A 72089-nucleotide genomic window follows, 5' to 3' on the forward strand; every position below is an offset into this window, starting at 1 on the left:
TAATTGGTGCAATGTCCATTATTCAGGTGGTAGTTACACTTAAAAGCTAACACTTCATTATGACATGATATATTAATTTAACAAAATGGCATTGTACCTCTTAAATTTATCCAAATAAAAACTTAAAAAATAAAAAAAGTTTCAAGTTATACCAAGTACTTTCTCTGTTCACTAGAAATAGAGATTAATAATGGAAGGGAAGTATAAAAATATACAAATTGAGGAAAGTAAACACACTCTTTGAACAGTCAACAGGCCAAAGAACTGAAAAGGGAAGTTACAAAATATCTTGAGACATTTATGTTTTTTTTTTTTTTTTTCCCGAAGATGACAGATTAGATGCTTTGGCATGCCTCAGCCAATTATAAATAGGACGATAGTGAATAAGATCAATTCCAGAGGGAGGATCCAAGATGGCCGTTTAGGAACAGCTCAGGATTGCAGCTCCCAGTGAAAGCACAGAGGGTGAGTGGACGCCGCATTTTTATTGCCCACAGACTAGGCAATTCCCAGAAGGAGGAGCTCCACAGGTCGCCAGCACAGCTGTTTCAGCCAGTGCGGCTGTGCCGGTCGGCGCCGCTGCTTTGCCCTGCATGGCTGCTTTGTCGGCGCCCTGGAGCAGCGGTTCTCTGTACAAAATACACCGGTCTGGGTGCCTTTTTGGCTGGTGATTGGAGCCACGAGAAGTCGCCCATTCATCTGTTTAAAAAGGGGACTGAGCAGGGAACCAGGACAGTAGATTCCAGGGGAAAAAAAAAAAAAAGCTCCACAAATCTCAGTGCCACTGTTTAAGCCAACGCAGTGAGTGGCCGCAGGGGAAAACAAACAGACCCCGGCGCCTCTTCAACAGGCGACTGGAACACCAACTTAAAAAAGGCCCTGAAGCAGGGAGCTAGGCGATCAGGTTCGGCTGGTCCCACCCCCACAAAAGAACAGCTATCAGAAACTCTCTGGATTGAGAGTTTCACAGCAAGCGCAGCTGAACCCAGGATGGTCCAGCTCTGAGGGGGAGGGGCACCCGCCATTACCGAGGCAGCCCGCCACTACGGAGGTAGTCAGCCAATGCTGAGGCAGTCCGCCGTTGCCAAGGCAACCCACCACTACAGAGAGACTCCGCCTTAAAAGAGGCGGGCCACTCTTGCCAAGGTGGTTCTAACTACACCCATATAAACAGGACTGCAGGGAAGTTCACTCGGCAGCTGGGTGAAGCCCACAACAGCTCAGCAAAGCCTCTACAGGCAGTCAGTGACTAGGCTGCCTACTTCCTGGGCAGGGCAGGTATGAAGGAAAAAAAAAAAGGCAGCAATATAACGGAAACTCATAAATAAAGCCCTAAATCCCTAGGACAGAGCACCTGGGAACAAAAAGCAGTTTATGAGTTCTGCTGCAGCAGGCCTAAATGTACCTGCCCAGCAGCTCTGAATAAACAACGGAGCTCACAGCTCAGCATTTGAGCTCCTATAAAGAAGAGACCGTCTCCTCAAGCAGATCCCTGACCCCTATATATCCAAAGAGACACCTCATAAAGGAGAGATCAGACTGACACCTGGCGGGTATCCTGCTGAGACAAAGACAGCAGAAGAAGAAAGCTGGTAACAACCCTTACTGTTCTGCAGCTGCTGCAGGTGATACCCAGGCAAGCAGGGCCTGGAGTGGACCTCAGCAGACCTACAGCAGAGGGGCCAGACTGTCAGAAGGAAAACTAAGAAACAGAAATAACCTCATCATCAACAAACAGAACGTCCACTCAGAGACCCAACCTGAAAGCCAGCAACTACAAAGACGACAAGTGGATAAATCCATAAAGATGGGAAGAAGCCAGCGCAAAAAGGATGAAAACACCCGAAACCAGAACATCTCTCCTCCTAAAAGGGATCACGACTCCTCACCAGCAAGGGAACAAGGTTGGATGGAGAACGAGTGTGATGAAATGACAAAATCAGAATTCAGAAGGTGGGTAGTAAGAAACTTTTGTGAACTAAAAGAACATGTTCTAACCCAATGCAAAGAAACTAAGAACTTTGAAAAAAGATTTGATGAAATGCTAACGAGAAAGGACAAAATAGAAAGGAATATAAGTGAATTGATGGAGCTGAAAAACACAACACGAGAACTTCGCGAACCATGCACAAGTATCAACAGCTGAATTGACCAAGCAGAAGAAAGGATATCAGAGGTTGAAGATCAACTCAATGAAATAAAACGGGAAGGCAAGACTGGAGAAAAAAGGGTAAAAATGAATGAACAAAATCTCCAAAAAAGGTGGGACTATGTGAAAAGACCTAATCTACGTTTGATACGTGTACCTGAATGTGACGAAGAGAATGAATCCAAGCTGGAAAATACTCTTCAGGGTATTATCCAGGAAAACCTCCCCAACCTAGCAAGGCAGGCAAATATTCAAGTCCAGGAAATACAGAGAACACCACAAAGATATTCGTCAAGAAGAGCAACCCCAAGGCACATAATCGTCAGATTCACCAGGGTTGAAATGAAGGAGAAAACACTAAGGGCAGCCAGAGAGAAAGGTCGGGTTACCCACAAAGGGAAGCCCATCAGACTCACAGCAGATCTGTCAGCAGAAACCCTGCAAGCCAGAAGAGAGTGGGGGCCAATATTCGACATCCTTAAGGAAAAGAACTTTCAACCCAGAATCTCCTATCCAGCCAAACTAAGCTTCATAAGTGAAGGAAAAATAAAATCCTTTGGGAACATGCAAGTACTCAGAGATTTTGTCACCACCAGGCCAGCTTTACAAGAGCTTCTGAAAGAGGCTCTATGCATGTAAACGAACAACCAGTACCAGCCACTCCAAAAACATGCCAAATGGTAAAGAGAATAAACACAATAAATTATCTGCATCAATTAATGGACAAAACACCCAGCTAGCACCAAAATGGCAGTATCAAATTCACACATAACAATATTAATCCTAAATGTAAATGGACTAAATGCCCCAATCAAAAGACACAAACTGGCAAATTGGATAAAAAGCCAAAACCCATCAGTGCGCTGTATCCAGGAAACCCATCTTACATGCAAGGATACACAAAGGCTCAAAATAAAGGGATGAAGGAAGATTTACCAAGCAAATGGAGAGCAAAAAAAAGCAGGAGTTGCAATTCTCATCTCTGATAAGTTAGACTTTAAAGCAACAAAGATCAAAAGAGACAAAGAAGGACATTACATAATGGTATAAGGATCAATGCAACAAGAAGAGCTAACGATCCTAAATATATACGCACCCAATACAGGAGCACCCAGATACATAAGGCAAGTTCTTAATGACTTACAAAGAGACTTAGACTCCCACACAATAATAGTGGGAGACTTTAACACCTCATTGTCAATATTAGACCGATCAACCAGACAGAAAATTAACAAGGATATGCAGGACTTGAACTCAGCTCAAAATAATAAAAGCTACTTACGACAAACCAACAGCCAATATCATCTTGAATGGGCAAAAGCTGGAAGCATTCCCCTTGAAACCTGGCAATAGACAAGGATGCCCTCTCTCACCACTCCTTTTCAATATAGTACTAGAAGTTCTAGCCAGAGCAATCAGGCAAGAAAAAGAAATAAAGGGCATTCAAATAGGAAAGGAGGAAGTCAAATTGTCTCTATTTGCAGACGACATGATTGTATGTCTAGAAGACCCCATCGTCTCAGCCCAAAATCTCCTGCAACTGATAAGCAACTTCAGCAAAGTCTCAGGATACAAAATCAATGTGCAAAAATCACATGCATTCCTATACACCAATAACAGACTTAAAGAGAACCAAACCAAGAACAAACTTCCGTTCACAATTGCCACAAAGAGAATAAAATACCTAGGAATACAACTAACAAGGAATGTAAAGGACCTCTTCAAGGAGAACTACAAGCCACTGCTCAACGAAATAAGAGAGGACACAAACAGGTGGAGAAACATTCCATGTTCATGGTTAGGAAGAATCAATATCGTGAAAATGGCCGTACTGCCCAAAGTAATTTACAGATTCAATGCTATCCCCATCAAGCTACCAATGACCTTCTTCACACAACTGGAAAAAAACCACCTTAAACTTCATATGGAACCAAAAGAGAGCCTGCATAGCCAAGTCAATTCTAAGCAAAAAGAACAAAGCGGGAGGCATCACACTACCGGACTTCAAACTATACTACAAGGCTACAGTAATCAAAACAGCATGGTACTGGTACCAAAACAGAGATATAGACCAATGGAACAGAACAGAGGTCTCGGAGGCAACACAACATATCTACAACCATCTGATCTTTGACAAACCAGAAAATAACAAGCAATGGGGAAAGGATTCCCTGTTCAATAAATGGTGTTGGGAAAACAGGCTAGCCATGTGCAGAAAGCAGAAACTGGACCCCTTCCTGACACCTTACACTAAAATTAACTCCAGATGGATTAAAGACTTAAACATAAGACCTAACACCATAAAAACCCTAGAAGAAAATGTAGGCAAAACCATTCAGGACATAGGTGTAGGCAAGGACTTCATGACCAAAACACCAAAAGCATTGACAACAAAAGCCAAAATAGATGAATGGGACCTAATCAAACACCACAGCTTCTGCATAGCAAAAGAAACAGTCATTAGAGTGAATTGGCAACCAACAGAATGGGAAAAGTTTTTTGCAGTTTACCCATCTGACAAAGGGCTGATATCCAGAATTTACAAAGAACTAAAACAGATTTACAAGAAAAAAACTAACAAGCCCATTCGAAAGTGGGCAAAGGATATGAACAGATATTTTACAAAAGAAGACATTCATGAGGCCAACAAACATATGAAAAAATGTTCATCATCACTGGTCATCAGAGAAATGCAAATCAAAACTACATTGATATACCATCTCACGCCAGTTAGAATGGCAATCATTAAAAAATCTGGAGACAGCCAGGCGCGGTGGCTCAAGCCTGTAATCCCATCACTTTGGGAGGCCGAGGTGGGCTGATCACAATGTCAAGAGATCGAGACCATCCTGGTCAACACGGTGAAACCCCGTCTCTACTAAAAATACAAAAAATTAGCTGGGCATAGTGGCGCGTGCCTGTAATCCCAGCTACTCAGGAGGCTGAGGCAGGAGAATTGCCTGAACCCAGGAGGCGGAGGTTGCGGTGAGCCAAGATCGCGCCATTGCACTCCAGCCTGGGTAACAAGAGCGAAACTCCGTCCCCAAAAAAACATCCTTAAAAAAAAAATCAAAAAAAAAATCTGGAGGCCACAGATGCTGGAGAGGATGTGGAAAATAAGAACACTTTTACACTGTTGGTGGGAGTGTAAATTAGTTCAACCCTTGTGGAAGATAGTGTGGTGATTCCTCAAGGACCTAGAAATAGAAATTCCATTTGACCCAGCAATCCCATTACTGGATATATATCCAAAGGATTATAAATCGTTCTACTATAAGGACACGTGCACACGAATGTTCATTGCAGCACTGTTTACAATAGTAAAGACCTGGAACCAACCCAAATGCCCATCGATGATAGACTGGATAGGGAAAATGTGGCACATATACACCATGGAATATTATGCAGCCATTAAAAACGATGAGTTTGTCTCCTTTGTTGGGACATGGATGAACCTGGAAACCATCATTCTCAGCAAACTGACAGAAGAGCAGAAGATCAAACCCTGCATGTTCTCACTCATAGGCGGGTGTTGAACAATGAGAACACATTGACACAGAGAGCACTACACACTGGGGTCAGTTGGGGGGAAATAGGGGAGGGACGGTGGGGGGTGGGAAGCTGGGGAGAGATAGCAAGGGGAGAGATGCCAGATATAGGTGATGGTGAGGAAGGCAGCAAATCACACTGCCACGTGTGTATCTATGCAACAATCTTGCATGTTTTTCACATGTACCCCAAAACCTAAAATGCAGTAAAATAAATAAATGGGGAAAAAAAGAAAAATATTTTTAAATTATAATCTTATAAGATTAATACAATCGCTGATGAAAAATATGGTGTTTAAGAAAAATGAGGAAGATATAAATAAAATTGATATTTAAAAAAATAAAGATCAATTCCATGAGTTTTAATTTAAGTAGGAAATGAAAATCCACTGGAATTATAAAGGACACTCCAGATCCCAGGGAGGAGAATGACAGCAAACAGACTCTGATGGTCCCCAGTTGATAAAAGTGAGTGAAGCCCCAATATGTGAGAAAGGCAGAGATCCTCCCTTTGTCAATCACTTTTTCACTGGGGATCTGATCAACTCTGACTGAGGGAGAAAATTTAGTTTCTTCCAAGCCCTAGAGCTAACTTGAGGAGAAGTTTGGAGACTCTGTGAGAGAAAGATAACAGGAAAAGCTACAGACATTTGTCCAGAGCCAGGAGCAAAAACAGGATGCCATTTTTAATCTGGTGGCACACAAAGTCACATATACTTTGCCAAAATAGCAGTGTGGCTGCAAAGGCATTTTAGTCTTGGGCCAGACATTAGAACACCTGCTCTGGAATAGGGTAGGGGCATACACAGCCAGAACATGAAAAGCACCTTATCGGTAGGTGCTGAAATTGTGCTCTTTCCTGTCACAAGCCCAGAGCAGGAGGACAGCAGCCATAGCTGCAGTTTCTCCTGGGATGCAAAATTTGGAGCCAGGGCCAGTCTGGTGTCCTGGAACCAGTCTGTATGTGCCATTGCCCAGTGCCCAAGTTAGCTCCCCTGAGTTTGTGGTGCAGCAGGACCCCTCCACTTGATCCTGAGGCAGAAATTCAGGCTTTTGTAGCACTCATTTAACTGGTTCTGCAGTCTGATCTGCTCCAACCTTTCTGGCTATAAATCATAGTGAAGTGAGGGTGTTCTATGCTCATTGCCCAGGCAGATCTCCAGGCATCCAGGGCATCTACTTGACTTGATTTACAGACTAACCCTCCCAAATCTTCCTTAAAATAGATCATGGTGTAGGGAGGCCTCCTTCACTTAATGCCCAAGCAGATCTCCAGGCATTCATCACACCTATTCCCCTGATTCAGCAGTTTGACCCACCCCACTTTCTGTGCAGATCCTGGTGCAGAGATGGCCTCTCTGTTCTATGTCCAGACAGATACCCAGGCATTCATAGCACCCACTTGTCTGGTTCACCAGCCTGAGATGCTCTACCTTTCCTGGACATAAATTGTAGCCCTGTGAAGCTGTCTCTGCTCCACACCCAGGCAGATTTCTAGGCATTCAAAGCGCCGGCTTGCCTGGGTCAGCAGCCTAAGCCATCCCACCCTTTCTGTACAGAAATTCAGGTACAGGGGGGCCTTTCCTATTACATGCTCAGGCAGATTTTCAAGCATTGGAGCACCTACTTGATTGAAACAGTAGCCTTAGCTGCCCCAACCTCCTTGTGCAGAGATCTTGGTGTAAAGAAATCCACTCTATTCCACATCCAGGCCAACCTATAAGGACCTGGAACACCCACTCTCCTAGATTAGGGGTTTAGGCCATGGCTCATAACTAGGCAGAGAACATGAGGCCAAGGTTTTTCAGATTCATGCCGAGGCACAACTTTGGAAACTTGGTGGCTACTCACTGGATTCTCTTTCAGGGCTGGTGCTCATACCTGCCATCATGGGACCCCTAGGAAGACATGCCCAGTGGGCTCCCAACCATTTTGGTCCTCAGACCACCAGGTGAATTAGGGAGCACAGACCAGTGTTCATTTCGCAAATCTGCTTATTGCCTGAGGCAACAGTGAGCTTCTCCCAGTAAACAATAATCAAGAACACATCTAGTCATATTTGGTGCAGCAGCCTCTTACCTATTAGCACAATCTACTGGTTTGTAGGTCAAATGGCATAGCCCAATATAAAACGCACTGACAAAAGTGCACAGGGCTACAGAAGCAAAGCCAATGCAGATCCTAGTCAGCATCCTATGAAGTCAAATCCCCTAGCTACAGGAGGAAAGGCAAAGTGCAACAACTAATTATATTATAAGAAAAGAAAATTCTACTTGCACAAAAATAATTACAAAATTAGAAGTGTTAGAATGTCCAGATGAAAAGAAGCCAGCACAAGAATTCAGGAATCATGAAAAAGCTGAGTATATCGACACCAATAAGGGATTGCACTATCTCTCCAGAAACAGTCCCCAACTGAAATAAATATATCATTCTTTGTCCTTTTTTATACTGTTGTTGGTTTATAGTCAATGTTAAAGAAAATAATCCCAAGAAGCTAGAGAAAAAGGGTGTATCATGTACAAAGAGAACCGAATCAGGCTAACAGCAGGCTTTTCAGCAGAAATTTTATGAGCCGGGAGATATTAAGGGCTCATTTTAAGCATTCTTAAAGGAAAGAAATTCAAAACAATAATTTTCATAAGCAAAGGAGAAATAAAATATGTTCCTCCAAACAAGCAAATGCTAAGGGAATTTGCTACCATGAGACAATCCTCAGGAGAGATTTTTTAAGAGAGTTATAAACATGAAAACAAATGAATAATACCTGCTGTCTTTAACAAAAATCTCACATAACTACATATGCCACAGGCTATATAAAGCAGTGGCACAATAGAAATGACAAAGCAACGAGCTAGCCACCACATAATAGAATTAAAATCTCACAAATTAAATTTAACCTTGAATGTAAATGGTCTAATCACCACACATAAGAGGCACACAGTGGAAAGTTGAATAAAAATATCTGCCTGCTGTCTTGAAGAGACCATCTTACATGTAAAGACATCCATAAATTGAACAGAAAGGGATGGAGAAAAAGTTACCATACAAATGAAAAACCAAAAAAAAGCAGGTATCACTACTCATATATAAGATAAAATAAATTTTAAACAAGCAACAGTAAAAAAAGGACAAAAATGGCATTACATAATTACATAGGGTTCAATTAAACAAGAAGACATGACTACTATAAATAAATGTGCACTCAGCATTGGAAAATCCAAATTCCTAAAAATAGTACTTCTAGATCTACAGAAAGATTTGTACAAACTAACAATAGTGGGAGACTTCAACATCCCACTGACAAGAAAAAGCAGATCATCAAGGGATAAAACTAACACAGAAATTCTGAAATTGAATTTGACACTTGAACAAATATACCTTATAGGCATCTACAAAATACTCTACCCATCAGCCACAAAATATACATTTTTCTTATCTATATAGAGTGCATACTCCAAGATGGATCACATATTAAGGTATAAAGCAAGTCTCAATAAATATAATACAAATCAAAATTATAGCAACCATACTTTTGACAACAATGAAATAAAAATAAAAGTCAACACCAAAAAGATCTGTCAAAACTACAGAAATAAATAAAAATTAAATAACTCGATACTGAATGACTTCAGGGTAACCCATAAAGCTAAGAAATTAAAAAACACTGGGCTGGGCATGGTGGGTCAAACCTGTAATCCCAGCACTTTGAGTGGCCAAGGTGCACAGATCACTTGAGGTCAGGAGTTTGAAATTAGCCTGGCCAAAAGAGTGAAATCCTGTCTCTACTAAATATATAAAAGTTAGTCAGGTATGGTGGCAGGTGCCTGTAATTTCAGCTACTGGAGAGGCTGATGTAGGAAAATTGCTTGAACTTGGAAGGAAGAGGTTTCAGTGAGTGGAGATTTTGCCATTGCACTCCAACCTGAGCAACAGAGGAAGATTCCATCTCAAAATAAATAAATAAATAAATAAATAAATAATTTTTTTAATTAAATGAAAGTAGATGAGACACATCAAAATTCTCTGAGATGCAGCAAAAGCAGTGCTAAAAACAAAGTTTATAGTGCTAATTAATGACTTCAAAAAAGCAGAATTATTTCAAATTAATGAATTAATATCACAACTAGAGGAACTAGAAAAATAGCAACAAAGTAAGACCAAAGTTAACACAAAAATGAATAAAATCAGAGCAGACATGAATGAAATCAGAGCAGACAAGAATACAATTGACATTCCTAAATCCAGTCTCAGTAAAATCAAAAGGTGATTTATTGAAAGAATAAACAATATTGATAGATTAATAGTTAGAATAGCGGTGAAAAAAAGACAGAAGTCACAAAAACCACAATCAGAAATAACAAGGGTGACATTACAATCAATACCACATAAAAGAAAAAGATTTTCTGAGACTATTATGAACGTGTTGATGGTCATAAACTGGAAAAGCTAAAGCTAATGGAAAAATTCCTGGAAAAACCCTATCTCTCAAGATTGACTAAAGAAAAATTGAAACCCTGAAAAGACCAATACTTAGCTCCAAAATTGAATCAGCAATATAGAACCTACCAATCAAAAGAAAGCCCCAGACCAGATCAATTCACAGCCAAAAACTAACAAGTGTATGAAAAACTGGCACTAATCCTACTGACATTGTGCCAGAAAATTGAGGAAAGTCTTCTTTTTAACTAATTCTATGAAGTACCACCCTTATAACAAACCTAGAAAGGGCACAGCAATAAAATAAAATTACAGGCAGATATTCCTGATAAACATAGACACAAAAATGCTCAACAAAGTACTACCAAACCTAATTCAAAAGCACATCGAAATGTTAATTCACCATAATCAAGTCGGCTTTATTCCTATATGTAAATCAATATATAAAATTCATAGCATAAACTGAATTTTATATATATGTATATACATATTCAATATATATAAAGATATATATGTATACAATCTCAATAGATGTAGAAAGAGTCTTCAATAAAATACAACTGGCTTTATGATAAAAATCATCAAAAAGCTAGGCACCAAAACGACATACTTCCAAATAATAAGAGCCATCAGCCAACATTATACCAAATGGACAATTCCTGAAAGCATTCATTCCCCTTGAGAGCTATGACAAAACAAGGATTCTCACTCTCATCACTCTTATTCAACATAATACTGGATGTACTAGCCACAACAATCAAGTAAGATAAAAAATAAAATGCATACAAATAGGAAAAAAAAGAAGTCAAACTGGCAAGAGTGGGGACCCTGAGCATTTGAGCCACTTCTCCATGTAACTTCTTTGTGCCTTCAGGATCTGCTTAAGCCTGATTATGTACATACCACATCCATTTAATGATGAAATGATGCTGTGCATGACCCACTTTATGGCTAGATGGATCAGAAAGCACCTAGTTCATGATAGTCAGTTAAGGTTATGTGGTGACTTGATGACCCATAATCAAATGTTCAGTTTCCACCAAAGCCCAGTAACAGGCCAGGAGCTCTCTTTCCAAAGGAGAGTAGTTATCTGTAGAAAATTGCTGGGCCTTGCTTAAAAATTTTAGAGGGCTCCACTGTGATTCACTTATGGGGGCCTGTCAGAGACTCCATACAGCATCCCTGTCTCCCGCTTTCACCTCAAGCACCAGTGTATCTGCTGGGTCACATGGCCCAAGTAGCAGAGCAGCTTGCACAGCAGCCTCAACCTGTTGCAGAGCCTTCTCCTGTTCTGGACCCCACTCAAAACTGGCAGCCTTTTGGGTCATGCAATAAGTGGGCTGGAGTAACACACCCAAATAAAAACGTGTTGTCTCCAGAATTAAAATAGGCTCACTAGGCATTGTGCTTTTTCCTTGATTGTAGGAGGTGCTGAATGCAGCAACTTTTCCTTCACCTTAGGAGGAACATCTCCACAAGCCCCACACCAATGGACTCCTAGAAATGTTACTGTGGTAGAAAGTCCCTGAATTTTAGTTGGATTTATTTCATATTCTCTGGCATGCAAATGTCTCACCAAGAAGTACAGTATGTTTGCTACTTCGTGCTCAATGGATCCAATTAGCATAATGTCATCAATGTAATGGACCAGTGTAATATCTTGTGGAAGTGAAAAGCAATCCAGATCTCTGAACAAGATTATGACACAAAGCTGAAGAGTTGATATACCTCCAAGGTAGGACAGTAAAGATATATTGCTGTCCTTGCCAGCTGAAGTCAGATTGCTTCTGGTCAGCCTTACTGACAGGAATGGAGAAACAGGCATTTGCCAAATCAATGGCTGCATACTAGGTACAAGGAGATGTGTTAATTTGCTAAAGTAATGAAACCACATCTGATATAGCAGCTGAAATGGGAGTCATCACTTGGTTAAGCTTATGGTAATCTACTGTTATTCTCCAAGATCCATCTGTCTTCTGAGCAGGCCACATAATAGGAGAGTTGAATGAGGATGGCCACCCCTGAATCTTTTAAATGCTTGATGATTGCACTAATCTCTACAATCCAGAGATGTGATATTGTTTTTGATTTATGTGTTTTATAGGTAGATACAGTCTTAATGATTTCCATTTGGCCTTTCCTACCATAATGGCCCTCACCCTACCAGTCAGGGAGCCAGTGTGAGTGTTCTGCCAGATGCTAAGTATGTCTATGCCAATTGTGCATTCTGTCACTGGTGAAATGACCACAGGATTAGTCTGCGGACCCACTGGACTCACTGTAAGTCAGACCTGAGCTAAAACTCCACTAATTACCTGATGTCCATAAGCCCCCATTTTAACTGGAGAACTACAATGATGTTTTGGGTCCCTTGGAATCAATGCCACCCGAGAGCAAGTGTCCAGTAGTCCTCAAAATATCTGACCATTTCCTTTTCCCCAATGTACAGATACCCTGGTAAAAGGTTGGAGGTCTCCTTGGGGAAAGATGAGAGAAAGATTAACAGCATAAATTGTCAGTAGTGTAGTGGGGTCCTTCCTCAAAGGGACCTGGCCTTTTCTGCATTCAAGAGGTTCTGGATTTGTAAACTGACTGACTCAACTCTGGAAATTGATTCAGGGGCCATGATTCACAGTTTTTATGATTTAAATTAGTCTTTTGACCACTAGACCTGGAATATTTCTGCTTTTATAAATTAAGTAGGAAAGCAGTGGGTTTCTTTCAACTTCACTTCTATGAACACTGTGATTAATTAGCCAATGCCAGAGAACTATATGAGTCAGAATATCCTGTCAGCTGCTTTGTCTCTGATGTCCATTACAGTAGCTATGCCTGCCTTGCCTTTGACAGTTGAATGCTGCCACTTGGCTTCTGCCACCTTGGGATCGAATTATTCCTATTGCATTTAAATTATTTCCATTGCGTTGCATTTAAATTTTGCAGTTGTAATTTTTGTAATCGACATGCTAACATCACAATTAAAATAACTAAAGGAGCAAGAACAAACAAACTCAAAAGCTAGCAGAAGACAAGAAATAACTAACATCAGAGCAGAACTGAAGGGGATAGAGACAAGAAAAAGTCTTCAAAAAAATCAATGAATCCAGGAGGTGGATTTTGGAAAATGTCAATAAAATAGATGGACTACTAGCCAAACTAATAAAGAAGAAAAGAAAGAAGAATCAAATATATGCAATAAAAATGATAAAGGTGATATGACCACCAACCCCACAGAAATACAAACTATCATCAGAGAATACTATAAACACCTCTATGCAAATAAATCAGTAAATCTAGAAGAAATGGATAAATTGCTGGACACCTCCACCCTCCCAAGACAAAACCAGGAAGAAATTGAATCCCTGAATAGATCAATAATAAAGGTCTGAAACTGAGGCAGCAATTAGTAGACTACCAACCAAAAAAAGTCTAGGACCAGATGAGTTCACAGCCAAATTCTACCAGAGGTACAAAGAGCAGCTGGTACCATTTCTTCTGAAATTATTCTGAACAATACAAAAAGAGGGAATCCTCCCTAACTCATTTAATGAGGCCAACATCATCCTGATACCAAAACCTGGCAGAGACACAACTGAAATAGAAAATTTCAAGCCAATATCCATGATGAACATCAATGCAAAATTCCTCAATAAAATTCTGCAAACCAAATCCAACAGCACATCAAAAAGCTTATCCATCACAATCAAGCCAGCTTCATTTCTGGGATGCAAGCCTGGTTCAACATACACAAATCAATAAACATAATCTATCACATAAACAGAACCAAAGACAAAAACATGATAATCTTAATAGATGCAAAGAAGGCCATTGATGAAATTAAAAAGCACCTTGTGCTAAAAAAAACTCTCAGTAAACTAGCTATCGATGGAATGTATCTCAAAATAATAGAGGCTATTTATGACAAACCCACAGTTAATATGATACTCAATGGGGGAAAATAATGAAAGCATTCCTCTTGAAAATTGACACAAGAAAAGGATCCCCTCTCTCACCACTCCTATTCAACATAGTATTGGAAGTTCTAGCCAGGAAAATCAAGCAAGAAAAAGAAATAAAGGATATTCAGTTAAAATAAGAGGAAGTCAAATGATCTCTATTTGCAGACAACATGATTTTATATTTAGAACACCTCATTCTCTTAGCCCAAAATCTCCTTAAGCTGGTAGGCAACTACAACAAAGTATCAGAATAAAAAAATCAATGTGCAAAATTAAAAGCATCCCTAAACACCAATAATAGACTAACAGCGAGCCGAACTATCAGTAAGCTCCCATTCACAATTGCTACAAAGAGAATAAAATGCCTACGAATAAAGCTAACAGGTGATGGGAAGGAACTCTTCAAGGAGAACTACAAACCACTGCTCAAGAAAATAAGAGGGGACACAAACAAATGGAAAAACATTCCATGTTTATGGTTAGGAAGAATCAATATCGTGAAAAGGGCCATACTGTCCAAAGTAATTTATAGATTCAATGTTATTCCCATCAAGCCACCATCTACTTTCTTCACAGAACTGGAAAGAAAACCACCTTAAATTTCATATGGAACAACAACAACAAAAAAAGCCTGCATAGCCAAGACATTCCTAAGGATAAATAAATAAATAAATAAATAACAAAGCTGGAGGTCTCATGCTACCTGACTTCAAACTACATTACAAGGTTACTATGATCAATACAGCATGGTACTCGTGCCAAAACAAAGACATAGACCAATGAAACAGAACAGAAGACTCAGAAATTATGACTCACTCACATCTACAACCATCTGATCTTTGACAACCCTGACAAAAACAAGCAATGGGGAAAGGATTCTCTACTTAATAAATGGTGTTGGGAAAACTGGCTAGCCATATGCAGAAAGCTGAAACTGGATCCTTTCCTTACACCTGATACAAAAATTTAACTCAAGATGGATTAGATTTAAACTTAAGACTTAAAACCGTAAAAACCTTAGAAGAAAACCTAGGAAATACTATTCAGGACATAGGCATGGGCAAGGACTTAATGACTAAAACAGCAAAAGCAATGGCAACAAAAGCCAAAATAGACGAATAGAATCTAATTAAACCAAAGAGCTTCTTCACAGAAAAAGAAACTATCATCAGCGTGAACAGGCAACCTACATAGTGGGAGAAAACTTTTGCAATCTACCCATCTTACAAAGGACTAATATCCAGAATCTACAAATAATGAAACTTACAAGAAAAAAACAACCTCATTAAAAAGTGGGTGAAAGATATGAACAGATACTTCTCAAAAAGAGACATTTATGCAGCCAACAAACGTGAAAAAAAAGCTCACCATCACTGGTCATTAGAGAAAATTAATTTCTCATTAGAAAAATGTAAATCAAAACCTCAGTGAGATACCATCTCATGCCAGTTAGAATGGTGATCATTAAAAAATCAGATGCTGGAGATGTGGAGAAATAGGAATGCTTTTACACTGTTGGTGGGAGTGTAAATTTATTCAACCATTGTGGAAGACAGTGTGGTGATTCCTCAAGTATCTAGAACTAGAAATACCATTTGACCCAGCAATCCCATTACTGGGTATATACCCAAAGGATTATAAATCATTCTATTATAAAGACACATACACACATATGTTTACTGCAGCACTGTTCACATTAGCAAAGACTGGAACTAACCCAAATGTCCATCAATTATAGACTAAATAAGAAAATGTGGCATGTATCTACCATGGAATACTATGCAGCCATAAAAAAGGATGAGTTCATATCCTTTGCAGGGACATGGATAAAGCTGGAAACCATCATTCTCAGCAAACTAAAACAAGAACAGAAAACCCAACACCACATATTCTCACTTATAAGTGGAAGTTGAAGAATGAGAACACATGGACACAAGGACAGGAGCATCACACACTGTTGTCTCTCAGTGGGTGGGGGGCTAGGGGAGGGATAGCATTAGGAGAAATACCTAACGCAGATGACGGGATGATGGATGCAGCAAACCACCATGGTACCTGTATACCTATGTAACAAATCTACATGTTCTGCACATGTACTCCAGAGCTTAAAGTATAATAAAAAAAATTAATTAATGAAAAACTAATGAATTACTTTTTCTCCTTGGCTAGATATATGGTCACTGTCATCTAAAACACATATGAACCATAATACCTATATACATCCCCACCTGACCTGAAAGTTTTATTTCTGTATTGAATAATTCACATTTATGTGTTTTTTTTTTTTAATACCAATTAGCTGTTGATAACTTGCTCTACCACAACTCTGTACCTAATGAGAGTTGTTTTAAGGTTTGAGTGAAATATTTTTACAGATTTGTCAATAGTAACTCAATAGATAGTTTACTTTTGTGCTGAATTTATATATCCAAGACTAGGATGTGTTCAAGTTATTTTATGGGAATATCACTATGAATGTACGAAAAGGTTTCAGGGAGAAAAATTTAAAAATTAAAAAATGTGGTAAGCTACCACTGCTCTTTTTAGAGGATAATTTATATTGTTCTATTTCCCTTTCAGCACATATATCTCTTTTACAAATATACACACATAAACTTATCTGTGTGCACACAAGCACATTCAAAGCAAGTGTTAAAATAGGCTGATATGAAATAATTAAATATTTAATAAACCAACCAGGTAGATTCAGTCAATGAATACTTAACTAATTCAGTTCAAATTTTAAAAAATTGAGTGTGAATACACCCAAAATTTAAGAATAAATTTCAAAAGCCCCTGTGCACTTTAACATATGACTACTGTGCCTTTCCCCTTTAAATTTCTTTTGTTTACAATCCCTTTATGACGTCATCACTCAACATCACTCACCAGTTTCAGGTTGCTATGCTCAAGTCCAGGCAACATATAGGCAGGGGAAATGTCTCTTCCAAGCTTGTAAGTCCTCTTTTTAATATTTTTCAGTATTTTAAGTAACCAATGTGCTCAATATGGCTACAAATGTATATGTTTAACTGTGAAGGATGTTTCTTTCATAGCCATTTTATTTATAAGTTAGAATTTGTATTTTAAACAGAGATATGAAATTTTCATTAATATATTAGATGTTTTGCTTTGAAATTTCACTAGTACAATCTTTTTTTTAACAAAATAGCTGTGAATCTTGACTATTTTATCTCTCTGGGTCTCAGTTTCTTACAACTACATCTTGTTTTAGGAATCATGGAAAGAATAAACTTATGTGAAGTCACTTTAAAATATAAAGCAGGAGGCCGGGCGCGGTGGCTCAAGCCTGTAATCCCAGCACTTTGGGAGGCCGAGGCGGGTGGATCACGAGGTCAAGAGATCGAGACCATCCTGGTCAACATGATGAAACCCCGTCTCTACTAAAACTACAAAAAATTAGCTGGGCATGGTGGCGCATGCCTGTAATCCCAGCTACTCAGGAGACTGAGGCAGGAGAATTGCCTGAACCCAGGAGGCGGAGGTTGTGGTGAGCCGAGATCGCGCCATTGCAATCCAGCCTGGGTAACAAGAGCGAAACTCCGTCTCAAAAAAAAAAATAATAATAAATAAATAAAGCAGGATACAACGTAGTAAGACTTTGTATGCTAGTTTGGTAAACTTAATTGTGTGTGTAAGCAAAATTAGACCATTCTATTTTTCTGATGAAAAGATTATTATTTCCAATAAAGTATAGTATGTTTATTTTTAAAGGCATCATTAAGTAGAAGATAAAGTATTCATATGGGATTACACTGTTATTCTGACGCCTTTAGTTGCTGTAGTGTTGTTTTTATTTTAAAAGTCAATCTCCTTTTAAAGAATATTGCTGAATGTAATTTAAAAATTAAGATAATGTAACCTATGCTAACTTACATCTATCAGATAATATCCTATGTATATTAAGTTTAACTATATAATATTGCCAATAATAAAAAAGTTTGACCGACGAAACCAGAAATTTCTTATGATACAACCTAATACAAAATGCTTGTAAAGTCTATAAGAAAAATACAATTAATGTGGAATAAAAATATGGGATATATGATTAGTCAATTTATAGAAAAAAATTAATTTCCAGTAAACATTAAAAAGTGCACAACCTCAATAATAAAAAGAAAATCTAGAAAATATTTGACTCAGAAATTCAAATTTTGGAGAATTATTCACAAAAAGGAATTACAGACATTTTCCCTCTTTAAATGATACATGTCTGCAATGTTCATATTTTTCTATTAGTGTGTATTACTTTTAGAAAATGAAAATTAAAGAAAGTTTGAAAGAAAGAGAGTGATTTGATCTAGAAATTAAAATTGGGCTCCCCAAATTGGGCTTCTCAAGTCACTAGCGCTTTTGCAGACATTTCTAGTTTGATGCTGCCTACATCTGATCATCCCTCTTAGGTCACAATGACCTCAGGTTTATGTCACCATTAGGCATTATGTCTTTGAAACTCCCTGTCATCAGCAACATCCTGATGTCCTCCTCTGCCACCTACCTGAATGATAACTCTGTCCTCTTGCTGTATGTTAAACCCAACTCTCTTTCAAATTCATTGCTTTTCCTACAGCCTTCAAGAAGGGATGATGTTTTTCTTCCTACACCCTATCCTACCACTGAACCTAAAAATGCAGTAGATGTCTGCTTTCTTCCTCAATGCTACTTCCAGGTCATTCTCTTTTTTTCCAAAAATAGCCAACTTTGAATCTCATTTCATCAGCTTATATCACCTGTGATCTTTCTTGTCTTATTCATCATCTGACTCCTAGTACTCCATTTCGTGATGATTTTCCATCTGGCTATCACTTTCTGCAAAAGTACCTTTGTCTTAATTCCTGGTAATTTTACTATTAGATGATCAATCTTATATCTAAAATTTTAATTATATGACTTTTTCTTCTTCAGTTATTTTATCTTACATCCTACTTTACTGGTTTACACTTGCACATATCCCTCCAGAATCTCAACTTCAAGCATTTCGCTCTCCAACTGATACCTCAGGTACCTATAAAAACCCCATTCCAACAATTCTTCCACCTCTAAGACTAACCACTGATTCTACTACCTTTTCCCTGTCACTGGCTAAGGACCTGCTTGTGGCTTTTCTTGTTGCCCATCATAAATCCTCATCTATCTTAGATTTTTACAGGTTCACGGCGATTTAGCACAAATATTTCCTTGCATACATCCTCAGCTCCCTTTACCCTACTCTCCTTTTTGACATTTCTGCCGAATACAAAACTTAATTTTTAATAAATTTAAACCTCTAATTATGCCACACACCTTTGCAAGATAAATATGCATGAGAAAAAAAAATGTGTACCCATAATAATTATCTTCAATTTAAATATAAAATGACAAATTTCAAGTGGGCCATTAATGCTACCTGGCAATTACATTTCTCCACAAGAAAATATGCAAGTCTGCATTCATCTTTACTCCAATACTCCGCCATCCATCCTGATAGAGCAGATGCTTTCTTCTTGCTATGATCTAACTCCTCTAACTAGGCATATTAGCTTCCTAAGGCTCCTGTAAGAACTACCAGAAACTGAGTGGTTTAAACTATCATATATTGTCTCACAGTTCTGGAGAGTACAAGTCCAAAATCAAGGTGTCAGCAGTATTGACTTATTCTGGAGGTTCTAAGGGACGCTCTGTTCCATGCCTCGCTCTCCTACTTTCTGGCAGTTTTTGGCAGTACCTGGTATTTTATGGCTTGTAGATGCATTACACCAATCTCTGCCTCCATTATTACATGACATCTACCTTTTGTCTATGTCTATTTCTCCCTTTGTTCTTATAAGAAAATGATTTTTTTTTCTTATGAGAACACTCATCACTAGCTTAGGACACAACTTAATTCAATATGATCTCATTTTTGTTTGATTATATCTGCAAAGATCCAATTCCAAATAAAGTAATATTCACAAGTACCAGATGTTAGAACTTGAATATAAATTTTGGGGACATAATTTAACTCATAACACAGCATTGGATTTTATTTACTATTTATGCATATAGCCTTTTTGTTAACTCATTTTCTTCTATATCATCATTTTTTCTTTACTCTTTGCAGATTTTGTCCCACCAGTGTTCAAAGAAAGTAGTAACTTGTACCACTTAAAAAATCCCTTTTCCACTTAAAAAGTCCCTTTTCCTTCAGAGCTTCTTCCAGTTGGCACCTCATTTTCTGTAAGCTTTACATAGTAAAGCTCTTGGAAAGAATTATTTATATTAGTTATCTCCACTTCCTATTCTCCAATTAACAGTCTCTTTCTAAACTAGATATTAATTGAAAAATTGAATGCCTGTGTATGGTGGATAATTTAACATCTTTTAAAATCTACTTAAAGTGAGAATTTCCCAAATAATTAAGTTCTGGTGATTGTTTCCATGGCAATTCTTTTGTTAATTATATTCATGTTCCTTCTCATTTTATTATAGGCAGCAAAGAGAAACTGCATCACACATTCAATGCTTTACCTGATAATTTCCTCAACTGAATATCCCAGTTCATCACTTAAGTTCTGTTCTTCACATAACTGTAGAAAACAGTTCAGCTGCATCCATATTTTCTTGGAGTTTTATTCAATGCAATCTAGGCTTTTTCTATCACATTTCTCAAAATTATTGTAACCTCTTCCCAATGCCCAGTTCCAAAGCCACTTCTACATCTTTAAATATATGTTACAGCAACAACCACCCCTGGTACCAACATTTGTATTGATTTTCTATTGTTGTTGTGGAAAATTGTCACAAACATAGTAGCTTAAACAACACAGTTTTATAGTTCTGGAGGTCAGAAATATAAAATCTAATTCACTGGGCTAAAATCAAAGGGTTAACAAGGGTGATTTCTTCTAAAGTCTGAGGGGAAAATCTATTTCCTTGTCTTTTTTAGCTTTCAGTGGCTATTCATAATTTTTGGCTTGTCCCCCTTCTTCCTCCTTCAAATTGCATCACTCCAGTCTCTGCTTTCATAATCACTTTGCTTCTCCTCCTCTGACCCTCTTTTCTCCCTCTTATAACAATTTTGGTAATTACAATTTTTGCCCTCTTGAACAATGCAGAATAACCTCCCAGTCTCAAGATTCTCAATTTAACCACTAATGCAAAGTCCCTTTTGCCATATAAGATAACATGCCCAGGTTCTAGAAATTAAAGTATGAATATTTTTAATTTTTCAGCCTTCAGCAGTACTTAATATTTAAGAGTTGAATGAATAATTTAGCGAAAACTGCAGCATAATTTATTGCCTATTTTGAGGGTTAATTCAATTATCAGGAAATAGAATTTAAAGAAAAGTGATGAATTAAACATAAATGGAGCAAAAAAAAATAGGACAAGAAGAAACCTATGTTTATAAATAGTAGATTTAAAGTAGGGAGTGCATAAACTGAAAAGGAATAAAAGATTTTAAGAGCAGGACTTCACTCCAGATCAAATCAATCAAATATAATTATTCAACTCTGTTAAACACGATAGCATATTTGAAAGTTTACTTTGAACACTGAAACACTATAAAAGCACAATGAAAATATTGTTCATTATTTATATTGTTGTCATAGCCATACTATTTCTCTAAAGAATCTTTGTCATGATGTTCAGAGATGTATATTTTCTTCTATTTATTTATTTTTTGTTTTCATTATCAGAGAAGGGAAAGCTGGTACAGTTTGTAATAACTAGATAATGGAAGCTTAATATATCATGCTATTTCATTATGGTTATAGATTTTATGCCCAGTTTAATAAATAGTTGTCTACTTTATATCATTCAGATATTGTCCTCTGTTATCTCCTGAAAGTTTTATTATTGTGTTGTTCAGCTTTAGGTCTTCAGTCTATTTGAGAGTGATTCTGGTACTTATTGTGAAACGGTGGTCAAAGATCACATTTTTTCCCTTGTAGATACTTAACTGATTAAAATCATTTATGAAAACACCATTTTTCCCCAGTGCATGAAACTTTTGGTATAATTTGTATGACTGTATCTATATAGGTCTCTTATTTTTCTTTTCATTCCACTCTATCAGTTGTCTTTGTGTCTGTATTTCATTATCTTAATTACTGTCACTCTAAACTAACTTGGTGTATTAATATGTGGCATTATATATCACATTATTTTACTTCCAAATTGTCTTGTATATTCTTGAATCCTTTATTTCCATATAAAAGGTAGAATTATAGACAATAATCAGAAAAACATTTATAAATTTACTGGGAATGCATTGAATTAATACATCAAGTTGGAGATAATTGCTATAGTTTCTATTACTGAGCCTTTCAAATTCTAACATGGTGTAGATATCTATTTGTGTATCTTTTAAAATTTATCTTAATATTAGTTTCTACTATTCAGTATAAAGCTATTGTACATATATATTTTTATATTTATTTCTAGGTATTTGTTATTTTTATTTGATTGTATAAAGGGTATTACTAAAAGATTTTCTAATTATTTCACTGGTATAAAGACAGGTAATTACATCTTTTTGTTATCTTTTAAAGCTGAGGAGTACAAGCGCACATTTCATATACAGGTAAACTTGTGTCATGAGGGTTCACTGTACAGATTAATCACTCAGGTATTAAGCCTGGTACCTATTAGTCATTTTTTTCCCCATTTATTTATTTTTTTGCATTTTAGGTTTTGGGGTACATGTGAAGAACATGCAAAATTGTTGCATAGGAACACACGTGGCAATGTGATTTGCTGCCTTCCTCCCCATCACCTACATCTGGCATTTCTCCCCTTGCTATCTCTCCCCAGCTTCCCACCCCTCACCGTCCCTCCCCTATTTCCTCCCAACTGACCCCAGTGTGTAGTGCTCCCCTCCCTGTGTCCATGTGTTCTCATTGTTCAACACCCGCCTATGAGTGAGAACATGCGGTGTTTGATCTTCTGCTCTTCTGTCAGTTTGCTGAGAATGATGGTTTCTAGGTTGACCCATGTCCCTACAAAGGACCCAAACTCATCATTTTTGATGGCTGCATAATATTCCATGGTGTACATGTGCCACATTTTCCCTATCCATTCTATCGTCGATGGGCATTTGGGTTGGTTACAGGTCTTTGCTATTGTAAACAGTGCTGCAATGAACATTCATGTGCACATGTCCTTATAGTAGAACGATTTGTAATCCTTTGGATATATACCCAATAATGGGATTGCTGGGTCAAATGGAATTTCTATTTCTAGGTCCTTGAGGAATCGCCACACTGTCTTCCACAATGGTTGAACTAATTTACACTCCCACCAACAGTGCAAAAGTGTTCCTATTTCTCCACATCCTCTCCAGCATCTGTTGTCTCCAGATTTTTTAATGATCGCCATTCTAAGTGGCGTGAGATGGTATCTCAATGTAGTTTTGATTTGCATTTTTCTAATGACCAGTGATGATGAGCATTTTTTCATATGTTTGTTGGCCTCATGTATGTCTTCTTTTGTAAAGTGTCTGTTCATATCCTTTGCCCACTTTTGAATGGGCTTGTTAGTTTTTTTCTTGTAAATCTGTTTTAGTTCTTTGTAAATTTTGGATATCAGCCCTTTGTCAGATGGGTAAACTGCAAAAATTTTTTCCCAATCTGTTGGTTGCTGATTCACTCTAATGATTGTTTCTTTTGCTGTGCAGAAGCTGTGGAGTTTGATTAGGTCCCATTTGTCTATTTTGGCTTTTGTTGTCAATGCTTTTGGTGTTTTGGTCTTGAAGTCCTTGCCTACACCTACGTCCTGAATGGTTTTGCCTAGATTTTCTTCTAGGGTTTTTATGGTGTTAGGTCTTATGTTTAAGTCTTTAATCCATCTGGAGTTAATTTTAGTGTAAGGTGTCAGGAAGGGGTCCAGTTTCTGCTTTCTGCACATGGCTAACCAGCTTTCCCATCACCATTTATTGAACAGGGAATCCTTTCCCCATTGCTTGTTATTGTCTGGTTTGTCAAAGATCAGATGGTTGTAGATATGTTGTGTTGCCTCCAAGACCTCTGTTCTGTTCCATTGGTCTATATCTCTGTTTTGGTACCAGTACCATGCTGTTTTGATTACTGTAGCCTTGTAGTATAGTTTGAAGTCTGGTAGTGTGATGCCCCCCGCTTTGTCCTTTTTGCTTAGAATTGACTTGGCTATGCGGGCTCTCTTTTGGTTCCATATGAAGTTTAAGGTGGTTTTTTCCAGTTCTGTGAAGAAGGTCATTGGTAGCTTGATGGGGATAGCATTGAATGTGTAAATTACTTTGGGCAGTATGGCCGTTTTCACGATATTGATTCTTCCTAACCGTGAACATGGAATGTTGCTCCATCTGTTTGTGTCCTCTCTTATTTCGTTGAGCAGTGGCTTGTGGTTCTCCTTGAAGAGGTTCTTTACGTTCCTTGTTAGTTGTATTCCTAGGTATTTTATTCTCTTTGTGGCAATTGTGAATGGAAGTTTGTTCTTGATTTGGCTCTCTTTAAGTCTGTTATTGGTGTATAGGAATGCATGTGATTTTTTCACATTGATTTTGTATCCTGAGACTTTGCTGAAGTTGCTTATCAGTTTCAGGAGGTTTGGGGTGGAGACAATTGGGTCTTCTAGATATACAATCATGTCGTCTGCAAATAGAGACAATTTGACTTCCTCCTTTCCTATTTGAATGCCCTTTATTTCTTTTTCTTGTCTGATTGTTCTGGCTAGAACTTCTAATACTATATTGAATAGCAGTGGTGAGAGAGGGCATCCTTGTCTGGTGCCACATTTCAAGGGGAATGCTTCCAGTTTTTGCCCATTCAGTATGATATTGGCTGTTGGTTTATCATAAATAGCTTTTATTATTTTGAGATACGTTCCATTGATACCTAGCTTATTGAGTGTTTTTAGCATAAAGGGCTGTTGAATTTTGTCAAAGGCCTTCTCTGCATCAATTGAGATAATCATGTGGTTTTTGTCTTTGGTTCTGTTTATGTGGTGAATTACGTTTATAGACTTGCGTATGTTGAACCAGCCTTGCATCCCCGGGATGAAGCCTACTTGATCATGGTGGATAAGCTTTTTGATGTGCTGTTGCAATCGGCTTGTCAGTATTTTATTGAAGATTTTTGCATCTATGTTCATCATGGATATTGGCCTGCAGTTTTCTTTTCTTGTTGAGTCTCTGCCGGGTTTTGGAATCAGGATGATGTTGGTCTCATAAAATGATTTGGGAAGAATTCCCTCTTTTTGTATTGTTTGGAATAGTTTCAGAAGAAATGGCACCAGCTCCTCTTTGTATGTCTGGTAGAATTCAGCTGTGAACCCATCTGGACCTGGGCTTTTTTTGGGTGGTAAGCTCTTAATTGCTGCCTCAACTTCAGACCTTGTTATGGGTCTGTTCAGGGTTTCGGCTTCTTCCTGGTTTAGGCTTGGCAGTAGGCAAGTGTCCAGGAATTTATCCATTTCTTCCAGGTTTATTAGATTGTGTGCATAGAGTTGTTTGTAATAATCTCTGATGATGGTTTGAATTTCTGTGGAATCTGTGGTGATATCCCCTTTATCGTTTTTTATTGTATCTATTTGGTTATTCTCTCTTTCCTTTTTTATTAATCTGGCTAGTGGTCTGTCTATTTTGTTGATCTTTTCAAAAAAACAGCTCCTGTGTTTATTGATTTTTTGAACGGTTTTTTGTGTCTCTATCTCCTTCAGTTCTGCTCTGATCTTAGCTATTTCTTGTCTTCTGCTAGACTTTGAGTTTTTTTGATCTTGCTCCTCTAGCTCTTTCAGTTTTGACGATAGGGTGTCAATTTTTGATCTCTCCTTGCTTCTCATGTGGGCACTTATTGCTATATATTTTCCTCTAGAGACTGCTTTAAATGTGTCCCAGAGATTCTGGTATGTTTTGTCTTCATTCTGGTTGGTTTCGAAGAACATCTTTATTTCTGTCTTTATTTCATTGTTTATCCAGTCAACATTCAAGAGCAAGTTGTTCAGTTTCCATGAAGCTCTGCGGTTCTGGGTTGGTTTTTGAATTCTGAGTTCTAACTTGATTGCACTGTGGTCTGAGAGACTGTTTGTTACGATTTCCGTTCTTTTGCATTTGCTGAGGAGTGATTAACTGCCAATTATGTGGTCAATTTTAGAGTAGGTGTGATTTGGTTCTGAGAAGAATGTATATTCTGTGGATTTGGGGTGGAGAGTTCTGTAAATGTCTATTAGGTTTGCTTGGTCCAGGTCTGAGTTCAAGTCCTGGATATCCTTGTTAATTTTCTGTCTGGTTGATCTGTCTAATATTGACAATGGAGTGTTAAAGTCTCCCACTATTATTGTGTGGGAGTCTAAGTCTCTTTGTAAGTCATTAAGAACTTGCCTTATGTATCTGGGTGCTCCTGTATTGGGTGCGTATATATTTAGGATCGTTAGCTCTTCTTGTTGCATTGATCCTTTTACCATTATGTAATGTCCCTCTTTGTCTCTTATGATCTTTGTTGCTTTAAAGTCTAATTTATCAGAGATGAGAATTGCAACTCCTGCTTTTTTTTGCTCTCCATTTGCTTGGTAAATCTTCCTCCATCCCTTTATTTTGAGCCTTTGTGTATCCTTGCATGTGAGATGGGTTTCCTGGATACAGCACACCGATGGGTTTTGTCTTTTTATCCAATTTGCCAGTCTGTGTCTTTTGATTGGGGCATTTAGTCTATTTACATTTATGGTTAATATTGTTATGTGTGAATTTGATACTGCCATTTTGGTGCTAGCTGGGTGTTTTGCCCTTTAGTTGAGCTGGTACTTGTTGTTCCTTTATATGTGTAGAGCCTCTTTCAGGAGCTCTTGTAGAGCTGGCCTGGTGGTGACAAAATCTCTGAGGACAAAATGTTCCCGAAGGATTTTATTTTTCCTTCACTTATGAAGCTTAGTTTGGCTGGATAGGAGATTCGGGGTTGAAAGTTCTTTTCTTTAAGGATGTTGAATATTGGCCCCCACTCTCTTCTGGCTTGTAGGGTTTCTGCTGAGAGATCTGCTGTGAATCTGATGGGCTTCCCTTTATGGGTAACCCGACCTTTCTCTCTCGCTGCCCTTAGTATTTTCTCCTTCATTTCAACCCTGGTGAATCTGATGATTTTGTGCCTTGGGGTTGCTCTTCTTGATGAATATCTTTGTGGTGTTCTCTGTATTTCCTGGACTTGAATGTTTGCCTGCCTTGCTAGGTTGGGGAAGTTTTCCTGGATAATATCCTGAAGAGTATTTTCCAACTTGGATTCATTCACTTCGTCGCATTCGGGTACACCTATCCAAGGTAGGTTAGGTCTTTTCACATAGTCCCACATTTCTTGGAGACTTTGTTCATTCCTTTTTACCCTTTTTTCTCCAGTCTTGCCTTCCCGTTTTAGTTCATTGAGTTGATCTTCGACCTCTGATATCATTTCTTCTGCTTGGTCAATTCGGCTGTTGATACTTGTGCATGCTTCACGAAGTTCTCGTGTTGTGTTTTTCAGCTCCATCAATTCACTTATATTCCTTTCAATTTTGTCCATTCTCGTTAGCATTTCATCAAATCTTTTTTCAAGGTTCTTAGTTTCTTTGCATTTGGTTAGAACATGTTCTTTAAGTTCACAGAAGTTTCTTACTACCCACCTTCTGAATTCTGATTCTGTCATTTCATCACACTCATTCTCCATCCAACCTTGTTCCCTTGCTGGTGAGGAGTTGTGATCCCTTTTAGGAGGAGAGGTGTTCTGGTTTCGGGTGTTTTCATCCTTTCTGTGCTGGTTTCTTCCCATCTTTAAGGATTTATCCACCTGTCGACTTTGTAGTTGCTGGTTTTCAGATTGGGTCTCAAATCTTTCTGATTGACGTTCTGTTTGTTGATGATGAGGTTATGTCTGTTTCTTGGTTTTCCTTCTGACAGTCTGGCCCCTCTGCTGTAGGTCTGCTGAGGTTCACTCCAGGTCCTGCTTGCCTGGGGTTCACCTGCAGCAGCTGCTGAACAGCAAGGGTTGTTACCAGTTTTCTTCTTCTGCTATCTTTGTCCCAGAAGGATACCCGCCTATTGTCAATCTGATCCCTCTTTTATGAGTTGTCTTTTTGGATATATAGGAGTTAGGGAGCTGCTTGAGGAGACAGTCTCTTCTTTATAGGAGTTCAAATGGTGAGCTGTGAGCTCTGTTGTTGTTCATTCAGAGCTGCTGGGCAGGTACTTTTAGGTCTGCTGCAGCAGAACTCATAAACTGCTTTTTGTTCCCAGGTGCTCTGTACCAGGGATTTGGGGCTTTATTTATGAGTTTCCGTTAAGCTGCCGCCTTCTTTTTTTTTTTTTTTTTTTTTCCTTCAGACCTGCCCAGCCCAGCAAGGAGGCAGCCTAGTCACTGTCGGCCTATAGCAGCTTTGCTGGGCTGCTGTGGGCTCTGCCCCGCTGCCGAGTGAACTTCCCTGCAGTCCTGTTTATATGGGTGTACTTAGAACTGCTTTGGGGATGATGGCCTGCCTCTGTTGAGGTGGAGTCTCTTTGCTGTGGCGGGTTGCCTTGGCAACGTCGGGCTGCCCCAGCAATGGCGGGTTGCCTTGGCAACGGCCGGCTGCCTAGGTAATGGCAGACGCCCCTCCCCCACAGAGCTGGACCGTCCCGGTTCAACTACGCTTGCTGTGAAAGTCTCAATCCAGAGTTTCTGGTTGCTGTTCTTTTGTGGGGGTGGGGACAGCCGAGCCTGATCGCCTGGCTCCCTGCCTCAGAGCCTTTTTTAAGTTGGTGTTCCAGTCGCCTGTTGAAGAGGCACCGGGGTCTGTTTGTTTTCCCCTGCGGCCAGTCACTGCACTGGCTTAAACAGCGGCACTGAGGTTTGTGTCGCTTTTTTTTTTTTTTTTTTTTGCCCTGGAATCTACTGTCCTGGTTCTCTGCTCAGTCCCCTTTTTGAACCGGCGAATGGGCGATTTCCCGTGGCTCCAATCACCAGCCGAAAGGGCACCCGGACCGGTGTATTTTTTTTTTTTTTTTTGAGACGGGGTTTCGCTCTTGTTACCCAGGCTGGAGTGCAATGGCGTGATCTCGGCTCACCGCAACCTCCGCCTCCTGGGTTCAGGCAATTCTCCTGCCTCAGCCTCCTGAGTAGCTGGGATTACAGGCACGCGCCACCATGCCCAGCTAATTTTTTGTATTTTTAGTAGAGACGGGGTTTCACCATGTTGACCAGGTTGGTCTCGATCTCTTGACCTCGTGATCCACCCGCCTCGGCCTCCCAAAGTGCTGGGATTACAGGCTTGAGCCACCGCGCCCGGCCCCGGACCGGTATATTTTGTATGGAGAACCGCGGCTCCGGGGCGCCGATAAAGCAGCCACGTGGGGCACAGCAGCCGCGCTGGCCGGCACAGCTGCGCTGGCCGAAACAGCCGTGCTGGCGACCGTGGAGCTCCTCTGCCCGGGAATTTCCTAGTCTGTGGGCAATAACAACCTGGCGTCCACTCACCCTCTGCGCTTTCACTGGGAGCTGCAATCCTGAGCTGTTCCTAAATGGCCATCTTGGATCGTCTCACCTCCCCATTAGTCATTTTTATATGATTCTTTCCTTCCTCTTACCCTTTACTCTCCACCCTCTGATAGACCCCGGTATGTGTTGTTCCACTCTATGTGCCCATGTGTTTGTATCATTCAGCTTCCATTTATAAGTGAGAACATGCAGTGTTTGGTTTTCTGTACCTGCTTTAATATGCTGAGGAGAATAGCTTCCAAAGCCATCCATAGCCCTGAAAAGGACATGATCTCATTCCTTTTAGTGGCTGCATAGTATTCCATAGTGGATATGTACCACATTTTCTTTATGCAATCTACCATTAATGAGCATTTGGGTTTATTCCATCTCCTTGCTATTGTGAATAGTGTTGCAATGAACATAAGTGTGCACTTATCTTTATAATAGAATGATTTATATTCCTTTGGGTATGTACTCAGTAATGTGATTGTTGGGTCAAATTATATTTCTTCCTCCAGGACTTTGATGAATTGCCACATTTTTTTCACAATGGTTGGACTAATTTATACTCCCATCAACAGTCTATAAGCATTTTTTTTCTCTGCAACTTTGCCAGCATCTGTTATTTTCTGAATTTTTAGTAAGAGTCAAAAGCTCAACATCACTGATCAATGGAGAAATGCAAATGAAAACCACAATGAGATAGTCTCACACCAGTCAGAATGGCTATTATTACATTTTATCTTTTGTCTTTCATAATCTTACTAAATTCACTTATTACTTTTGATAGTGCCTCTGTAGATATTTTGAATTTTCTCAGTAAACAGTCACGTTCCCCTTAAATAATGACAGTTTTATTTGTTCTTTTCCTCTTTTGATGATTTTAACTTATTTTTACTTGCCTTATCTTTCTTCTTATTGCACTGATATTTCCATTACCATGTTCAATTAAAATTATACTAGTGAACATCCTTTTCTTGTTTCTGAGGTCAGGAAAAAATTTCCAACTTTTCGCTATAGGGTAATACATTTGTTGCAGGTTTTCTTTAGATTCCCATTTATAGATTAAGGTAGTTCTTAACTATTCTGTGTTTGCTAAAAATTTATTGTAAATAAGTGATAGATATTATCAAATATTTTTTCTACATGTTGAGATAATCATATAGTTTTTTTCTTTACTGTCTCAATGTAGTCAATTTCGTATGTTAAAACAACCTGAAATAAGCTCCACTAGGTCATCATATAATATCCTTTCTATTTATTAAATTTTCCAAAAATGTTTAAAGATTTTGGCATCAGCTGGACACAGTGGCTCATGCTAGTAATCCCAATGCCTTGGGAGGCCAAGATTGGAGGGTTGCCTGAGGCCAATAATTTGAGACCAGGCTAGACAACATAGTCAGACTCTATCTTTACAAAAAAATAAAAAAATAAAATAAAAATCAGCCAGGTATTGAAGTGTACACCTGTACTCCTAGCTATTTGGGGAGTGTTAGGCAGGAGGATCACTTGAGCCCAGGAGTTAAAGGAGTTGCAGTGAGCCATCATCATGCCACTGCACTCCAGCTTGGGTTACAGAAAGACACCCTGTCTCAAAAAAAAAAAAAAAAGAAAAGAAAAAAGAATTTTGGCATGAAGGTTTATGAAAGATGTAGGCCTATAATTTTACTTTGAATTAAAGACCTTGCCAGGTGTTGGTAGCTAGGTTATGCTCACTTCATAAAAAATTTATAAATGTTGCCTCCTTTTCTACTCTTTGAATGAATTTGTAAACAATTTTTTTAGGAATATGGAAGAAATGATCAATGAAGACATTTGGACCTGGAGTTCACTGTGCCGGTAAGTTTTTAATTAGTGAGTCAACATCTTTAGTGTATTCTATTTCCTTCCACTTAACTTTTCATGTGTTTTTCCCCAAGGAATTTGTCTATTTTATCTAAATTTTCAAATTAATTGGCATAAAGCTATTGTCTTCTCTTTAATTTTTACTCTTATATTTGTTATTTTGTATTCGTACTAACATTTTGGCTTTAATTTGTTGCTCTATGTTTAGCTCCTTTAGTGGATACATAAGTCATAGACTTTCAGCCCCTCTTCTTTTCTGATATATAAACTGAAGGTTATAATATTTTATCTGAATAGGAATTAGAGTAGCACAAGTTTGTAAATATCAGTTTTCTTTATTATATTCAAAATATTTGTCAAAATATTTTTTAACTTTTATTGTGATTTATTGTGGCTTCCCCTTATCTGTGGGGAATATGCACCAAGGTTCCCTATAGAAGCCTGAATCTGAAGATAGTAGTGAACACTATATATATGCTATAGTACATATGTGTGCGTATATATATAGTAGTGAACACTATATATATGAAACCGCCATATATATACACATATATATGTGTATATATATAGTGTTCACTACACACTATATATATATATATATATGTATATATGTATATGCACATATACTTACCTATGATAAAGTTTAATTTGTAACAGGCACAGAAACAGATTAACAGCAATAACTAATAATAAAATAGAACAATTATAATATACTGCAATAAAAGTTATGTGAATGTGGCCCCTCTCTCTTTCTCTTTCGAACTGTCTCTATCTCCCCTGACCTTCCAAAATATATTATTGTACTGTACTCACCTATTTTCTAATCATGGTTCATTGTGGCTAACTGAAACTGTGGAAGATAAAACTGTGGATAATGGGAGACTACTGTAGTTTTTACATATGCTGAGAAATCTACTAATAGCCTTATGAGGTTCCCTTGTATGTGACAAGTTTATTTTCTCCTTGTCCTGTCATTTTTTTCTTTTTGTCTTTGACTTTTTGAACTTGCTTATAATGTGTCCTAATAAAGTTTGCTTTATATTTAATCTCTTCTAGGTTGTTTGGGCTTCATAGATTTGAATACTCATTTTCTTTTCCAGATTTGGGAAGTTTTCTATTATTTTTTACATAAGCTTTTGATTCTTTTCTCTTTCTCTACTCCTTCTGGGAAACCCATTATATATATATATATATATATATATATATATATATATATATACACACACACACACTCACACACACACACACACGTGTGTGTGTGTAGGTTTGTTTAACCGTGTTCCTCTAATTCCTGTAGTCTTTCTTATCTCTTTTTCAGTTGTTGGTAATTTTTAAGAAAACTTTCTTTACTCATAAGTTCACTGATTCTTTTTCTGCTTGGCTGAGTCTGCTGTTGAAGCTCCCTTTCTATGAAATTAGTCAGTTTAATCATTATGTTCTTTAGCACCAGGAATTCTGTTTGGTTCTTTTTTTATAGTTTCTATCTCTTTGTTGAACTTTCCATTTTCTTTGTGTGTTATTTTCGTGGCTTTGTTTATATGAGTATCTGTATTTTCTTGTAGCACACTGAGTTACTTCAAGGTGATTATTTTGAAATCATTGTCAGGAAGTTTTAAAATATCCATTTCCCTTGGGTGGGTTACTGGTCTTTTATGTTGTTCCTTTGGTGGTTCTATGTTTTCCGGATTATTGATAATATTTGTGGCCATGCATTGATGTATGCACATTTGAAGAAGTATGCACTTTTTTCAGTCTTTACAAATTTGCTACAGAAGGGAACACCCTTCACCAGTAATCTTATCCAGAGATTGTGGGAAAGAAATCTGGCTTGGTTTACAGGTGGGCCTAGTGCTGGGATACTCAGTCAGACTGTACTTGTTTCTAGATGAGCAGGTGGGTAGGCCTGGTGCCTGGCAACAAAGAGTGGGGCCTAGAACATGAATCATGAAAGCTAGCCTGAAGCCTGGGTCCACGATTGAGTCCACAGGAATTGGCCAGGTGGTGTGTTTGTTCTGGTGCTTGGGCTCATGTGGATGGGCCTGGAGACTGAGTCCATGGGGCTAGCCTACACCAGGGTGGGCCTGGAGCTTGAGAATATGGGGTTAGGCCTGGGTCCTGGGCCTGTGGATGGCAGAAAGGCACCAGGATCTACTGGAGTGTGCCTGGACTCTGAGTCTGCTGGAACAGACCTGGAGTCATTGGGAATGTCTTAACACCTTGGACTAGCCTGGTGCTAGAGAATACCTGGATCCTGGGATAGGAGGCTCAGTCTGGAGCCTAGGTCTGTGGGATGAACCTGGAGGAAAGGTCTTTAAGGGCTTGATTAGAGCCTGTAGCCATAAGGATCAGTTTGGAATCTTGGGCCTAAAAACTAGCCTGGTATTGGGTAAACATAGAGGTTATTTTTGTAAGAGCAAGACTGAAGGCTGTATCTGTAAGGGCTAGCCTGTTGCCTCAAGTAATGCAGGCCAGTGTGGATCTGAGGTCTGCAAGTACCAACTAGTTGCTGAGATGAAGCTGGAGGTTGGGTAGACACATGTTGGTCTGCAGCTTCAAGGGCTGTCCTGGTTCTCAATTTTACTGGAAACTACATGTTCAGGGGCAAGACTTGGGCCTTTATCTGTGAGGGCTGACCTGGAGCCTCAGTCCATGGGGGCCAGACTGGAACCTTGTTCCACAGGAGCAGCTCTGGTGCCTGAGTCCATGAAGACTGACCTAGTACTGGAATCTTCTGGGTTGTTTCTGGACCCTGAGTCTGCTGGAGTGTGGGTTATCAGAGTCTAGTTAGAAGCCTGGGGACACAAAGGTCAACCTGGCACTGAGCAGGTCTTAAGCTTGTGTGCTGGGGCCAACCTCGAGTGCCCACCAGGTCCATGGGTGCCTAGCAGGGGCCTGAGAGCATGGTGGCTGGTGTAGAGCTTGGGTCTGCAAGTGCCAGCCTGTATTTTAGGACTGTGGGGGCCAATCTTAGGGCTCGGGCAGTCCTGAAATTTGGTCTATGTGGGCAATCTTCTATTGGCAGTCTGGTCTGATGCCTAAGGCTGTAGGGGCTGCCTGAACTTGGGGTCTTCAAGTGCCAGCCTAGCAACTAGAGCTGTGGGAGTCAGCTTGGTAGTAGGACAGGACTGGAGCTTTGAGCAGGGCTGTAATCTGAGTCTATGGAACAAGCCAGAGCTCTGGGGGCTAGTCTGGCACTGAGATAGGCCTGGATGCTCAATTCATGGGTGCTGGCCTGGAGGCTGCAGGTATTAACTTTGTCTATAGTGGGGGCAAGCCTGGAGCCAGAGTCTGCCAGGCTTGCCTGGAGCCTAGGGCCATGGGGTCCAGCAAGGTGCTCGGTTTTACTGGGGCAGGCCTGCAATCATATGCCATATAATCTCAATACTTTGATACTTGTTGTGACTTGCTTTATTGCCCAGTGTATTTATAGTATGTCAAATTTTGTTATTCCAATTTTCTATATCTCCACTGATATATATATATATATATATATATATATACATACATATATACATATATATATACATACATATATACATATATACATATATATATATATATGTTCTGGGATACATGTGCAGAACATGCAGGTTAGTTACGTAAGTATACACATGTAATGGTGGTTTGCTGCATCCATCACCCTATCATCTACATTAGGTATTTCTCCTAATTCTATCCCTCTTCTATCCACCCACCCGCTGCTGTCCCTGCCCTAGCCCCACACCCCAAAATAGGTGTGTGATGTTTCCCTCCCCGTGTCCATATGTTCTCATTGTTCAACAGCCACTTATGAATGAGAACATGTGGTGTTTCGTTTTCTGTTCTTGTGTCAGTTTGCTATAATGATGGTTTCCAGCTTTATCCATGTGCCTGCAAAGGACATGAACTTATCCTTTTTTATGGCTGCATAATATTCCATGGTGTATATTTGCCACATTTTCTTTATCCAGTCTAGCATTGATGGGCATTTGAGTTGGTTCCAAGTCTTTGCTATTATGAACAGTGATACAATAAACATACATGTGCATGTGTCTTTATAATAAAATGATTTATAATTGTTTGGGTATATACCCAGTAATAGGATTGCTGGGTCAAGTGATATTTCTACTTCTAGATCCTTGAGGAATTGCCATACTGTGTTCCACAATGGTTGAACTAATTTACACTCGCACCAACTGTGTGAAAGCAGTCCTGTTTCTCCACATCTTCTCCAGCATCTGTTGTCTTCTGATTTTTTAATGATTGCCATTTTAACTGGTGTGAGATGGTATCTCAATATGGTTTTAAAATCTGTATGGAAAAAAAAAAAAGTCCAGATAGCCAAGGAAATCCTAAGCAAAAAGAAAAAAGCTGGAGGCATCATGCTATCAGACTTCAAACTACACTACAAGACTATAGTAACCAAAACAGCATGGTACTGGTGAAAATACAGACACATAGACCAATGGGACAGAAAAGAGAACTCAGAAATAAGATCACACATCTGATGTTCAAGAAACCAGACAAAAACAAGAAATGGGGAAAGGGGTCCTTATTTAATAAATTGTGCTGGGATAACTGGCTAGCCATATACAGAGAATTGAAATTGGATCTCTGCCATACACTATGTAAAAATTAACTAAAGATAGATTGAAGACTTAAATGTAAAACCCAAAACTGTAAAAACCTTGGAGGAAAATTAGGACAATAACATTTGGGACATAGGCACAGGCAAATATTTCATGACAAAAACTACAAAAGCAATTGCAATTAAAGCAAAAATTAGTTGTAGAGATCTAGTTAAACTAAAGAGCTTCTGCACAGCAAAAGAAATTATCATCAGAGTGGACAGATAATCTACATAATGGGAGAAAATTTCTGCAATCTATCCATCTAACAAAGGTCAAATATCCAGAATCTACAAAAAACTGGAACAGGTTTAAGAGAAAAAACAAAACAAACAAACAAACAAACAAAAAAAAAACGTTAAAAAACGGAGAAAGAATATGAATAAGCACATCTCAAAAGGAGACATTTATGCAGTCAGTAAACACATGAAACAAAGCTCAACATCTCTGACCATTAGAGAAATGCAAATAAAAACCACAGTGAGATACCATCTCATGCCAGTCAGTATGGTAATCATTAAAAGGTCAATAAACAATAGATGCTGGTGAGACTATGGAGAAATAGGAATGTTTTTACTCTGTTGGTGGGAATGTAATTAGTTCATCCATCACAGAAAACAGTGTGGCGATTCTTCAAAGACCTAGATAAAGAAATACAAATTGACGTATTGATCTCATTACTGGGTATATATCCAAAGGAATATAAATCATTCTATTATAAAGATACATGCAAGCATATGTTCACTGCAGAACTATTCACAATAGAAAAGACATGGAATATACTCAAATGTCCATAAATGATCAACTGGATAAAGAAAATGTGGTACATATAGACCATGAAATATTATGTAGACATAAAAAGAAATGAGATCCTGCCCTTTGCAAGACATAATGGAGCTGGAAGATGTTATGCTCACCAAACTAATGCAGAAACAGAAAACCAAACATTACATGTTCTCACTGATAAGTGGGAGAAGAACAATGAGAATGCATGGACACAGGGAGAGGAAGAACACATACTGGGGCCTGTCTGGGTGACAGAAGGGAAAGTACCAGAAAAAAATAGCTAATGCATCTTGGGATTAATACCTAGGTGATGGGTTGATAGGTGCCCAAACCACCTTGGGACATGTTCACCTGTGTAACGAACTTGCACATTCTGCACATGTATACTGGAATTAAATTAAATAAAATAGAAATTTTAAAAAAGCATTTTATAATGGTAAGAAGTTCTATTCAACAAGAAGACCTAAATATCATATATGTGTGTGTGTGTGTGTGTGTGTGTGTGTCTGTGTGTGTGTGTATCCAGCACAAGAGCACCCAGATTCATAAAGCAAGGTTTTAGAGACCTACAAAGAGATTTAGACTCGCATACAAAAATTAGGGAAGACTTCAACACTCCACTATCAGTATTAGACAGATCATTGAGTCAGAAAATTAACAAAAATATTTAGGACATGAAGTCAGCATTGGACCTAATGGATCTGACAGACCTCTACAGAACTCTCCAACCAAAAACAACATAACGTACATACTTCTAATTGTGACATGGCATAGAGTGTAAAATTGACCACAAAATTAGACATAAAACAATCTTTAGCAAGTGCAAATGACCAAATTATTCCAAAAACACTCTCAGACCTCAGCACAATAAAAATATAGATGTCAAGACTATCTTCCATGTAATTGTATGCTCAAAGCCATGCAATTACATGGAAATAAAACCATATGGTCCTGAATGAGTTTTGGGTAAATAATGAAATTAAGACAGAAATAAATAAGTTTTAGAAACTAGTAGGAATGAAAATACAACGTATCAGAATCTCTTAGACACAGCTAAAGCAATGTAACAAGGGAAATGTATAGCACTGAACACCCACATTAAAAAGTAAAAAGTGATATCAAATTAATAACCTACTATCACAAATGAAAGAATTGGAGGAGCAAGAGTAAACAAAAAGCAAAGCTAGCAAAAGATAAGAAATAGCCAAACTTGTGACTGAGCTGAAGGAAATCGACACGTGAAAAACCATTGAAAAGATCAATAAATCCAAAAATTTTTTCAAAAACTTAATAGCATAGTTAGGCTGCTATCTAGACTAATAAAGGAGAAAAAATATGAGATCCAAATAAACACAGCTAAAATGACAAAGGAGATAGTACCGCTAATGCCACAGAATTTTAAGTCAGAAACTACTACAAACACCTCTATGAACAGAAACGAGAAAACATAGAAGAGATGGATAAATTCCTGAACACATACACTCTCCCAAGACTGAACAAGAAAAATATAGATTCCTATAAAAGACCACCAACAATTTCTGAAACTGAGTTTTTAATAGTCTATCAACCATAAAAAACCAGAACCAGATGGATTCATAGCCATAGTCAACCAGATGTACAAAGAACTGGAACCTTTCCTACTGAAAGTATTCTAAAAAACTGAGGAGGGACTTTTCCTCAACTCATTCTATAAGGCCAGAATCATCCTGATACCAAAACCTGGAAGAGACACAACAGAAATAGAAAACTTCAGGCCAATATTCTTGATAAGCATTGATGCAAACATTATAAAAATAATAAAATAAAATAACTCGCAAACTAAATCCAGCAGCATGTCAAAAAATCTAGTCCACCATAATTAAGTAGGCTTCATCACTGGGATGTAAAGTTGGTTCAACATCTGCAAATTAACAAATGTGATTCATCACAGAAACAGAGATAAAGACAAAAACCACATGATTATCTCAATAGATGCACCAAAGCTTTCAATAAAATGTAACATCCCTTCATGTTAAAAATTCTCAATAAACTAGGTATTGAAGATTGGAACTGCACCTCTTTCTTACACCATATAAAAAATCAACTCAAGATGAATTAAAGCTTTAAATGTGAAACCCAAAACCATGAAAACCCTGAAAGGCAACCTAGGCAATACCGTTTTGGTTATATTAACTGGCAAAGATTTCATGACAAACATGCCAAAAGCAATAACAACCAAAGCAAAACCTGATGAATGAGACCTATTAGCAATGACAAAATGAGACATTTAAACTAATGGCAAAACCACAATTGCTTTGAAAAAATTAAAAGGCTTCTGCACAGCAAAATAGACTATCAACAGAGTAAACAGGCAACCTTAAGAATAGGAGAAAATGTTTGTGATGTATGGACAATAGTCCAATATCCAGCATCTAAAAGGAACTTCAACAAATATACAAGAAAAAAACAAACAACCTCACTTAAAAGTGGGCAAAGGACATAAACAGACATTTCTCAAAAAGACATCCAAGCAGCCAACAAGCATATGAAAAAAGCTCAACATCATTGGTCATTAGAGAAAGGCAAACGAAAACCACAAAAAGATACCATCTCACACCAGTCAGAATGGCTACTAAAATGTCAAAAAATAGCAGAAACAGCAGACAGTGATGAGGTTGTGAAAAAGGGAATGGTTATACACTGTTGGTGGGATTGTAAATTACTTCAATCATTGTGGAATGCAGTGCAGCAATTCCTCAAAAAGCTAAAAACAGAGCTACCATTCAACTCTGCATCCCATTACTGGTTTTATACCCACAGGAATATAAATATTCTACCTTAAGGACACGTGCAGCACTATTCACAATAGCAAAACCATGGAATCAACCTAGATGCCCATAAATGGTAGACTGCATATAGAAAATATGGTACATATACAGCATGGAATACTATGCAGCCATAAAAAAAGGAATGAGATCATATATTTTGTGGAAACATAAATGGAGCTGTGGGCCATTATCCTTAGCTAACTAACAAAGAAACAGGAAACCAAATATTGCATGTTCTCTCATTTAAGTGGAAACTAAATGATAACTCATGAAAACAGAGCAGAACAACAGACTCTGGAGCCTATTAGTGTGTGGAGGGAGGGAAGAGAGAGAGGATCAAAAAAAAAAAAAAAACTATTGAGTACTACACTTTGTATATGGGTGATAAAATAATCTATATAGCATCCCCTTATGACACGAGCTTACCTGTATAGCAAACCTGGACATGTATCCATTAACCTAAAATGAAAGTAAAAAACAAACAAACGCATTTCTTTTATCTTAATTTTAAAGGATATTTGTGTTGTGTTAAAAAATCTTGAGTTGGCAGTTACTTTGTTTTATAACTTTAAATGTGTAGTTACACTTTTTGGCTCCTATAACTAATTTTCTCCTTTATCTCAAAAGACAAGTTACCTCCACCTATAATCAAAGTTGTATGCACATATTTATTTATAACATAAATAATAACTAAGACCACTCTTTGGAAATGAAGAAAACTGCTCAGAAGTTTAACTATGCTTGAATTTCCAATAATTTGAGACTGAAATATTGTCTATATAAAGTAGGCATTTCATAATATTTGGGTAAATTGTCCCTTTTCCCACTGGTTCTTTGTTGTCTTTTCTAGTGATATCCAAAGTGAGATGTATGTGCAAGACAATTAATTGAAGTGTAGAAATAAGTTATTAAAACTTGAATTTACATGTTTTACTTTATATTTTGAAATTTTCTATTTTAATATATAATTTATAATATATATGATTACAATAGAGTATGAACTATTCAACACATAGTAAGTTGATGTGTTCAAAATTGTCTTCTGATAAAATCTTTGAAAAAAGAAGTTTAGAAAATGTTTCTTTAGATAGTGGGAAGGAAGTAAAAAATCTATGCAGGTGCAAAGTCTTTTTCTTAGAGTATAAAAGCAGTGATCAAGTCAGTATGTCAGACTTCTAAACTGACATGCTGGGTCATACCATTTTCTAGCTGCTCTATTGAATTAAGTGGCTTCCAGGGATGCAGGTCGTATCATTTTCTAGCTGCTCTAGTGAATTAAGTGGTTTCACTACAGACAAATAGGTCATTGATCAATTGCCTTTGGAAAAAGCAAAAGCACAAACTTGAACTATTTCAGACATCTATAAAGTTTTCTTTTGCGTAACAATCCAGAGCAGTGGTTCTTAAACAGAGCTGAGTATCAAAGTCACTTAGGGAAGTTTTACAATACAGATTTGATTTACTCAGCCCAGAAATTTTGATTCATGGTTCTGGGAGCAGTTCTCAGATGTGTTTATGTTTTTAAAATTTCCAAATTAATTCTGACGTTTACCTTCACTTTCATGTCACTGGACTAGATATTTTATTGATTAATGTCTCCAAAAGCCTTCCTAAATAAGTCAGTGGTTTATTTTTGTTTGTTTTGTTTTTGTTTTTGTTTAGAGATTGTAGAAAGACTCTCTCTTTTTATATTGTACTTTGTACTTTAGGTTCTGGGGTACATGTGCAGATCATTCAGGATTGTTGCATAGGTACCTACATGTCAAGGTGGTTTGCTGCCTCCATCCCATCATTACCTATATCTGGCATTTCCCCCTATGTTAACCCTCCCTACCCACCGCCATCCTTCCCTAACCCCTCCAACAGATCCCGGTGTGTGATGCTCCCTTCCCTGTGTCCATGTGTTCTGTAAGTCAGTTGTTATTTAATAATGAGTGTAGGTCAGATTTTGTGCTGGGCACTAGCACTTTACTTTAGAAAATGAAAATAGATTTCAGTCAAATATGAGTACAATGGATCATTTTGACTTATTTTGTTTTGTGTTTAAAAACTTGATGATTCAGGTAAATCAAAAAATCAAGATCTACGGCAGAGGTGTCCAATCTTTCAGATTCCCTGGACCATATTGGAAGAAAAATTGTCTTGGGCCACACATAAAATACACTAATGACAGCTGATCAGCTCAAGAAACAAATAAAAAAAATCCATAATATTTTAAGAAAGATTAGAAATTTGTGTTGGGTAGCATTCAAAGCCCTCTGGGCCACATGTGGCCTGAGCATAGATTGGACAAGCTTACTAGGATATGCGTTTATATAAGCATAACCTAAATGTTAGAAATGATCACATTCACCGTTCCAGGTAATAAGGAAGTAACATTTTCAAAACACATAATGCCATGCTTATTTTTGGTAGACAATACTGATTAGTATCAAACGAAATGGGCACCTTCCAAATGGAGACTATCGTGGACCAATTATCCCTGTGTAGAGAGACAATTTAAAATTCAGGTCAACACTTATATGTACCTCCAACAGACATCATTAGTGATTTAATGTAATTTCTGAAAACATTAAAATGTTGTGAGTTTTCTTCAGAATTTACTTAGTGAATTAAGAAAATTCTGCCTTAGAGTTTTTCACTAGAGGATATTAACTGGTTCAATTTATTGTTCTAGATCATTAAGTAAGAGATTTCTTACGTTAGTGTTTTTATTACAGGTTTCTGCTTAAGTTTCTAGTAAAAATACACTTGGTTTAGAATAGGGAGACTGTAATATGAATTAAAGGTAGACATTCTTAAATAATGGAGATAAGAGAATGAATAAAAGTTTTTGAAGTGTTGCAATTGAAATGAGTGGCAATAAGACAGTTCCAAATCACTGCTTAAACAGTATTGGGCTTTGTTTCTTAGAAATAAAGGATAGTTTACTTTAAAAAAATAATAATTATTATTATTGGTTTTCCATAATACAAATTTAATTAATGCATTTTCTTCTTTTAATAGACTAGAAGTAAACATCAGAACATATGATAATTCCATTCCAAGTAAGAATTTAGTTATTGAAGTTTAATATGTCTTAGACTGGAAAATAATTTTACGAACTAATGACTAGTTTATTCCATTAAATGTGATAAAGCAGAAACTGCTATGAATTTTTATTAAAATTTTATAGAAGCATGTATGTGTGTATATTCATATGTGTGTGTTGGTTGGTGTATCTATGTGTGTGTATATTTCTGGCCTTGATGTAGGTTTGCACTCAATGGTTTTGAACAAAGATTTATTTGTTGTTCTTCAAAATACAAAACAATTTTGCTTGTATAAGATTCCCTTGTGTTTAAAATTCATAATTACAGTAAAGGAGGAAAATATAGTCAGAGAGATGAAAGTTGTTAATGAACAGCCCATTTGTTGAATACCTGCAACTTTAGGAAAGTTTTCCTTAATATACTGAGCTGAAATCTTTCTGCATTGCTATAACTATTACTCATTTGTTCTAGCCCATCCTTTGGGATACATATAAAAGGAGCCTATAACATTGTGATTAAGAGCGTGGGCTCTGGGGCAAAAGTATCTGTGTTTGAATCAACTCTACTAGTTTCTAGCTTTATGATTTGGGGCAATTAATTTAAACTTTCCCTGTCTCTGTGCTTTATTTTTCCACACCTAGAAAATGGAGACAATTATATTATCTAATCCAAAGCATCGTTGTAAAGATTAAACAAGTTTATGAAAGTGCTTAGAACACCAGTGTGGCACATAGTAAAGATTACATAAGTGTTAGTGGTTGCGTCTATGCTATTATTACTACGACTACTTTTCTCCAATATAGTAGCTCTTTGAAAATCTAAATATGGTCACCATATCTCTGATTAGTCTCTCCATCTCCAAAAGAGCTCTCTTGAGTTTCCTCACCAGTTCCTCTTCTGACAAAGTTCTCAGATAGTTTGATCTCCCTGATCACACTGTTCTGATTGTCCTCCAGTATGTATATGCCCTTCTTTAAATAGAATCCCAAGAATGGAATGTACAATTTCTATCTATGGCCCTAATTGCTAGGGTTTGGGGATGCCACTGAGGTCAGAGAAGTGCTAAAAGAAACACTCAGATGTAATCAATCAAGACTTTTACTGACTGATGTCACCACCATGCTAGTTATTACGAAGAGTATGGAAGAAGTTACATTGTCTGCAATCTAACTAAAGTGACATAAAGAAAAAAAAAGCCAGGATAGAAGAGATGATGTAGATATTTTAAAGGAAACAGTAAATCTCTATTTTCTATTCCTAATATTTGATTATATTATTTTACCATTATGATTTATGTATCTGTGAAAATTAGTTCAATGTAGAAAATAAAATTACAAATTTCATTTTAAGTAAAATTCAGTGATAAATAAGAAAAGTGGCTTTTATTTTCTTTAATTACTATGCAAATAAACTAGAAACTCTGAGGGAAAAATTTACATTTTAATTTATAACTTAGTTTAATTTAAAGGATATATTTCTTACTTGAGAAACATTCATGTCTGTGGAAAATCTGACATTAACTCCAAATTTTTTATTATTCTTTCTCATTTTAGTCAGTGAATCAAGCAGAAAATCATGGAATGAAAAACACTTTGCTTTGACATTTCCCAAACCACCCCAGAGAGGTAGAAATGATAAATCAAGACCTTTGAAATCACAAGTAACAGTTACTGTAAGTACAGAAAAAGTCATTTTTAAAAAAGAAATCTATGTTGATAAAACATATATAAATATAATAAGGCCTACGTAACTTGAATTTTACTATCTGTTGGAAGATTTTTTTAATTTGTAATTCCCTGTAGAACAGACTCTCCCACTTGCTTTAGATTAAGCTCGCATTTGTACATATTTATCTACATCAAAGACATTATCTAAGCAAGCTGGATAACCTAATACTCAAACTAGCAGGTTTACCAGTTGCAAAAGCAGCTAAAATTTTAATATTAGAGCAGAAACTGAGCTTAATGAGGTTTTAAGGCCTCCCTATTTTACAAAATATGAAATTTCAGATACTTGATATTAAGAGATTCAAGTTTTCTACTGCTTCTCTAAAGTGGAGTTATCCTATTAATTAGCAAAAAGAAAAATAATCATATATTGATCACCTACTATGATATCAAATAATTTTTAAAGCATCTCCCAGAGCACAGTTACAGTTAATGCATTTATTCAAGGGTAATTTATTACATCTGTAGTGGCACAATTTTCATGTTTCTCTTCATGTTTATCTTTTAATTCCATATTACCAATTGCTTGTTGGCACCTTTACTGAATAATTAAGGGAAAATAAGAAGTAATTCTAAAATCTGTCTTTATGGTTACTTATGACAACTAAATTTGACAAATATTTGGGAGAGAGTTGAAAATAAATTACTGGGGAGGGATAACATTAGGAGAATTGCCTAATGTAGATGATGGAGGGGATGGATGTGGTAAACCACCATGGCATGTGTAAACCTATGTAACAATCCTGCACGATCTGCACATGTACCCCAGAATCTAAGTATAATTAAAAAGAAAAAGAAAAGAAATTACACTAGTGCTGCACAAGCTAATGTAAATCGAGCATTTGTTTATTTCATTCAATTTATGTCTTTATTTTTTGCAGTGCAGCTGGGGGTCACGGGCTCTCAGTTTGACAAGAAACTTTAAAAGCAGGAGTAAATATCAGACTAGGGTTCTACAACTATTACAGGAACTGTCATAATAAACTTCAAAAGGATCAGTTTATTTCTGATTTAACTTGGGAATAAAGGATGTTTAAATTGTTCCAAAAGATTTCCCCCATATAGAAGTCCCAAAAAGCCTGCTGTTGTTTTTTGAGGATAAGGCCTGGAATGTCATGGATCACTGTGGGCCTGCCCTAATCAAAACGTTTCCACTAAAGTCATCTTATTTTCAAAGTGGAGTTCTCTCTCTCTCTCTCTCTCTCTCTATATATATATATATATATATTTATATATTTATATATATATTTATAAATATATATATTTATAAATATATATATAAATATATATATTTATATATTTAATATACAAATATTGAATATATAAAATATATATATTTATATAAATATGTATATAAATAAATATATAAATATATACATTTACACACACACCTCCCTTGATAGAGAAAAAAATAAGTTTAAATAAACAGTTAATTAAAAATAAACTTTTTTTCTATTTATTTATTTATTTTTATTGTATTTGAGCTCTGGGGTACATGTGCACGTCCTGCATCCTGAAGGATTGTTGCATAGGTACATACATGCCATGGTGGTTTGCTGTCTCCATCGCTGTTGCCTACATCAAGCATTTCTCCCGGTGATATCCCTCCCCCCCCAACCCCCACCCCCGCTGACCCCTCACCCCTCCCCTCCACCCCCTCACCTAGGCCTGTGAGTGTTGTTCCCTTCCCTGTGCCCATGTTCTCACTGTTCATCACCTGCTATGAGTGAAAACATGTAGTGTTTGGTATTCTGTTCTTGTGTCAGTTTGCTGAGAATGATGGTTTCTAGGTTCACCTGTGTCTCTATAAAGGACATGAACTCATCTTTTCTTATGGCTGCATAGTATTCCATGGTGTATATGTGACACATTTTTTTTGTCCAGTCTATCATTGCTGGGCATTTGGGTTGGTTCCATGTGTTTGCTCTTGTAAACAGCACCACAATGAACATAGGTGTGCATGTGTCTTTATGAGGGAACGATTTATAATCCTTTAGATATATACCCAGTAATGGGACTGCTGGGTCAAATGGAATTTCTATTATGTCCCAATATAGAAAGACATAACTCATTCACAAAGGATTATTGTTCTTACCAATCTTTTCAGAAGCATGACAAAAGAAAGTCAGAAGAAGGCCAGAAACCAGCTTATGTATGGATAATGCATTCTTTAAGAAGAATTTTGCAATGGCCCTCTATTAACATAGCTGCCAGGGAACAGACTCCATTCAGACGTCTTTATACTTCCAAAACCCATCTTAAAAATGCAGAATATAAAGAGTCCCAAGATGAAAAAGGAGGAACACCTTTGAAAAAAGATTCCAAGAAAAAAAGAGGCTCATATGCAACAAATCCAGAATCCAAGAAAACAGTAGAAGATGAGAAAACTAAAAGACAAAATGAGACAGTTAAAACTTCCATAAAATCATCACATGAAAATAGACTATCTAAAAAGTCAAAACCCAATTTGGAAACAAATCTGGAATCCAAAAATTCTAAGGCAGTCTCAAAAACTTATTCACAGAAAGATAAGAAAGATTCAAAGAATTCCAAGAAGAAAAACACTGAATCCATACGTACAAAGAACAATCCAGAGACAGATTTGAAGAGGTCAAAGACTAGTAATGATGCTATATCAGAAATTTGCTCAGAAAATAGTTTAAATGCTGATTTTCTGATGTTAGTAGAAAGGTCTGATGATGAATCCATAAGTTTTGATGCATGGTTAAGGAATTACTCACAGAATAATTCAAAGAAGCCTGCAAAGAAGGACACAAAAAAGGATGCAAAGAAAAGCTCTGGTGCTGAATCAGAAGACTCAAAGGATTCTGAGAAACAGTCAAAGAAAGAAAAGAAAAGTGCCAAGAAAGATGACAAGAAAAAGGATGTAAAGAAGGGCACAGAGTCTACTGATGCTGAATCTGGAGACTCAAAGGACACAAAGAAAGATACAAAGAAGGATAAGAAAACTTCAAAGAAAGATGATAAGAAAAAGGACACAAAGAAGGACCCAGAGTCTACTGATGCTGAATCTGGAGACTCAATGGATGCAAAAAAGGATTCAAGAAAGTCAAAGAAAGCTTCAAAGAAAGATGACCAAAAAAATGATGCAAAGAAAAATACAGTCTCTACTGATTCTGAATCTGAATTGGAGTCGAAAAAGAGTCAGAAACATGAAAAGGGGAATAAAAAATCTTCACAGCAAGATAAAAAGTCTGTCAAGAAGAATGAAGAGTCTGCTAATGCTGATTCTGAATCTGAAAGAGATTCAAAAAAGGATAAAAAAGATGAAAAGAAGGGGAAGAATTATTCAAAGAAAGATGACAAAAAGAAGGATGCAAAGAAAAATGCAGAATCTTCTGAAACGGAATCTGATTTGGAGTTAAAGAAGGATAAGAAAGGCTCAAAGAAGGAAAAGAAAGGCTCGAAGAAAGATGTCAAGAAGGATGCAAAGAGGGACACAGAGTCTACTGATACTGAATATGATGAATCTTCCAAGACAGTCTCTAAAAAGTCTATAAAAATCAAAGGTTCAGATACTGAATCAGAAGAGTCACTGTATAAACCTAGGGCTGAGAAGAGAGTTGATGAATCAAACGGCACATCTGCAAATTCAAAAAAGGAAGGACTGGAATTAAATAGAGGATTCAAAATGTCATCCAAGAAGACTACATTCAAAGAGAAAGGGGGACAAGCAAGTACAGGTAGAGTTCCTTCATCAAGAGAAAGACCACCACTTCCTCCTTGTGACCCGTTTCTACCATCACCAAAGGTCAAACGTTTTTGTCTGTGCAGGATGCCTCCTCCCTCTCCAAAACCAAGATATGCCCCTTTGGTAAGTTTACTACTGTTTTATTTTTAGGCTGAAATTGATATAAAATGAAAGGTATTTTTAAAGTTTGAATTTATATTTTCTCCAAATGATAGTTATCTTTTACTAGAATATTGACAACTTTGACTCGAAGGTAAGAAAAATAAAGAGTACTTCACAAGTACTCAAAATATTGCAAAAAAAGTTATAAATTTAAGAGAATAGAAATTATGTTGACTAGAGCAGAGAGAACTGACTCATGATTTAAGAAAACGTGTGAATTTATGTATAAATAAGGTCATTTTGCAAAAAAAAAAAAGTGGTTAAGTTTTATACTTTGAAAAGAACAAAAATGAAAATTGACTAAAACTTCTACAGGAACAGATTTAAGCGAGATATAGACATTTCCTGAGAAGTTGCTGAACACAGTAAAAGCTAGATTAACCAAAATCCATACACAGCAGGTGGAATACATGCCAAGATTCAGCTGTGCAAAAAATTAAACTATTTAATCCATATCTCAACTGGAGTTTTTATGAGCCCTCATCATAACTGATATCAGGAAACAAAAGTTAACTTTTCAGAAATAACTATATCTTCTCTAATTCATAAGTCTTAGGTTAACTTTGACTAATTGGGGGTAAATACTCTGTCAACTTAAAGTTACTACTTCTCTTATCCAGGATACCTCCCCTTCAATCCCTTCTCGAAACAGTCTGATTGTAAGGGAAAGTGTAAATAGACATCTTATATTAGACAGCAGAGCTCTGAATTAGTCCTTTTTCACACTGCTGATAAATATACATCTGGGACTGGGCAATTTACAAAAGAAAGAGGCTTAATTGGACTCAGAGTTCCACATGTCTGGGGAGGTCTCAGAATCATGGTGGATGGCAAGGAGAAGCAAGTCACATCTTACTTGGATGGCGGCAGGCAAAGAGCGCTTGTGCAGAGAAATTCCCATTTTTAACACCATCAGACCTGTTGAGACTCATTCACTATCACAAGAACAATGTAGGAAAGACACGCCCCCATAATTCAATCATTTTCCACCAGCTTCCTCCCAAGTTATGTAGGAATTGTGGGGTTACAATTCAAGATGAAATTTGGGTGGGGACACAGCCGAACCATATCAAGTTCCTATTCCACGTTTTCTTTCTTGCTTGCTTTACGATTTTTGGTTGAGGTGTAACTCATTTACATGATTTCTGGGCATCAACCTTTGTTTCCTGTGCTTGCATGATATTCATTGTTTATTCCAAACATAGTAGGGCTGCTGCCCTCTCTCCTGCTAAACTCAGAACAATTGTAGCTATGACTAGTTCTTGAAACTAAGTTTCTCATTTTCATTAATTTCTTCCCCCCTTTCTTCTCATTTCTCCTCCTTGTCATCTTCTTGTTCTTCCAATCAAGAAGTTTATATTTCCTCTTTTAGACACAGAAAGATCTCTTTTATCTTGTATACCAAGTATTTTCTATCTTTGGTTTATAATAAAACTTTACATACATACATCAATTTGCTTCTCATATATTAATATTTTTGGAAGTTAACAACACCTTTTATCACTCTCAGAAAGCCTGGGTTTCAAGTAGACCCCAAAACTCTGCTTTGAGACTCAAAAGTGGTCAATGACCCCTTTGCTCTAGGTGATATCTTCTCTCTACCAAGTTGAGTTAACGGATGGCTAGCCACTAGAGTGATAAAATTTAAAAGGAATGAAAGTATACTGGGAAATAATTTTTAAGATAAATAAGAAGAAAGACTCTCAAATAGCTAGACTCTTTTCCACAGGCAGTTTTTAGGAAAAATAATTAAAATATAAGAAAACAATTGAATACAAGGATTAATTTTAATTGTAGTAAAAAAAAATCTTTCAGGGTATGTTGTAGGCTTGTACAGTTCACGTCAAGTCTCTTTAATAAACTTCCATATGCACAGCCACCATTAAGTTAGGCTTTTCTATCTCTACTACGCTGAAACTTTTTAAAAATGTTATCAAGTACCTTCTTGTGGCCATATCTACAGGTTTTTCCACCCTCCTCATCTTATTTCATAATTCAACATCATTTAAACTAACCTCTCTGTCTGGGAATATTTCCCTTACTTCACTTCTATGACCCTGTGCTCTCCTGTTTTTATTTCTACATACTGGTACCTTTTAACCACCTTTATTGTATACTTCTCTGCCTCATTATTAAAAATTGGAATGATCCTGTTTTTGTCCTGAACATTCTCTATTTACAATCCTCCCTTTGTGAGTTTATAGAGTTAAATGGCTCTAAATATTATCTATGTATTGACAGTTCCAAAATTAATATTTTCAGTTATGACCCTCCAATTGAACTCCCAAGTTTTCTCCCCAGCCACTTACTTGAAATATCTACTATAGTACCTACTGGGCCTCTCAAACTTAAAATGTTTAAATAGTGCTTTTAACCCACACTAAATTCTATTCCTCTCTTTGCCTTCTTCATCTTATCAAATGGCACCACCATCCAACCAGTTGATTTATTTTAAACATGGACATTATCTCTGTCTCCCTTCTATTTCTCACCCTCCACAGGTAATCAATCCATTAACTCATTATGTTCCCCAGGCTGGTCTTTAACTCCTAGCTCAAGAAATCTTCCAGCCTTGGCTTCCCAAAGTGCTGGGATTGCAGACGTAAGCCATCATGTCTGGCAGAATAAAATTTCTTACCCTAGCTTCCAACCTCTACAATATATAGCCCCTACTCATTTTTCACCCTAATCATGTAGCACTTTTTCTCTTTTCTTTTGTCATATAGCCAAATTGACATTCTTTTTGTTTGTCATAAATACTAAGATTGTTTTCTTGCAAAGCCTTTTTATATGCTGTTTCCTCTGATTGAAATGTTCCTCCCACAGATCTTTGCCTATCTAGTTCGTCTCATTATTTAGTTTTTCAGCTTAAGTGTTCTCTATAGGGAAGCCTTCCCTGGCTAACTTGTTTTCATGTTAACTTCCTCTCCATCACTATCCAGTCAGTCTCTGAGCACTGCATTGTACATTATTTGTCTTCACTGAATTTATCTTTACCTAAAATTATATTTTATTCCTTTATTGTTAGTTACATTCATCATTAGAATTCAGGTTCTATGCAGGCAGCGAATCTTGCCATATATATATATATATATATATATACACACACACACAAATCTGCAGATGCAAAAACGGCACCTATGTTATGTCTAGTTGCTTGAGAATTTGGTCCCTCTAAAGAGCTACATATCATACCACAGTAGTAGACATTTGGATATCCTTTTATCCAAGCATTTTTACTCTAGACATGTCATTAAGAAAAATAAAGTATTTTTTTAAGTGAGGGGAGTCACAAAAATGGACTTTACATTCTAAGTGGATGTCTGGAGGGGAATACCTATGTATCCTGTTCATTTGTGTATGGGGAACTTATGAACAGACTATGTTATTGAAACTTATGGTGTTTTCTTATTTCTTTTTTTTTTTTTAAATATGGGCTTGAAGAATGATGACTTTTCTCCTTTTCTCCTCCACTGGAGTCTCACTGGTTCTCACAGCAGCACATAAGAAGCACATAAGCAGTACTGTATTTCAGGGTCAGCACTGTTTACACTCCTGAATTAAGGTTGTTTACATTTGATATTGTGTTTATAAATCTTGGCAATATTCTCAGTCATAAGTGAAAAATTCTTTATATTCCAGCTGCTAAGGTAGAAAAGTAGGGTGTTATGTTTAGGGTGATTTGTTTTCCATTCTGTTTTTTTCCATATGTGTGTGTGTACATATACATATGCATATACATATATATATATATTATCTTTGATAACAAAAATACAAATACAACAACAGAAACAATATAAAATATGTAAAGAAAAGCTAATCATTTAGATCTTTATGTCCACTTTCTGATGCCATATCTCTACGTTTTCATCTTCTTGAGGTAAACAATGTTAACAGCCTGGGGGCCATTTTTCTCTTTAGACCATTTCCTTGTACAAGCAAATGTAAGGAGGTAGAGAGAGAGACAATCAGATAATTTGTTTTGACCAAAATACAATCATGCTCTTGTATTAAAATACAAGTTATTTTCTCACTTGACAATATCATGGTCATCCATATAAGTCGTTAGACATATATCTAATGTTATTGTTCTTATTTACAACTTGCTTATGAAAACACACACAGAATTTAATGTGTCAGAATACCATACATTCTGAATTTGTTTTCCTTCCATCTTTTAAGTTTTTATTTTTGCTTATTTCTCTACTTCTCATTCCCACTTTCATCCATTGCTAACTTTTTTCTCCTTTCTAGGTAACATTTATCAGCAACTTACTATATTTCATTGCATACTTCTCTCCAAGTTTCATTTTACTGTATTAAACATTCAAACACACACACACACAGAGACATACACATACAGACAGTGGTGGCATCTGGGAGCAGGAATGAAAGTGTACAGCAGCTGGGAGCAGGAGGAAGTGAGGTTTTCTTACCGTTTTATTTAAAAATAAAGAAATAATACATACTTCCTTGCAACTTGGTCAGCAATAGTTGTTAGAGCTCTTCCTAACTTTTGCTGTTCTAATGGATGCATAATGATATCTCATTGGTACTTTCATTTGCATTCTCCTGAATGCTAGTGAGCTTAAATATTTTTTGAATATTTGTCATGCCATAGGCTTGATCTTTTGAGAATTATTTCTTTGTATTCTTTGTGCATTTTTCTCATGAATTATTTATATGTTTTTTGCATTTATTAAAGTATATTTGCATATTGTAGGTATTAATCCTTCATCTGTCTTCCTTGTTGTATTTTCCCCAACTTTCATGTCTATTAATTATTCCACAGTGTATATTGCTGTGCACAAATGCTAAATTTTTACATAGTCAAATACATCTATAATTGTTTTGATTGTTCCTTGGCTTTCTGTATTAGAGAAAATTATCTTCTCCACAGAGTAGTTTTTAACAGGGACTAATACAAACAAAAACTATTCCTTAGTAAATAATAAAGTGTAATCAATGTCCAAACTGAGCATTGTGACAAGGTTTCATTGTACTGAAATTAATTAACAAAGGAGGTTTCCTAATCTCTTTACCACAAGAATTAAATATGTTCTTTGAAAAATAGAAAGTCCCATGCAGGTTGTATAATCTAATGGCTACTGCATACACTTTTGGAGTCAAACAGTTTGTATTTAAATCCTTGCTCTATCACTTACTAGCAGGATACTTTTGGGGGACTTTCTTAATCACTTGAAATACTATTTTTTCTAAATCGCAAAATGGGATATCAATAAGACCTTCCCTATAGGAAAATGAAACATGTTAGGTTTTTAGTATACTATCTGGCATTTCATTATGCATATTCAGGGAGCACTACTCCTATCTACATCCCTCAAATAACAATGCATGTGGCTTCTAATTTTATCCAGCCTATATGAACACAATGTAAAAGAAACAAATTTATTAGAACATGTTTAATTCAACAAATAAGCCAATCAATATTTTTAACTGTCATCCTCTCCTTAATAAAATTAGTTAATTGATCCATATTTCATTTTCTATAAGGAATTATCATTTTCTGAGCATGCAGAAGTTACAGGACATTATGCTCAATACTGGGCAATTGATTTAAAAGCTTATCTTTCAATTTCTAAAGTTAATTAGGAGTCAAAAGAAGACAGACTAAATAGTCAGAAAACCCAAACTAAGGAAGCTGCAAGTTGATTCATTGTTCCTATTCAAGGAAAGAGATATTGTTGTTGTTTTGTATTAAACTGGAAAGCATTTCAAGGAGGTACTTATTTCTGGTGAAATCAATCAAAAAGCAAATTGAAGTAAAACACATAACAACTGCCGATCTTGGTTCACTTTATGCTTTTTATTTTTTGCGTGTGTGTGGGACACATGTTGCTTAATGATAAAACAAAGAAAGTAAATCCCTCTCTTATGCTGGGCCTGATTTCTCATCTCTAAAGTAAAGAATTGAACTAGATGAACTGCAATTTCAAATTTTATGGCTAGCATAGTGGAATGAGTTTGTCATTTTTAAGTTGTGCCTGAAAGATATAGGTCATGTGTCTGTTAATAACGGTGATGAACTATGGATAGAATTCCCCTCATGAGGTTAACAAGATAGCAAAAGTGACTGACACACTAGAGCACAAAAAATAATGGTAACATTGAATGGAATTTATTACCACAAGAAATTATTCTTAAGAGGACTCATGAATTATTGTGTACTGATTTCTAGAGGTTTTTGAAGGATTTTAGAGATCTTTGGACAATATGTAATCATGACTGGGGAGGTCATTTATTTATGAAACTGTTATTAACTGATTTTATCTATTAAAAAGAATATTGGAGTTGTTTTAATTCGAAGCCATCTCACTGTATTTAACAAAGTGACAGTCAAGTAACAGTGTAACTGTAAGCCCCAGAAAGACATAAGTGCCTACTAACATGTTTCTGTTTTTATTTCCTTTGCTGGTTATTTCCGTATCTCTGAATAATATTTTTATGACTACTTCTCAACTTTACACATTTTACGTTGGTTTCCTTCCATAACAGATAAATACGTAGGTTGTGCACATCATCCTCTCTTCTCTCTTTCTAATGGGATCCTATATTTGTTTTTCATATGTTTGACAATTACCTTTATAACATTAAACATTATATTTATAACATTTTTCCTAGTTTCCCTACTCTTATCTTCAGTTCTTCTTTCCTGTCCCTTTTCTCTAGTTCTTTTTCACAAAGTTCTATTTTAATAGTTCCCTGAAATGACCTTTCACTGAATATTATGGTCTTGCCTGTACCTACATTAACTTGTGACCTCTTGCCTTTATAAAATCATGTCTTCTCCCTTAACTACCCTGAGTTTCTACTATTGTGGTTTTCCTTCTTCCCACGACTTTTCTTTCCCCTCTCCTACTATTGTTTCTCCATCTCCAATTTTTGCACTTCTTCCTCTTTCTATATCCAACTCAAAAGTTGTTTTCTACAGCTCAGGTATTAAAATTTTACTCTTCTCTATATACCCTGGGAGCCTTAATCTATTACTAGGGCTTAAAATTTCAATTCTTTGTAAATATTTCAAACTGTATATCCCTAGACTATTTTCTTATTCTAACTGTTGTCTGTTATCTCCTATATTAAACAATTTCTAAGCTCCACGAGATCAGAAAAAAATGAACTTGAGATTTAAATCCGCCATTAACTAATACTGGGGTTGTTTCTGTTATTTGGGTAAAGTCATCTGCAAATGAGAAACATAGTACCTAATCTAAACATTATAACAAATTGTTCTTAGGTTCAAATATGAAAAAAAGATGTGAAAGTGTTTTATAAATGGCAAATTATTATACAAATGTAAGACTTTATTACTGCTATTACTGCCTTATGCTTTCGTTTATATTACTCCCCTTTTTTCTTGCAATTGGTTTCTCCTTCTGCAGTTGTATTCTTCAAAGCTCAACTTTCCCTCAAAACACTGTAACACTTATATTGCTTTCTATTTATTGTTTTGATATTAATATTGTGTTCCAATTCTTTCTAACTACTGTAACACTCAGAGTATTGTTCTGCATGTAAATGATTAACAACTATTTGTTGACTGATTAACTTAAAATTTTGTATTAAGTTGAAAGTTTATATTAGAAATTCTATCGTATTTAGGATAATTATCAATCATGTGTCAAACACTGTTCAAACCAATGAAGATATAAATATCATGTCTATTTCTTTCAAAGAACTTAAAGATCTACCCTAGGTAATGAAAACGCCAGCAGCTTTTTGTTTTAGTTGTCCTTTCTAAAGAAAGTATCCTTCCCTGAAAATAGGAACATTCAATATATTACATAAAACCAAGAAGCTTCTCATTCTTTGCTCATCTATGTAATTTACTCAGTTACTATTATGATTATGCATTGTATACATATTCTGCTAAAAAGTAAGCCACATGATGATAAAAGTCTTTAATTTGTTTACTGATATATTTAAAATTCCCAAGAATGTGGAACTCAATATTTATTGAAAAAGTGAATGTGACATTTGTTAGAGAACCACCAAAAGATGATTGAAGGAATTTCTCGGCAGTTGTATAAACACAGCTGTCACTAGATAATATGAAATTTAAGTATGTCCAGTTCATAGATTACTTATTCATACCACAAAGGTGAAGTAAAATTTCAGCTGGGTTATAAAAGATGAGCAAAATTTTGACAGAGGCAATGGAGAAGTTTATATCCAAAAACAACCAGTTAGTTAAAAGCAGAACTGGGCTGTGATATTACATTATGAGATGCAATATTACAATATGATTATGAAGGATGAAACTAAGTAAAGGAGAAAACAATTTACAGCTGAGAAGCTAGTCAAAGTGGATGATGGGAGAAACAAAGAGTTGGCAAGTGGTGTGATAAGCATGATGACAGGCTAAGGGAAATAAAAGCAACATAGAATATGTGATGCCTCTTCACAACACTTTTTTTTCTTAGAGAAATACTATTTATGTTCTTAGCCTACTTTTCGATGGGTTTATTTGTTTTGTTTTGTTTTTTTCTTGTTGATTTGAGTTTCTTGTAGATTCTGGACATTATTTATTTGTCATGTACATAGATTATGAAGATTTTTTTCCCACTCTGTGGGTTTTCTGTTTACTCTGCTAACTGTTCCTTTTGCCATACAAAATCTCTTTAGTTTAATGAAGTCCCAGCTATTTATCTTTGTTTTTATTTCATTTGCTTTTGGGATCTTGGTCATGAAATGCTTGCCTAAGCCAATGTCTAGAAGGATATTTCCAATGTTATCTTCTGGAATGTTTATAGTCTCACAAATCACCACTAAACAACTTACTAATGTAATCAAATACCACCTGTTCCCCAATAACCTATGGAAATAAACATAAAATAAAATACAAAAATAAAGAAATACTAAATTATAAAATAGGTGGGAGGAAATGCTGGTTTGTTCTATGATAACTTTTTGATTCATTTTTAAATTGCATGCACTTCACAAAGATTTTTTTTTCCTATTTCTTACTGTTTTACTGTGTTGCTACTTTGCTATGCCCAAGCATAGAAATGCCTTCATCACCCACCATGAGATTTGGTGTCTTCTTGTTGACTTCTGATTCTCAATCATAAATTCTAATTCCACACGTTGTCTTTCTTAGAAGATGTCTTATTTCCATAGGTATGTGCCATGGTGGTTTGCATGTTCTGCACAGGTACCCTAGAACTTAAAGTATAATAAATTTAATAAAAAAGACAGTCCTGGCTTGGTGGTTCACACCTGTAATCCCAGCACTTTGAGAGGCAGAGGTGGGTGGATTGTTTGACCCCAGGAGTTTGAGACCAGCCTGGGCAACACAGCAAGACCCTATCTCTATTAAAAATAGGATTTTTTTAAAAAAGAAAAGAAAATGTCTTTTTAAAAAAGTCTTTTTAAAAAAGAAGTATCTGTTGAAAAAAGAAATGCTCTAGAATATGACATTTCTAGTGCCTCTCCCTGATCACAATATACAGGTAGAAGTTATGCCACATATGTATTTGAGAATAAAACAAGCCAACATTTTGTTTCAATTATTTGGGATGCATAATGATGTAGAAAAAATACTGAACTGTGAATCAAGAGTGCCATAATAGACATATTTCTGAGAATAAAAACAAGATCTGTATAATAAAAAATCAAGAAATAGGAACAGATAATTTATACAGGAGAAAATAAATATGAGGCAAAATCATGAAAAAATATTGGCCGTGGTTAGTAATCAAAGCAACCCCTAGAGATTATTTTGTACCTAGTAATGTGACTATTATACATCTATAAGTCTTATGTATATTAACTATATAAATACATAAAATATAATTTTTACATGTATATGTATGATATGTCTTACAACTGTTGAAGCTTCAGTGACAGCAGTACATTTATTCACTGCTGACTTCAGAAAGGGACCAATATAAACCAGCTTAACCTTCCTCTGGGCCTATATGGGAATATGTGAGAAGAGTCATAAATGGTAAAATAATATTTGACTCAATAATCCCACCCCTTAAAATATAATAAAAAATTTTCAAACAAACTCTATGCATAAAGAATATGATTGTAATACTGTCTATAAGAGAAAAACTTTGGTATAAATGTATAATATATAAAATTATGTATACTTATAAATTAATGTATAAAATATATAGGTATAATGTATAAAATTAAAGGGGGTGCTAGTAATATCTGAAACTGATTAGTATGCATTCATTGAAATAATAATGATGGAGCCTAGGGAAATAGAGGGACAAGTTTGTAGTATAAGGCTAAAATAAATAAGCAAGGAAAAATACTATGGGATTGCAAATAAACAAAAAACTTCATGTTCATGGATAAAGAATATGCATTAATATGCAAATTTGAAAACAATTGTGTTAGTGTGATGGAATTTGGGGAGACTAGAAGATATTTTAAATATATTTTCATTTTTTACATTATATTTTTATTTTTAAAGTTCTAATCCATTAATGTAGTTGTGAAAGTTTAAGCTAATGGAGTTGCATTGCTGGGCCTTGGTTCCTGTACAAACACTGATGCTTGGACTACCTTTCAGTACTTCTCACCCTTGAGAGTTCATTAAGATTATTCAGGGAGCTTGTTGAATGTGCATATTGCCGGACTTTAGAGATTCTGACTTGATAGGACTAGGGTGGAGATCAGAGATCTGCATTTTTAATAAGAAATAATAAAAATGGGCCGGGCGCGGTGGCTCAAGCCTGTAATCCCAGCACTTTGGGAGGCCGAGGCGGCTGGATCGCGAGGTCAAGGGATCGAGACCATCCTGGTCAACATGGTGAAACCCCGTCTCTACTAAAAATACAAAAAATTAGCTGGGCATGGTGGCACGTGCCTGTAATCCCAGCTACTCAGGAGGCTGAGGCAGGAGAATTGCCTGAACCCAGGAGGCGGAGGTTGCGGTGAGCTGAGATCGCACCATTGCACTCCAGCCTGGGTAACGAGCGAAACTCCGTCTCAAAAAAAAAAAAAAAGAAATAATAAAAATGATATCTAAGTTCCCTTTCATCTATTACATTCTGTGCTATGGTGTGATCCTTAACACACCAAAGATGTCTTGAATAATAGACAAATAAAATCTTTCTTTTTATTTGCATTTTTCTACTTTATTCCTCAGCCTGAAGCACCGTGGATTCATAAGCTGCTTTAAAGAACAACTGAGCGCTTGGTTTCACAGAACGGCCTTACTACAGTAAGCACCAGCTACTGTCAAATGAGCACTTCTACCTCTGTGGAACTGAAATAAAAACAAGCCTTCCATGAGTATCAAGAGCTGCTTTTTTTTGGCATATAATTTATAGAAGTGATTTATAGACATGTTTCTTTTTTAAATGTATCAAATGTCTCAATTATTCAGACCAAAGTAATGTAGCATTTTACCTCATGTTCTGAAGCTTCAGTCTGGAAACCACTTCTAAATTTGGGTTCAAATGTACTCCCCTTCAATACTTTTATAATATTTCATTAAACTTCTCTTTAACTTAGCATTCAAACTAAAAGTAAACACAGAATGAAGGGGAGGAACCAGATCTTCCACACCCTGAAGAGAAATAGAGAACTATATATAGATAGTAACACCTGACAAAAATTTTTTGTTTGATCAAATTTCAATCATGCTCCTGAACCATCCCCTAGGCCTATCTAAGCATTTCCCTTATAAAATCCGTGTTAGCAAAAAAGCTGCTTAATCAGTTTAGCAAGAGTATTACACCCTTAATAGCTGATTCTTCAATATATGATCAGGTTTCTCATACTCCACCATCCTCCAGGAGATTTCTCAACACCCTGGAATCCTGTTAAGTCAGTATAGCCAGAATCCTCCCTTATCTGCAATGTTATCTCTCAGTAATTTTCCATCCACGGACTGACACCCTGCTCTTTGGCTATAAATTCCTATTTGCTCATGCTACATTCATAGTTGAGCCCAATCTCTCTTCTCCAAGGAAACACCCCATTCCCATGGTTCCTATACCTATTATGATAGCTCCCCTTTGAAGAAAGTCTGCTTACATCTTCAATGAGTGTCAGTGAATACTTTTTCTTTAATACCTTATCCCCTCCACACACATATATAATTCTAAACCTAATTATTTACTTTTACTTCTTTTTCTAATTTTATTTATTTATTTAATGATAAACTGCAAATGTTCATGAGATAATAACACACATTTCTCAATCACTTTACATATTTCTGTGAATATGCATGTCATATTATTTCCTGAGAGCAGGATACTGGTGTGGAAGGAAAGAGAGAGAAATAGAGAGATAAGTATGAAGGCCTCCTTCATTTCACCCAGTCTGCTTTCTGCCTTTTGGTTATAATCTTGACTTCAGTTTGCTCTCAGAAATGACAACATTTCAGATCCAATTCTTAAAGAGGTGTTATTTATCTAAACCATATAATAACTTTACATATATCTACATGACATATATTTTTAAAAGTTACAAGAAAAGTTTAGAAACAATCCAATTAGCTCTCAATAAGTGATTAAATGATTTGCTGAATATATAATAGTACTTAAACACAATGGAATGCTGTGTGAATGTGAAAAAGAATGAAAAAGCTCTCTACGTAGTGTCCTGGGAAGTGCTTCAATATAAATTTAAGTGAAAAAAATCAAGGTGCAAAAGAGAAGATATGCTATGTTATTTATAGTGTTTTTAAGAGTAGGGAAGGGCTGACATATATTTGCATTTGCCTATGTTTGCATAAAGAGACTGTGGTAGGATGTAAAATAAAATAATAAAAGTGGTTATCCATAAGGGAGGGGTGGTATTTGGAGAAATAATAGGTTAGAGAAAGAGATGAAGTTTAAGCCTACCACTAATATTCAGCCAGTACACATTGAATGAGCCATAATGGTTGAAAACATACAACCATATTTCTAAATCAGTTGGTAAATGGCAGCTACACTGTTCACCACCCCTTCCCCTGACACCTTGAATGCTGCCCAGCCTTCTCTCCTGGAACATCAGGGATATTCCAGGAAGGACATAATTACAAGTATAGGACATAATTACAAGTATAAAAGACTTATTTGATGAAAGACTTGTGAAAGGTAAAAGGAGAGACAGCAGAAGTAGGCAAGAAGAGACTGTAGACTGCCATGCAAGTGGGCATCCATGGAAGAAGAAAGGAAACAAAAGAGCCTCAGCTGTATTGCAGCTCAGGGAAAATCTCAGCCAGGTCAATGAAAAGCCCAGAGCAAAGACTGCTCTTTAGAGGAATCCATGTTAGGCAGAAATACCCAGGCCTTAGTACTCTCACGGTGCTTTATTACTGTCTTGGAAAAGTCCAGTGAGAGTGTAGCTGCAGCTTGAATACTAGTGATTCTCTAATGAGCAGAGGCTGTCAGCTAACGCTACTCAGAAAAATCTCCCCTGAAGTGCGCAGCAATTTCCCTTGACCATCACAGCACAAATCTATTTCTTTATCCATATTCACTCCTCAAAAGTTCTATGGGCTTTTCCTCCTTAGGAAAATCTTAAAAGAGGAAGGGTAGAGGAAAAACCACAGTCCTTTTCCCTCCAGTTGATCTTAAAGCCACAGCTGGTCTTCCTCCTTGTACATGGTTCATCCTAAATTCCTCTCATTCTCCTATGTGTTTTGGTGTCTTACCTGGTGTTATAATCTGAAATTTCATTTCTGAAGGGTCTGAACCCTTAGTAATTGCAATCTTCTCAGGCTCCATTCATAGTTAAAATTGGGCAAGGGATTTCAAAGAGAAGCCCAAATGGATCTTGTGGCTTCTGCCAATATTCTTTCCATACCACATTGCAAAAAGCAACTCTACCTCCCCTCTGCTTATCAGATTAAATTACCCTTCTCAAAATGGTGATTCTTTTCAACATGTTGTTTCTAGTATAAGGAGTAAAAAGTTCTCTAGCAACAGCTGTAACTTGTCCTTCAATGAGACTCTTGCTATGTCCCTTGGCAAGCTTTATGTCCCTCTTTTGGGATAAGGACTTATAACTATGTAGAGCCTAGAGCTGCTGTGACAAGAAGCACATGGGCTCCTAGTGAGTCATTTTGAGAGTGATGGCAAGTGGGGCCACTCTTAATTCTATCTTTCGTGGCATATGTGTTTTTCCTATTGAGGATAAAACACCATTTATAAATACCTGTTTTAATTTTTATACTGCATCTTACAGATGGAGCTTCATCTTGCAGAGTATTGCATTCGAGCTAATACTTCCTCATTGTGACTTCAGTAGGTCATTCAAGCTCTCTGTGAGGTCAGCTGCTTCTGAATGGCACAGTATGTAGTATGACCATGTACTCCATGATCATGGGGCCCATTTACATACCTCCCTTACAGCTTAATCCCCTGGTCAGATGCTATTCTTCCTCAAGGCTACCCCTGATTTTAGGTGTAAGGTAAGTTCTGTTCATTTTCAGCTAGAACTCACATACTCAGCCAAAATATTTATAAATCAAGCTCAGGCATTTTTTTTCCTCCATCAGATAGCCATAGATATAAGTTAAAGAAGGATGCTGGAGCAAGCATAGTGGATGATATGGAGGTCTGTGGTACCTGCTCACGAAGCTCACTTATACCCTTTGGTCCTACTCAGACATGATCCCAGAGTTACCATATTATACTTTTGGATACCTTTACAGCAGCACCACACTCTCAATACCAATTTACTGTATTAGTCTGTTCTCACATTGCTAATAAAGACATACCAGAGACTGGGTAATTTATAAAGGAAAGAGGTTTAATGGACTCACAGTTTCATATGGCTAGGGCAACTTCACAATTACGGCCAAAGACGAAGGAAGAACAAAGGGACATCTTACATGGTGGCAGGCAAGAGAGCTTGTGCAGGGGAACTCCCATTTATAAAACCATCAGATCTCTTGAAACTTATCCACTATCACCAGAACAGCATAAGAAGGACCTGCACTATTATTCAATTAACTCCCACCGGATCTTTCTCATGACACTTGGGAATTATGGGAGCTAAAATTCAAGTTGAGATTTGGGTAGGGACACAGCCAAACCATATCAATAAATAATGAGCACAGTGTCTGATAGGTAGTTTTTCAATCTTCATCCTCCCACCACTTCCACTCTCAAGTACTCCTCAATGTTTGTTGTCTGTTGTTGTCTTCTTTGTGTCCATATACTTGATGTTTATCTCCCACTTATAAGTGAGAACATGCAGTATTTAGTTTTCTATTCTCGTTTAGTTCACTTATAATAATGGCCACCAGCTCTACCATCTTGTTGCAAAGAACATGATCCCTTTCTTTTGTATGGCTGTGTAGTGTTCCATGGGGTATATTATCACATATTTTATATCCAGTCTACTGTTGATGGACATTTAGGTTCATTTCATATCTTTGCTAGTGTAAATAGTGCTGTGATTAACAGAGGCATGCATGTGTATTTATGGTAGAATGATTTATATTTCTGTTGGCATATATACCCAATAATTGGAATGCTGATTTGAAAGGTAGTTATGTTTTGAGTTATTTGAGGAATCACAACAATACTTTCCACAAAGGCTGAACAAATTTACACTTCCATCAGTAGTGTAAAAGTGTCCCTTTTCTCTGCAACTTTGCCAGTATCTGTTATTTTTTTGGCTTTTTAATAATGTCTATTCTGGCTCGTGTGAGATAATATCTCATTTTGGTTTAAATTTGCATTACTCTAATGATTAGTGATATTGAGAATTTATTCATATTTTTGTCAGCTGCATGTATGTCTTCTTTAGAGAAATGTCTGCTCAAGTCTTTTGCCCACATTTTAATGGGGCTGATTGGTTTTGCTTGTAAATTTGTTTAAATTCTTTATAGCTTCTGAATGTTAGACTTTTGTTGGATGCATAATTTGCAAATATTTTCTTCTGTTCTGTAGGTTGTCTGTTTATTCTGTTGACAGTGTCTTTTGCCATGAGAAAACTCTTTAATTAGGTTGCATCTGTCAATTTCTGTTTTTGTTGCAATCGCTTTTGATATCTTCATTGGTGAAATCATTGACAGTTCCTATATTCAAAATGGTATTTACTAGGTTATCTTTCAGAATTTTTGTACTTTATGTTTTGCATGTAAATCTTTAATACAACTTGAGATGATTTTTGTATATGATGTAGGAAGGAGTTCAGTTTCAATCTTCTACATGTCGCCAGTCAGTTACCTGAGAATCATTTATTGAATAGGGAGTCTTTTCCCACTGCTTATTCTCCTCAACTTTGACAAAGATCAAATGACTGTAGGTGTGCAGGATTATTTCTGTACTCTCTGTTCTGTTCATTGGTCTATGTTTCTGTTTTTGCACCAGTACCATGCTGTTTTGGTTACTTTGTTTTGCATGATAGTTGAAGTCAGGTAATATGATGTCTCCAGCTTTGTTCTTTTTGTTGAGGATTCGCTTGGTTATTTGAACTGTTTTTTGGTTCCACATGAATTTTTACATATTTTTTTTTAATTCTATGAAGAATGTAATTGGTACTTTGGTAGAAATAGCATTGAATCTGTAAATGGCTTTGGGCAGTATGGACATTTTAACAATATTGATTCTTCTTATTCATGAATATGAAATATTTCTCCATTTGTTTGTGTAATCTCATTTATTTGAGTTGTGTTTTGTAATTCTCATTTTAAAGATCTTTTTCCTCCCTGCCAGTTGTATTCCTAGGTATTTTATTATTTTTGTGCCTACTGTGAACAAGATTGCATTCTTGATTTGGCTCTTAGTTTGGATGTTGTTTGTGTGTAGGAATGCTACTGATGTTTCTACATTGATTTTCTTTTGCTCTTCAACTATCTTCTTTTCGATGACTTAAACACCAGTGTGGAGAGTTAGATTTAAACAGCCTCGTTTCTTTGCTCTGTGCTTTGGAAGGGGTAGGGACTGCATTTCCCACCTTGACTGAGTAAAGTTGAAACCTTGTAAATAAATAAATAATTTCCTAAAACCACAAAATCCAAATGAGACCTAGGTTCCAACGAGGGGCAGGATGTTTCCCAGCACCCACTGTCACTGCTTCGCTTGAGGTCCTAGCCATGACTGCAGCAAGGAGGATGCAGTAAGGATGGCTTCCCTTCTTCTATTTACTGCTCTCCAGAAGGGCCAAGAATCTGCTCCTGCCTTCTGGAGCTGATGGAATCTCATTCTGAGAAAAACCTTGCTAGGGCAGGCCATCCGGCAGCACCAGCACTTTACCCTGAGTGATGGAAAACTGAAACTTTGTACAAAACTGGGCTAGCACTCACAGTCTTAGGTAGCGGATTTATCGAGTGAACACTGTGCTGGGCCCTTTTTCATGATTACTTGGATCCTGGTCCTTGGAGCAGCTGAAATAAACCGCTCGGACCACAATGAAATGAAAGACCATGTGAGGTTTGCAAGGTGGAGTGACCTGTAGTTTACACGGAAACGGTGGTAACGCAAACCCAAACCAATTGTGCTACTTCTTGTTAGGAGGCAAACTGTTTTCAGGCTTTGTGGTCGCTCTTTTGGTGCTTGACCTGATTATTTTGAATCCTGAAATGTTGCTGAGTTATTTATCAGATCAAAAATCCTTTGAGCAGATACTACGGGATTTTCTAGTTACAGAATCATATCATCGGCAAACATAATTAATTTCTTCTTCTTTTCCTTTTTGGAACCACTTTATTTATTTTCCTTGGCTGGTTGCTCTAACGAAGACTTCTAGTATTATGTTGAGCTTCTTATATATTCTGGTTATTAATCCTTTTTCAGATGGGTAGTTTACAAGCACTTTCTCTCATTCTATGTTGTCCCATTGTTTTGTTGTTTGTTTCCTTTGCTGTGCAGGAGCTTTTTAACATGATGTGTTGCTATTTGTCAATTTATGCTTTGGTTGCTCATGCTTGTGGGGGATTACTTAGAAATTTTTTTTTTGCAGTAGTTTCATAGTTTGGTGTATTAGATTTAATGCTTTAATTCATTTTAATTTTATTTCTGTATATGACAAGAGATAGGGGTCTTATCTCATTCTTTTGCATATGGTTATTCAGTTTTCCCAGCACCATTTATTGAAGAAACTACCTTTTCCCCAGTGTATGTTCTCGACACACTTGTCGAAAATGAGTTCACTTTAGGTGCCTGCATTTTTTTCTAGGCTCTCTATTCTGTTCCAGTGGTCTATGTGTCTGTTTCTATGCCAGTACCATGCTGTTTTGGTTACTATGGCTCTGTAGTATAATTTGAAGAAAGATAATATGGTCCTCCAGTTTTGTTTATTTTGCTCAATAGCATTGTTTCTTCTATTTTGCGGTTGCATATAAATTTTAGAATTTTTTTTCATTTATGTGAAGAATGTTATTGGTATTTTGTTAGAGATTGCATTGAATATATAGATTTCTTTGGGTAGTATGAACATTTTTCACAATATTGATTTTTCAAATCCATGATCATAGAATATATTTTCATTTTTGGTGTCCTCCTCAATTTCCTACATCAGTGTTCGACGGTTTTCATTATAGAGATCTATTATTTTTTGGTTAATTCCTAGATATTTAATTTTATGTGTGGCTACTGTAAGTGGGGTTATATTATTGTATTTTTTTATTGCATTTTGGGGTACATGTGAAGAACAGGCAAGATTGTTGCATAGGTACACACGTGGCAGTGTGATTTGCTGCCTTCCACCCCATCACCTATATCTGGCATTTCTCCACATGCCATCCCCCCCATCTCCCCACCCCCCGCTGTCCCTCCCCTATTTCCCTCCAACAGACCCTAGTGTGTAGTGATCCCCTCCCTGTGTGCATGTTTTCTCATTGTTCAACACCCGCCTATGAGTGAGAACATGTGGTGTTTGATTTTATGCTCCCGTGTCAGTTTGCTGAGAATGATGACTTTCAGGTTCATCCATGTGCCTACAAAGGACACAAACTCATCATTTTTGTTGGCTGCATAATATTCCATGGTGTATATGTGCCACATTTTCCCTGTCCAGTCTATCATCGATGGGCATTTGGGTTGGTTCCAGGTATTTGCTAGTGTAAACTGTGCTGCAATGAACATTCATGTGCATGTGTCCTTATAGTAGAACGATTTATAATCCTTTGGATATATATGCAGTAATGGGATTGCTGGGTCAAATGGAATTTCTATTTCTAGGTCCTTGAGGAATCGCCACACTGCCTTCTACAACGGTTGAACTAATTTTCACTCCCACCAACAGTGTAAAAAGTGTTCCTGTTTCTCCACATCCTCTCCAGCATCTGTTGTCTCCAGATTTTTTAATGATCGCCATTCTAGCTGGCATGAGATGGTATATCAATGTAGTTTTGATTTGCATTTCTCTAATGACCAGTGATGATGACCATTTTTTCATATGTTTGTTGGCCTCATGTATGTCTTCTTTTGTAAAGTGTCTGTTCATATCCTTTGCCCACTTTTGAATGGGCTTGCTTGGTTTTCTCTTGTAAATCTGTTTTAGTTCTTTGTAAATTCTGGATATCAGCCCTTAGTCAGATGGGTAAACTGCAAAAGTTTTTTTCCCATTCTGTTGGTTGCCGATTCACTCTAATGACTGTTTCTTTTGCTGTGCAGAAGCTGTGGTGTTTGATTAGGTCTCATTTGTCTATTTTGACTTTTGTTGCCAATGCTTTTGGTGTTTTGGTCATGAAGTCCTTGCCTACGCCTATGTCCTGAATGGTTTTACCTATATTTTCTTCTAAGGTTTTTATGCTGTTAGGTCTTATGTTTAAGTCTTTAATCCATCTGGAGTTAATTTTAGTGTAAGGTTTCAGGAAGGGGTACAGTTTCTGCTTTCTGCACATGACTAGCCAGTTTCCCAACACCATTTATTAAACAGGGAATCTTTTCTCCATTGCTTGTCTTTGTCAGGTTTGTCAAAGATTGGATGGTTGTAGATATGTTGTGTTGTCTCCAAGGTCTCTGTTCTGTTCCATTGGTCTATATCTTTGTTTTGGTACCAATACCATGCTGTTTTGATTACTGTAGTCTTGTAGTATAGTTTGAAGTCCGGTAGTGTGATGCCTCCCACTTTGTTCTTTTTGTTTAGAATTGACTTGACTATGCGGGCTCTCTTTTAGTTCCATATGAAGTTTAAGATTTTTTTTTTTTTTCCAGTTCTGTGAAGAAGGTCATTGGTAGCTTGATGGGAATAGCATTGAATCTGTAAATTACTTTGGGCAGTATGGTCATTTTCACGATATTGATTCTTCCTAGCCATGAACATGGAATATTTCTCCATCTGTTTGTGTCCTGTCTTATTTCGTTGAGCAGTGGTTTGTAGTTCTCCTTGAAGAGGTCATATACGTTGCTTGTTACCTGTATTCCTAGATGTTTTTTTCTCTTTGTAGCAATTGTGAATGGCAGTGCATTCTTGATTTGGCTCTCTTTAAGTCTGTTATTGGTGTATAGGAATGCTTGTGATTTTAGCACATTGATTTTGTATCATGAGACTTTGCTGAAGTTGCTTATCAGTTTCAGGAGACTTTGGGCTGAGACAATGGGGCCTTCTAGATATACAATCATGTCATCTACAAATAGAGACACTTTGACTTCCTCCTTTCCTATTTGAATACACTTTATTTCTTTTTCTTGCCTGATTGCTCTGGCTAGAACTTCCAGTACTATATTGAATAGGAGTGGTGAGAGAGGGCATCCTAGTCTAGTGCCAGATTTCAAAGGGAATGCTTCCAGTTTTTGCTCATTCAGTATGATATTGGCTGTTGGTTTGTCATAAATAGCTTTTATTATTTTGAGATATGTTCCATCAATACGTAGTTTATTGAGGGTTTTTAACATAAAGGGCTGTTGAATTTTGTCAAAGGCCTTCTCCATGTCAATTTAGATAATCATGTGCTTTTTGTCTTTGGTTCTGTTTATGTGGTGAATTACGTTTATGGACTTGTGTATGTTGAACCAGCCTTGCATCCCCGGGATTAAGGCTACTTGATCATGGTGGATAAGCTTTTTGATGTGCTGTTGCAATCGGCGTGCCAGTATTTTACTGAAGATTTTTCATCTATGTTCATCACGGATGTTGGCCTGAAGTTTTCTTTTCTTGTTGAGTCTCTGCCGGGTTTTGGTATCAGGATGATGTTGGTCTCATAAAATGATTTGGGAAGGATTCCCTCTTTTTGGATTATTTGGAATAGTTTCAGAAGGAATGGTACCAGCTCCTCTTTGTATGTCTGGTAGAATTCGGCTGTGAACCCATCTATACCTGGGCTTTTTTTGGGAGGTAGGCTCCTAACTGCTGCCTCAATTTCAGACGTTGTTATTGGTCTATTCCGGTTTTCCACTTCTTCCTGGTTTAGCCTTGGGAGGTGGCAAGTGTCCAGGAATTTACCATTTCTTCCAGGTTTACTAGTTTATGTGCATAGAGTTGTTTGTAATAATCTCTGATGATCGTTTGAATTTCTGTGGAATCTGTGGTGATATCCCCTTTATCGTTTTTTATTGCATATATTTGGTTATTCTCTCTTTTCTTTTTTATTAATGTGGCTTGTTGTCTGTCTATTTTGTTGATCTTTTTGAAAAACCAGCTCCTGGATTTACTGATTTTTTGAAGAGATTTTTGTGTCTGTATCTCCTTCAGTCCTGCTCTGACCTTAGTTATTTCCTGTCTTCTGCTAGGTTTTGAGTTTTGTTGATCTTGCTCCTCTAGCTCTTTCAGTTTTGATGGTTTTGATGATAGGGTGTCAATTTTAGATTTCTCCTTTTTCTTATGTGGGCACTCATTACTATATATTTTCCTCTAGAGACTGCTTTAAGTGTGTCCCAGAGATTCTCGTATGTTGTGTCTTCATTCTGGTTGGTTTTGAAGAACATCTTTATTTCTGCCTTTATTTCGTTGTTTTTCCAGTCAACATTCAAGAGCAAGTTGTTCAGTTTCCATGAGGCTCTGCGGTTCTGAGTTAGTTTCTGAATTCTGAGTTCTAACTTGATTGCACTGTGGTCTGAGAGACTGTTTGTTATGATTTCTGTTCTTTTGCATTTGCTGAGGAGTGATTTGCTTCCAATTATGTGGTCAATTTTAGAGTAGGTGTGATGTGGTTCTGAGAAGAATGTATATTCTGTGGATTTGGGGTGGAGAGTTCTGTAAATGTCTATTAGGTTTGCTTGGTCCAGGTCTGAGTTCAAGTCCTGGATATCCTTGTTAATTTTCTCCCTGGTTGATCTGTGTAATATTGACAATGGGGTGTTAAAGTCTCCCACTATTATTATGTGGGAGTCTAAATCTCTTTGTAAGTCATTAAGAACTTGCCTTATGTATCTGGGTGCTCCTGTATTGGGTTCGTTCATATTTAGGATCGTTAGCTCTTCTTGTTACATTGATCCTTTTACCATTATGTAGTGTCCTTCCTTGTCTCTTTTGATCTTTGTTGCTTTAAAGTCTATTTTATCAGAGATGAGAATTGCACCTCCTGCTTTTTTTTTGCTCTCCATTTGCTTAGTAAATCTTCCTCCATCTCTTCACTTTGAGCCTTTGCATATCCTTGCATGTGAGATGGGTTTCCTGGATACAGCACACTGATGGGTTTTGGCTTTTTATCCAATTTGTTAGTATGTGTCTTTTGATTGGGGCATTTAGTCCGTTTACATTTAGGGTTAATATTGTTATGTGTGAATTTGATACTGCCATTTTGATGCTAGCTGGCTGTTTTGCCCATTAGTTTATATAGATTCTTCATTGTGTTGATGCACTTTACCATTTGGTTTATTTTTGGAGTGATTGGTACTGGTTGTTCATTTCTATGTGTAGAGCCTCTTTCAGGAGCTCTTGTAAAGGAGGCCTGGTGGTGATGAAATCTCTGAGTACTTGCTTGTTTGCAAAGGATTTTATTTTTCCTTCACTTATGAAGCTTAGTTTGGCTGGATAGGAGATTCTGGGTTGAAAGTTCTTTTCTTTAAGGATGTTGAATATTGGCCCCACTCTCTTCTGGCTTGTAGGGTTTCTGCTGAGAGATATGCTGTGAGTCTGATGGGCTTCCTTTTGTGTGTAACCCGACCTTTCTCTCTGGCTGCCCTTAGCATTTTCTCCTTCATTTCAACTCTGCTGAATCTGACGATTATGTGCCTTGGTGTTGCTCTTCTTGACAAATATCTTTGTGGTGTTCTCTGTATTTCCTGGACTTGAATATTGGCCTGCCTTGCTAGGTTGGGGAAGTTTTCCTGGATAATACCTGAAGAGTACTTTCCAGCTTGGATTCATTCTCTTTGTCACATTCAGGTATACCTATCAAACGTAGATTAAGTCTTTTCACATAGTCCCACATTTCTTGGAGACTTTGTTCATTCCTTTTTACCCCTTTTTCTCTAATCTTGCCTTCTCATTTTAATTCATTGAGTTGAACTTCGTCCTCTGATATCCTTTCTTCTGCTTGGTCAATTCGGCTGTTGTAACTTGTGCATGCTTTGTGAAGTTCTCATGTTGTGTTTTTCAGCTCCATCAATTCACTTATATTCCTCTCTAATTTGTCCATTATCGTTAGCATTTCATCGAATCTTTTTTCAAGGTTCTTAGTTTCTTTGCATTGGGTTAGAACATGTTCTTTTAGCTCATGGAAGTTCCTTATTACGCACCTTCTGAAATCTGATTCTGTCATTTCATCACTCTCATTCTCCATCTAGTCTTCTTCTCTTGCTGGTGAGGAGTTGTGAACCCTTGTAGGAGGAGAGGTGTTCTGGTTTCGGGTGTTTTCATCCTTTTTGCGCTGGTTTCTTCCCATCTTTAAGGATTTATCCACCTGTCGACTTTGTAGTTGCTGACTTTCAGATTAGGTCTCTGAGTGGACATCCAATTTGTTGATAATGAAGATATTTCTGTTTCTTAGTTTTCCTTCTAACAGTCTGGCCCCTCTGCTCTATGGCTGCTGAGGTCCACTCCAGGACCTGCTTGCCTGGGGATCACC

General features: G+C 36.9%; 1 protein-coding gene across 1 annotated transcript; it reads left to right on the forward strand.

Moving 5' to 3' along the window:
* The first annotated feature begins 16998 nt into the window (after positions 1-16998).
* On the forward strand, positions 16999-59482 carry CYLC1 (cylicin 1). Its single transcript, XM_032251390.1, has 5 exons — positions 16999-17051; positions 42579-42619; positions 44158-44276; positions 46439-48166; positions 59334-59482. The coding sequence occupies exons 1-5, from the start codon at positions 17035-17037 to the stop codon at positions 59364-59366; spliced, it is 1938 nt and encodes a 645-aa protein (XP_032107281.1). The 5' UTR covers positions 16999-17034; the 3' UTR covers positions 59367-59482.
* Positions 59483-72089: the final 12607 nt, after the last annotated feature.

Source organism: Sapajus apella, unplaced genomic scaffold (assembly GCF_009761245.1).
Source record: "Sapajus apella isolate SASKATOON/1434 unplaced genomic scaffold, GSC_monkey_1.0 scaffold75, whole genome shotgun sequence".
In the NCBI taxonomy this organism is placed as follows: domain Eukaryota; kingdom Metazoa; phylum Chordata; class Mammalia; order Primates; family Cebidae; genus Sapajus; species Sapajus apella.

Bases quoted from the DNA above. Each gene is read 5' to 3' on its own strand.
- CYLC1 (XM_032251390.1), top strand. The intron at 44,277-46,438 runs GTAAGTACAGAA...CAATCTTTTCAG, and splicing joins AATCACAAGTAACAGTTACT to AAGCATGACAAAAGAAAGTC. The intron at 48,167-59,333 runs GTAAGTTTACTA...TTTATTCCTCAG, and splicing joins AACCAAGATATGCCCCTTTG to CCTGAAGCACCGTGGATTCA.